The sequence below is a fragment of the Dipodomys spectabilis genome, unplaced genomic scaffold (assembly GCF_019054845.1).
Source record: "Dipodomys spectabilis isolate Male_0828 unplaced genomic scaffold, ASM1905484v1 ptg000122l, whole genome shotgun sequence".
Lineage (NCBI taxonomy): Eukaryota > Metazoa > Chordata > Mammalia > Rodentia > Heteromyidae > Dipodomys > Dipodomys spectabilis.
This window is the reverse complement of record NW_024870799.1, coordinates 552,640-624,728: the sequence shown is the minus strand read 5'-3', so window position 1 is coordinate 624,728 and position 72,089 is coordinate 552,640. Positions and strand designations below refer to the sequence as shown.

At 38.5% G+C, this 72,089-nt stretch overlaps 1 non-coding gene across 1 annotated transcript; it reads right to left on the bottom strand.

The window, feature by feature from the left end:
* Positions 1 to 42,139: 42,139 nt before the first annotated feature.
* Positions 42,140 to 42,246, bottom strand: LOC122115640. Its single transcript, XR_006148824.1, has one exon. It is a non-coding gene; the product is annotated as a U6 spliceosomal RNA (small nuclear RNA).
* Positions 42,247 to 72,089: the final 29,843 nt, after the last annotated feature.

The window sequence follows — 72,089 nt, the reverse complement described above, 5'->3', positions numbered from 1 at the left end:
CATATGTGTTTCTGTTGGGGGGAAAACACAGAGTGGCAGGGGGCTGTACAAGACAGCCTACTGCATATAAAGGGAACTGCTAAATGCACAGGGAGCAACAAAGAAGCCAGGCCATGCCTGCATGGGGTGATAAGGTGGCAACAAAAGGCCTAGGACAGCAGATCAGATGTCCTAGAAATCTATTCTGTCAATTGGGACAAATGCCACAGTACTTATAGAGGTATGTGGGACGCTCTTCCAACAGTGAGTTCAAATCTTTTTACATCTTCATTGTGCTTTGGGTAAATATGGAAGAAAAATTTGACTCCAGTAATATAAAAAATCTACTTTGGGCTGAAAATATTTGACAAAATATATAGAAAATATGTATACTGGAAAGTAAAAGCCATCATCAATAAAAGAAAGAAGGCTTACATAGATCAACAAACACAAAATCAGGAAGAAAAATAACACAAATCAGTTATATGTAAATACATGTTTTATTCTTTATGTTATATATAGTATATCATATAATATATAAGATTGAATGTGATTTTTCAAACTACAAAGGCATTTAAATTTTTATTTTTTTATTTTACTTTTTTATATTTATTTATTTTTTTAATTTTTTATTGTGAACATACTGTACAGAGGGGTTACAATTACATAGACAATATAGTGAGTACATTTCTTATCAAGCATTGCAGCCTCCTCCTTTTTTTTACCCTTCCCATCCCTTCCCAGCTTCCCCCCACCCCCCTAATCCTCCCCCCCATCAAAGTTTTAAAGTTCATTTTCGACATGACAACTTGTACTTCTCATTGCTGCAACGGGCCCACCTGTATCCTTATTTAAACGATTTGTTTTTCCCTTTCCCCTCCACAAATTATACCGACATCAAATACAGTGAAAACAGGGGTTATACTGTGGGGGAGGGACATACAAAGCAACAAAGAAATAATGTTATAAATGCGTTAGAAACAAATGCATGAAAGAAAAAAAACATTTAAATACATATCTTAGGGTTCATTTTCCTAACATCACCTTATCTGACCTTTTCTGGTTGACTCATACATATAGTAGATATTGCAGATACGGGAAACCATGGGACCTAAGTTTCTTTGGGCTTGGCTTACGGCATTTAAATTTTTAGTCTTGAGTATTTATTTCACAAAACAGTGTAAAATATTATTGGGGAAATTAGTGATATAATTTGATTATAATTATATGAATATATATTTGTGTGTTTCTAGATCTAACACTGATGAAAATAGATGAATAAACATACATATATTTGTATATATCTGTCTAGGAGTGAATATAATGAAACTGACTACACTATGTAAAAAAAGGGGCTATGAGTTGAGTCCATGAGACTCAATCCTGTAATTCTAGTGATGTGGGAAGCTGGGTTCTGAGTTTAGTCTCTGTTACCCCAATTGCCTTAGATTTTCAGAAGAGATCAAAGTGGGTTCACACTCCTCGAACCCAGAAGAAAGTTAGTAGAAATCAGGACACACTTCTTATCTTATGACAGTCTACTCAGTTCCTGCATCAAAATGGCCATCTGTAGAACATCAGATGGAAATTTGGCATTCCCTCCAAAAGGGTCTAAAAACAGCCTTCTGAATTATAGTCTCTGACTATACTGAATTAAACTTTATTTCCCTTCCCAAGCTGCAAACACATAGAAATATGACAAGGGATCAAGAGAGATGGACAAAGACTTACAAATACATAAAATTATATATTCTGTTTCAGTAATTCAATGACAAATCACAAAAGCATGTCTTGTATTTTTCTTTTTTTTAAAAAGGAAATGGAAACATACTCTGAGTGTATCAGGAACTGGGTGACTGGTTGCTGAATTTGTGAATGCACTTCTGGACAAAGGAGAAATATATATTGGGGAAATTGTATGGGGGTGGGTGTCCTCACACAGATACCCTAAACAATGGCCATAACTTCTATGATGTCACAACCACTTTTGCCATAGCAAAAAATAGGTGTCAGGCACTGATTTTGCCCTGAAGTGGACTCAACAACACCAAAAGGCACAAAGAATGAGAGGGAATGACTACCAGCCACCAGACTTCATCTTGAAGAGCTGTCCTAAAAGAAGCTAGGATAAATTGAGCTGGAGAAGGCTGATTTCCATGTAAGGCTCCTGAGCAGTACAGACTAGGCACTATTACAGGTGTTGGAGAAACAGAAGTGAATGTGGCTCTTTCCTCACTAATTTCATGGTGAAAAGAAAACCAGAAATCATAATGATAATTTCTATATATCAGAGACATGACATTGGTGATTTTGTAGCATCAGCATCACAGTGGGGATGGGAGGAGACATCCCTGAACAAGAGATAGTGGATATGAGAGCCATCATCTAGGCAATTATCTAGGAGCAGGTACTCCAGGCAGTAAGAACAGCAAGTGCATCCCCCATTGATGGGAATGGACCTGACTTGTTTCAGAAAAGGAAAACAGCACTTACTGACATACTTGCTTGTGAAGTAAGAATGGAGAGGTACAATGAAGAAAAAAGAGGTCAGAAATGAAAGTAGGAATAAATTAGATAGATATTGGATGCTGCAGATTACAAGAAGAACATTTCTGATTTTAGTATAAATCTGACATGACCCACTGGAACCAAAATGCTAAAATAATAGTCAGACACATCTGATTCACCAAAAGAATACTTCTAAAATGTGATTCTAGCTGGGCTCTGATGGCTTACAACATGAATCCTACGTACTCAGGTGGCTGATATCTGAGGATCAATTTTAAGGAAGCCCAAAGAGGAAATTTGGTAAGGCTGATCTCCAATTAATCACCAAAAATATGGATATGAAGCTGTGGCTCAACTGGTAGAGCACTAGCCTTGAAGATAAAACAAAGGGACAGCACCTAGGGCTTAGGTCCAAATTCCAGGACATCGCAAAGAAGCCAACAAATAAAATTTGGTGCTCAGTTATTCATCACTTAGAATTCAACTTCAATTTATTTGTTATGAGCCTTCGAAATTATATCCTTACCAAATGCTCTCCCCGATATTTTGCTTCATTACCAGCTGTCAAAGCCCTGGCATCACCAGTGTCTCCTTCCAGTTAGCATAGCATTCAACCACTGGAAATTTGAAGGTATATTTTATTAATCATAAGAATTCTGATCATCTTTCCACATACATCAAATGAATAGTAGACACATTCCACTATTCTGAATGTTTTTAATCCTCCTTTGAGTTAATAAGCATTAAGGCTTAGAAATTCTAGAATGGTTATCGAATTAATTCAATAGTCATCATTCTTCCACCCAATCTTGTAACATATTTTTTATAAAAGGAGAGATTATATGAAAGTGTGCACATGATACCTTCTAACTATAATACTCTCAAGAAGTAGGGTTTTACAGAAACATTCGGATTGCTTTGCCAAAGCAAAGGATAAGAGATTAATTAAGCTACCAAACAACTCAGAAAAAAAATGCTATTGGCTTTAGAAAAAATTCATTTGCCTAGAACTTAGTAAATGAGTTTCAGAAATGACAGAGGCAAAGGGTATTATTCAAATCACCTTATCATGAGGTACAGGCAGCCTGTCTAGATCAACCTTCCAGGAAAAAAAGCAATGAATAAAAAGCAATTAATGCTTCTAAAACAATCCAGTTGGTAGTGGTTCATGCTTGTTATGCTAACTACTTAGAATTCTAAGATGAAAGGGTCTCAAATCAAAACCTGGCCAGGGTTGGTTCCATATCTTAGCTATGGTAAATAATGCTGCAATAAACATAGTTGTGGTGGTAGCTTTAGTGTGATCTTGTTTGTAAACATTTGGGTAAATGCCCAAAAGTGGGATTGCTGGGTCATATGGGAGCTCTATGTGGAGTCTTTTGAGGAACCTCCATACTACTTTCCAAATTGGTTGAACAAGTTTACACTTAAACCAACAATGCAGTAAGGTTCCCTTCTGTCAACATCCCCTCCAGCATCTGTTGTTATTAGAGTTCTTCATTTTTGCCATTCTAACTGGGGTGAGGTGGTATCTCAATGTTGTTTTGATTTGCATTTCTTTCATACCTAGAGATGTTGAGCATTTCTTCATGTGTCTATTGGCCATCCTTCTTTCTTCTTCAGAGAAGTTTCTCTTTAAGTCTTTAGCCCACTTATTTATTGGGCAGTGGTTTCTTTGAGGATTTGTTGTCGGGTTATTTAATTTTTTGAGTTCCAAGTACATTTATATATGAGACCCTTGTCCGTTGTATGGCTAGTGAAGATCTTCTCCCAATCCGTGGGCTTTCTATTGATCTTGCTAGCTATGTCCTTTGCCATAAAGAAGCTCTGCAACTTCATGCAATCCCAATATCCCATTTGTCCAACATTTCTTTGATTTGTTTTGTTTCCGGGTCTCTAGTCAGAAAATTTCGGCCTGAGCCAAGGAGACCTAGGGTTTCTCCTATTCCATCCTGTAATGTTTTCAGAGTGTCTGCTTTGACTCCGAGGTCTTTGATCCATTTGGAGTTGATTATAGTGCAGGGTGTTATATAAGGATCTAGCTTTAGTTTTCTACAAGTAGTTAACTAATTTTGCCTGCACAATTTACTGAAGAGGCTGTCTTTCTTCCATTCTGTTTTTTAGCTCCCTTATCGAAGATTAGATGGCTAAAGGTCTGTAGGTTCATGTCTCGGTTTTCAGTTCTAATCCATTGGTCCTGAGGTCTGATCATGTGCCAGTACCAAGCTGTATTGATTACTATGGCTTTATAGTAGAGTTTGAAATTTGGTATTGATATTCCTCCAGCAGCGTTCTTTCCATTGAAGAGTGTTTTTGTTATTCTGGGTGTTTTATTGTTCCATATGAATTTTTGTATTGCCTCTTCTATTTCTTTCAAGAATGAGGTTGGAATTTTGATAGGTATCACGTTGAATTTGTAGATAGCCTTGGGAAGTATTGCCATTTTCACGAAATGAAAATGGAAATGGAAAGACTTGGAAATAGGAAATGGAAATAGGAAATGGAAAGAAGTGGAAAAAGTTATATTAAGTGAAGTAAGCCAAGCCCAAAGAAACATAGGTCCCATGGTTTCCCTTATTTGCAATATCTAGTATATGTATGAGTCAAGCAGAAAAGGTCAGATAAGGTGATGTTAGGAAAATGAACCCTAAGATATGTATTAAAATGTTTTTTCTTTCATGCATTTGTTTCTAACGCATTTATAAGATTATTTCTTTGTTGCTTTGTATGTCCCTCCCCCACCGTATAACCCCTGCTTTCACTATATTTGATGTCGGTATAATTTGTCGAGGGGAAGGGGAAAAACAAGTCGTTTAAATAAGGATACAGGTGGACCCTTTGCAGCAATGAAAAATACAAGTTGTCATGTCGAAAACGAACTTTACAACTTTGGTGGGAGGGGGGAGGATTTAGTGGGGGTGCTTGTGGAGGCTGGGAAGGAATGTGAAGTGTAAACAAAGGAGGAGGCTACAATGCTTGATTGGAAATGTACTCATTATCTTGACCATGTAATTGTAACCTCTCTGTACAATATGTTCACAATAAAAATAAAAGTAAATTAAAAAAAACCTGGCCAGGAAGAAAACCTTCCTTTTTGCAACCAGCAGACACGAAGCATTAGCTCTGTACCTGAAGCCCAGGTGGATGACCTCAGACAACAGACATCCAGACACACAAGACCACCCTCATTTGAAATATTATGAATACATTCACATAATATCTCATGTTTGTGAGATAATATTTAAAAGCTGTATCAGAAATAGCTCAAAAAGGCACTTAATAAAGGCCAAGTGAAATGGAAATATGTACTCTCACTGAAATGTTAGTTAATGCTAGAATGATGTTAATGGGGTTAGAGGCCCATTTGGTATCTTACCCACTCAACCATCTTTCCTCACATCAGCCTGAACAGTGAGATTTTTGAATGCAAGGAATCTGTAGGAGCATGTATCTTGTAAAATTAATAATGAAAAGCTAGGCATTGGAAGCTCAGGCCTGTAAAACCAGCTACTCAGAACCTTGAGATATGAGGAACTCAGTTCAAACCAACTGAACAAAAACGATTCTTACCTTCAATTAAACAGTAAATGCAGAAAGCTGAGCTGTGCTTCAAATGGTAGAGTCCTAGCATCACATACAAAAGCTAAGTGACAGTACCTAGGTCCTGAATTCAAGCCCTAGTACTGGCTCTCATACACAAAATAATCATGACAACACCACAGTATATGCAAATGTTAGCAAGGGATGTAGATGAATGAGAAGATGACATCATTTAGCTCATCTTTAGTCTCAAGCATTCTGTACAGTGTAGTTCAGTCTGTGAAAAGCCCCAGGTGAAATCTTTCCTCAAAATCAGCAGATACAACCTCATTTCCCTCTGCACATTTATATTATGTACCACACACACAAACACACACACACACAACACACACACACACACACACACACACACACAGAAGGGCTATATTTTTCTAAGTTTGAAATACATAACCTTACACACATGCTTCAGTATTATGTGCCCTTGTTTAGGTTTCATAGGGAGCACAATATATCCAGCGTCTGGCTCATTCTTGTAATCTTAGCTGCTCACGAGGGTGGGGTCTGAGGATCACAGTTTGATGCCAACCTAAGCTAATAAATCCTCAAGATTCTTATCTTCAATTAAGTATAAAAAGCCAGAAGTGGATATGTTTTTCGAGTGGCACAGTGACAGCATTGAGTTAAACAATCTAAACTAGAGCTCCAGACCCTCAGTTCAAGCCTGAGTACAGACCCACTAGAACTCCAAAAGCCAACCCCCAAACACCAAACCAAAAATATGTCAGAATATTTTGTAACTTTTGAAGCAAAATCCAAAGAGGCAGCATAGTTGCTAGTTTGTTGAAGATTTGGTGGGGAAACCCCAAATTCAACATGTGTTAAAATGACATAACAAACAAACAACCAAGGGGAATGCTCACTATTACTGGTCATAAAAGAAATGCAAATCAAAACCAAAACCATATTTAGATTCCACTCACCCCAGTTAGAATGGCCATTAACAAGAGAACAAATAATAACAGATGCTGGGGTGGATATGGCTAAATGGGAACACTACTACACTGATGGTAGGAATGTAAGCTGGCTCAACCACTCTGGAAGGCAGAATGGAGGTTCCTCAAAAATCTAAACATAGAAATCCCCGATTTCAAACTAGGGCATAATAAGCTACCAGCACAGCTATGTTCATTGCAGCATTGTTACACATAGCTAAGATATAGAGATAACCCATTTGCCCTGCAATAGATAAATGGATCAAGAAAATGTGGTATATTTACACAATGGAATTTTATGCTTCTATCAGAAAGAATGACATCGTCCCTTTTGTAAGAAAATGAAAAGACTTGGAAAAAAATCATACTGTTAATCAAGCCAGGCCCAAAGAAACAAGAGCTCTATGATTTCCCTCATTTGCAATGATTAGCATTAACCTGTTACTCCTGAAAGTGGATTATAATAGCTCAGGAGTTATGAATATATATATATAGATATATATATGATCAGAGAAAATGATGCTAACTGAAATGAATGCCAGGTCTTCTTTTGTTTAGTTGTCAAGCTTGATGTAGCCAATGTACCACAGCTAGATCTTTCTTCTTACTTTATGTGATTTTTCTTTTCCTATTGGTTTTATCTATCACAATTCCAGTCTTTGATTCTGGTACCCTGCATCTTGTATATTCATTTATCTGATTGAGGGAAGGGAAGGGAAATAACAAAATGCTGAAAGAAGTACAAATAGTGATCCATTGCAACAATGATACTCACAGGACACCATGGCGGAAATTAACTTTACAATGTAATGTGGGTGGGGAGCAGTGGAGGGAAGGGACAGAGGGAGAAAAACACTAGAGTGGGTAACAATGTTCAATGAGAAATGTAACTTACTCATGTAAATGTAACCCCTCTGTACAGCATCTTTATAATAAAATATATTTTTAAAAATATAAAAATTATTTTTTTCATAAAATCTCAAGCTGATACCAATGGAATTTCTCAGTTTGTGTCAAAGGGTTTTTTAGGACTTTCAAGAAGATAGTACTGAGTACATACAACCACAATTAAGTGATAATGAGAAAAGTTATGCTTTTTATTGTATCATATGAATAAAGGAAAATTTCTTTTCATTTCTGTCAACATAGAATTCGTGTTTGTGATCTGCATGGTTCCTAAGTCAGACTAATCTCTTGTCCTTAGCTTTCTTTGGTATGTATAGCTTGGACATGTAATCTGAGATATAAGAATTATTCTTTGTTTAATTTGGAGGCACTCTTCCCTGGGCAAGAAGCTAGTCTGGAGGACCCCTGACACTTGCTGTGGTTTCTCTCGCACAGCTCACTGAGGAACTTAGGAGTTTGAGAACGTGACTACTAATTAAGTGCCTCTTACTAATAAGAATTATTGGTAGGATTTGAAAACATATTGGGGTAATAAATAGACTAGAAAAAATGTTAAGTTTGTAAGCAGCTGAAGAAATACAGTTCCACAACTGGCACAAGGAAGAGAGAGTTTGATGTCTCCTTAATTCTTAGGATCAAATGTTCAAGGAGGAACTCTCAGGACTGATGAGAGCTTAAGGACCTAAAAATTCCTGTGTCGTTCCATTGTAGGAAGTAGTAGGTGCCAAGCCTGAGTGGTGACCTTGGTTGTGTCCTGAGAATGTCCATCAGGGCTCTGTCATGGTCACTGGAGAGTCAGGATTGCACTCTAAGAGGACCTACAGGAAGGTGGTAACAAGGCCTGAGTCAGTGTTTTGCCAGAGCTACATGATTTGTAACAGGCACTACTGTCTTCTGGCTAAGAATGTGGATATATCAATGGGGTCTTGCACACAAATATATTACAAGTGTTAACTTGCACCATTTCCTTATGAAAGTCAGAAAAAGGTCATTAATGCCCTCTGGACATATTGTCATCAATATTTAGTAGGTAAAAAGCTAAAAAAAATATCAAGATCATCATGAGGGAAAAACCCAGACGCAAACCAAATTGCAGGAGCATTTACAAAAAATGTTTTTCTGTCCATATCAAATGTGACAAAGTTTTAAAAGTTAATGAAGCTGGGAAAGTTAAATGGATTTCTTTTTTACTATGGTTGCAACTGACTTTTACACTTCAACTGCTTAACAAAAGGAAGGTAGGTCAAGCATCACCAGTGGTTCACATCTGTAACTAGCTATTTATAAAGCTCAGATCTGAGGAAATTGGATTATAGCTAGAACAAGTAGGAAAAATCTGTGAAATTTTGATCTCCAATTAACCATTCAAAATCAAGAAGTGGAAGTTTGGTTCAAGTCATAGACTGTTACCCTTGAGTTAAAAAGCTAAAGGTCAGCTCCCTGAGTTCAAGCTCAAGTATTTACACACACACACACACACACACACACACCCCACACACACACTATCTCAAAAATAACCAGTGGCCAGGAAACAGAAACAAGATATTTTTCTTTATTTTCTTTCATTTTTGTCAGGTTTCTTCATTAATCTCTCTTTGCGAAGTTAAAGGGGTCTTTCCAAAGGAGAGACAAACGATGAACATGTGCAACAGTGATATTCAATTTGTACTATGCTGAAAATGACCTATGCAACTTGTTTGTGGGGAAGGATGGGAAAACTGGAAGAGATGAACGGAAAGGTTAACATTGTCCAAAAAGAAATGCACTAAGGGAAGGAGAGCTGTGGCTCAATATGAGTGCCATTCTTCAGCAAAAGAGCTCAGAGACAGTGTTCAGGCCCTGGGTTCAAGCCTTATTACTGACTGAAACAAAAACAAAGACAAAAGAAATGTAATCATTGCCACACGTATGTAACTATTCCCTCTAAATCTCAATAATAAGAAGAAAAAGAGGAAGAGGAAGAGTAGCAGGAGGAAGAAGAAGAAGAAGAAGAAGAAGGAGAAGAAGGAGGAGAAGAAGGAGAAGAAGGAGAAGAAGGAGAAGAAGGAGAAGAAGGAGAAGAAGGAGAAGAAGGAGAAGAAGGAGAAGAAGAAGAAGAAGAAGAAGAAGAAGAAGAAGAAGAAGAAGAAGAAGAAGAAGAAGAAGAAGAAGAAGAAGAAGAAGAAGAAGAAGAAGAAGAAGAAGGAGAAGAAGGAGAAGAAGGAGAAGAAGGAGAAGGAGAGCGAAGGAGTGGGAGGAGGGGAGGAGGAGGGGAGGAGAAGGGGGAGGAAGAGGAAGAAATTAATAAAACCAAACCAGTGAGAGAAAAATTGAGAGAGCAAGAGAAGGAGTGGCATTTTTAAAAAGAAATATATCCAGACCTGAGTTATATGACTGTAACCTCTGTGTAACTCACCTGTATAATAATAATACAAAAGAAAAAAACAGAAATATTGTGCTGGAGGCATAACTCAAATGGAAGCTCTGACTAATATGCATGTGATACCAAGTTCAAACCCCATTATCAATTTCCCCTTCAAAAATAGCTATTCTCATCACTTGTGCTTCCCTAGCTTATGAAAGTGGGTACAAACAGTTAAAGAGAGAAAAAGGTAATCTGTCAGGCACAGAACTGTACTTGCAAAGGGGAAACAATGAGGAGGCAACAATGCTTCATAAGAAATGTACTCGTTATCTTGCCCATGTAATTGTAACTCCTCTGTACGGTATTCTCACAATAAAAAAAGAACTGTACTTGCAAACAGAAGTACTTGCTAGAAAACATGTTGACTAGAACAGATGATGACTCCATGTATTCTGAAATAAACAGACCTAGTTGATCTTGGATACAGGCTCCACTGTATACTAGATGGGGACTCAAAATTAACTAAACTCTCTGGAACTCAAATTCTTCATAGGTAAAGTGAGCATAACAATATGTATCTCATGGCATTATGCAATCTGGATGTCATCAAATATGGAGTGGGTTTTATCTTAGGTGTGTGTGCAACACACAAACACTGCTGGAAGGAGTCTAAACTGGCATGATGTTTACTATATTACTCAGCAGTAATATAACTACTACAGACTCACACCTGTAATCTTACTCACAAAAGAGGCTGAGAAAGAGATCAAGGTTCTAAGCCTGAACAGGAAACTGGATCAGACTCATCTCCAATGACTTCTAAAAAAGCTTGAGGTGGAGTTTGGTCCAAGTAGTAGAGTGCTAGACTTGATCATAAAACTCAGGAACAGTGCCCAAGTCCTGAGTTCAAGCCCAAGGACCAGCACAACCAAACACACACACACACAAACACACTAAATTTTGTATGTTCCTATCATCCCACTTAACAATACTTTCCCTCTTCCAAGCTCAACAGTTGTTGTTTTGTTTTATTTTTTTTTAATTTTTAATTTTTTATTTTGAAAATACTGTACAGAGGGGTTACAATTACATGGGCAAGATAATGAGTACATTTCTTATCAAGCATTGTAGCCTCCTCTTTTGTTTCCCCTTCCCATCCCATCCTCCCCCCGCTATGATGTCAAGAAAAATTCTCATTACCAGCTATTAGAACTGTTTACTGTACAGCCATCACAAATACAATACTCAGCCTATAAAAAGGAATGACTTATTCTCTCTTTTGAACAGTGACACTAAATTTGGAAGAGAGGCAATTACTTGACCACTGTATGCCTGGCACTAGTTTGATGGACAAGCCTGAAGTCCAGTTCCAGTTTTTGACTTGCCTACATGTTCTTTGCCACTGATGGATACAGTTGTTAAGTAAAAAGCATTCATCACATGATGAAAGAATATTGAGGAAATTAGTGAACCCTGTTAACTTGGAAAACTCCATGGAAAAGTTAGTTCTTTCACTGAATCAAACAAGGAAACTTTGGAGAAGTGGGTATTTCAGAACAAAGGGAAAGATCCTTCTTTGTCAACAAATCATTTCTTAAGATTGAAATGTTTAGAGGGGAGTTCCAGAAAGATGGTGGAGGAGAAGCTGGAGGCTAAACAAGCTCTCACATAGAAAGCAGTTTTAGAGTTCCAGTGAACAGTCCTAAGCCAGAGAATCACATCAAGTGTGCCTTCACAGGACATAGAGTTAGGCCAGAGAGGGAAAATCCAGGCAAGGAGACAGATCTGAGTTTTTGCCATCCGCCGCCACTGCTGCAGCGGCAGCGGTGGCAGCGGCAAATGCTGCCGCCATACCTGAATCACAGAGAGTCCTGGACGAAGGAGCCAGACACAGCAGGTGAGCGGATTCTATTCAACACCAGCAAGAACCGAAAAGGAGCATACATCTTCATCCTGCATTTCGCAGACCAGAGATGACCCAGGAACCAAGACTCAGCATGAGTAGAAGCCTGACGTCCTCACTCCTTCTCAGGGAGCAGAGGAGGGAAGGCCACCCCCCCAGTACCGGAGATCTCCATCTTGGATACCGACAAAGCTCAGTGGAGCTGCTAGCTCCAACTCAGGCCTTGGAAGAAATCTAGAGTCATTTAGCAGGTCACAAGAGCCTAACCTGATCTGCCAGACTCAGCTCCACCCAGGGAAAAGTCACACAGCTCGGGTACCAGCCCTAGGAGTGGCTTTCTTCACTGGGTAATCAGAGCCAGAGGCTGCCCCTCCTTTTAGCAGCCTTGACAATCAGTTGAAATTCAGTAAACATAAACCCTGAGAGTGGCTCCAGGCTGGGCTCTGTGAGTTTCTCACAAACCAGTCCCCGGGAAAATCTACTGTTTGCTGAAAGGCCTCAACTCTACCCAGAACCTAGCCTCATCACAGCATCTCCAAACATGAGGAAAAAGCCATCTCCATCATTTTGAGATACTCAAAGGTGATCTCTCCCATTGAACTAAACTGGGAGGAGGATCGCAAAATCCTGGGTAAAGCAGAGCATTTTTCTGCCTGTCCAAACAAACTGACTTAAGAAACCAACCAAGCCACAGGACCGCAAGCAGACCAGAGACTCCAACAAGAAACTGATTACGGACACAAGAGAGATACAGGATTTTCCCCAACCCTCCCAAAAAAATCAAAGAACTTTTTTTCTTCATCTTTTTTTATTTTTATACCTTTTATAAATTTTTTTTCTTTTCTAAAACTTTTTTTAATTTTTACCTTTTTTGAAAAAAATTGTTTTCTAGTAACTTTTTTCCTCTTATAATCTTTATTTTAGGGACACATGTGTGTGCGCATTTTTCTTTCTTTTTTTTCTTTCTTTTTATTAAAAAATTTCTTTTTGTTTTTTGTTTAGCTCTACTGAACTTCTGATCTTTTTTTCTTTCTTCCTTATCCTTTTCACCTTTTCTTCTCTTTCATTCTTCTTCATGTGACTTAATTGTTATTATGCACATCCTCAGATAAACCCGTAGTTGACTATTAGACCCTATCCCCCATTATGTACACACTTAATCCACAAATTTATTACTCAATTCAAAACCTCTGAGACTTAAATTCCTTAATAACAGTACTACCTCTTTATACCTATAATATTTTAAGTATTTTTATTTTTAAATCTTTAACATCTCCTTTATATCTCTCCCCCCTTCTCTCATTATATTCCCTGCTGGCAAACATACAAATGAAAAGATTGAAAACATAAAAAGTACTCTGTATGAGCGTGATAGGGAGAGAGAGGAGGCAAACAAAATGTCAATGTAGGAAAACATTGAAAACCTACAAAAGACTCTGTATGAGCATGAGAGGGAGAGAGAGGAGGCAATACAAAGGTTTATACAGGAATATCATAAGCGTGAAGAAGCTACTCAAAAACTGATACAGGATTTGCGTGAGCAGCGTGAGAATACTCAAAGAGAAAGTCAGGAATGGCATGAGCAGGCTGAGAACACTCAAAGAGAACTACAGGAATGACATGAATGGGAGGAAGATAAGGAAAGAGTAATACAGGAATTGAGAGAGCAGGATGAGAATACACAAAGATCACTAAAGGCATTCATGGGTTCCATTAACAAACAGCTGAAGGAAGTCAGGGAGAACACAAAGGCAAGGCTGAATGGAGCCCAACAGAAGCAATAGGAGTCCAAGGAAACCATAACCAAACAACTAAGTGATTTGAGAATAAACACTGAACACCAAATTAAGGAAGTAAAGAAGTTCATACAAGATCTAAAACAAAGCTTCAACAAAGAATTTGAAGTCATCAAAGCTGACCAACTAGAAGGAAAAGAAATAAAAAAAAAAAGGAGAAAGTCTTGACAGCAGGTTAGACCATGCAGAAGATCGAATCTCGGGGATTGAAGACAGCCTAGATATTATAGAGAAAGAACATACAACCATCCAAGGCAAGTCCAACAAATATGACAGGTCTATCCAACACTTGGAAGACATGATCAGAAGGCCTAATCTAATGATAATGGGTGTAGAGGAGCACCTAGAAACAGAAGTTAATGGTCTAGGAAATTTGTTTAACAGGATCCTAGCAGAGAACTTCCCAAACATGCAAAAAGAAAGGCCTATTCAGATATAAGAACCTTTAGAACTCCACCAGACCAGAATAGGACATCCCACCGTCACATTATAATCCACACAGGATCAACTCAGAACAAGGAAAAGATTCATAAAGCTGTCAAGGATAAAACATTAATCACCTATAAAGGGAAACCAATTAGAATCACCTCAGAATTTTCTGCAGAGACAATCAAAGCAAGAAGAGCCTAGAATCATGTATGCCATGCCCTAAAAACAAACAACTATCAACCAAGAATACTGTACCCAGCTAAACTCTCCTTCATAACTGAAGGCCAAATAAAAACCTTCCATAGCAAAGAAAAATTGAAACGATACATCTCCACCAAACCAGCCCTACAAAAGATTCTTAAAGATAATCTACACATTGAAAACCAACAAACCACAATAAAGGCCAAGAAACTGCACCCAAACTGAGAATCCAAGAACTATAGGAAGAACCCAGTTTTCGCAGCACCCAAGAAGGTGAATAACATGGCAGGAACTCCCAAATACCACTCAGTCCTTTCTATCATCATTAACGCACTTAACTCTCCAATAAGCGACATAGACTGTCTAGTTGGATTAAAAAACAAGATCCTTCTATCTATTGACATTAGGAGTCACATCTTGCCCGTAAAAACAAACTCATTTTCAATGTTAAAGGCTGGAGCAAAATCTACCATGCAAACGGCCCCCATAAACAGGCGGGAGTTGCAATCCTAATATCAGATAAAATAGACTGCAAATTAAAACTCGTGAGAAGAGATAAAGAAGGTCGCTATATACTAATTAGGGGATCACTCCTTCAGGAGGATATTACAATTCTAAATAACTATTTGCAAAACTACAGAGCACACATATTTATCCAAGAAACACTACTTTCCCTCAAATCCCATATAGATCCAAAGATATTAATTGTTGGGGATTTTAACACACCACTCTCCCCACTAGATAGGTCAACTTGGCAAAAACTCAACAGGGAAACCATAGATCTAAACAGCTGCATAGATCAACTAGATTTAACAGACATCTACCAAATATTTCACCCAGCAGCATCAGAATACACGTTTTTCTCAGCAGCACATGGCACATTTTCTAAAATAGACCACATTTTAGGCCACAAAGCAAACTTGTCTAAATTCAGAAACATTGAAGTTATACCTTGCATTCTCTCTGACCACAAGGGAATAAAATTAGAACTCAACAACAAAAGCCACCAAAGAAAGTCTGGTAACACATGGAGACTGAACAACACACTGCTGAATCACGAGTGGGTCATGGAAGAGATTAGGAAGGAAATTCAAATGTTCATGCTATTCAACAAAAATGAGCACACAAATTACCATCTCCTCTGGGACACAGCAAAGGCAGTACTCAGAGGCAAGTTTATTGATCTGAGCACCAACATCAACAAATTGGAAAGATCTGAAACCAACAATTTAATGACACATCTAAACCTCCTTCAAAAAGAGCAGCAAGGTAAACCCCAATCCAGGAGATGGAAAGAAATAATTAAAATTAAATCAGAGGTAATTGAATTGGAATCCAAAAATCTATACAAAGAATCAACAAAACAAAGAGTTGGTTCTTCGAAAAACTTAACAAAATTGATAGACCCTTAGCAAATCTTATCAGAAAAAGAAGAGAACACACCCAAATAAATGAACTCAGAGATGAGAATGGAAACATCACCACGGAAACATCCAAGATTCAGAACATTATAAGGGAATACTTCTCAAAACTTTATGCTAATAAGTTTGAGAACATGACAGAAATGGACCTTTTCCTAGCAAATATTGACTTGCCAGAACTAAACCAAGATGAGTTAAAACATTTAAACCGGCCCATAGGAAGCATTAAAATGGAAACAGCAATAAGAGACCTCCCAGCTAAGAAAAGTCCAGGACCAGATGGTTTTACAGCGGAATTCTACAAGGCCTTCAAAGCAGAGCTCACAGCAATACTCCTCCAACTCTTCAATGAAAATGAAAGAGATTTCAAAAGTTCACGACTGTTCTCATTCTATGAAGCCATCATAACCCTCATCCAAAAACCAGGCAGGGACCCATCAAAGAAAGAGAACTATAGACCCATTTCTTTGATGAACATTGATACAAAATTTCTCAACAAAATTTTGGCCAATCGACTTCAATAATTCATCCAAAAAATTATACTCCACGAGCAAACAGGATTCATTTCAGGGATGCAAAGCTGGTTCAATATATGCAAATCAATTAATATTATTCATCACATCAACAGCAGCAAGGATAAGAACCACATGGTTATCTCAATAGATGCAGAAAAAGCATTCGACAAGATGCAACACCCCTTCATGATGAAGATTTTGGAAAAACTAGGAATCCATGGAACATTCCTCACTACAATAAAGGCTGTATATGACAAACCTACAGCCAGCATTATACTTAATGGTGGAAAACTAAAGCCATTTCGTCTTAACTCAGGAACAAGTCAAAGATGTCCACTCTCTCCATTTCTCTTCAATTTATTATTAGAATACCTAGCTACAGCAATAAGACAAGATGCAAACATAAAGGTGATCCAAATAGGGAAAGAAGAAATAAAACTCTCCCTCTTTACAGATTACATGATCTTTTATTTAAAGAATCCCATAGACTCCACTCCCAAATTATTCAAGCTGATTCAAAACTTTGGCAAATTAGCGGGGTATAAAATTAACCCCCCAAAATCAATGGCTTTTCTGTATGCCAACAGTGAGAAAAGTGTGGCTGAAATTAGGAAAACAACTTCATTTGTAATAGCACCTCAAAAAATAAAATACCTAGGAATTAACTTATCCCAAGAAGTGAAGGACCTCTATGATGAAAAATTTTAAATCTTGAAAAAGGAAATCAAAACAGAAAATAGAAAATGGCAAAACCTCCCATGCTCCTGGACTGGAAAGATCAACAAATTCAACGTGATACCTATCAAGATTCCAACCTCATTCTTCAAGGAAATACAAGAGGCAATCCAAAAATTCATATGGAACAATAAAAGACCCCGAATAGCAAAAACGCTCCTCAACGGAAAGAACACTGCTGGAGGAATATCAATACCATATGGCAAACTCTACTTTAAAGCCATAGGAATCAAAAGAGCTTGGTACTGGCATAGGAACAGACCTCAAGACCAATGGAATAGAATTGAAAACCCAGAAATGAACCTACAGACCTATAGTTAACTAATCTTTGATAAGGGAGTTAAAATAATAGAATGGAAGAAAGACAGCCTCTTCAGTAAATGTTGCTGGCAAAATTGGTTAACTACTTGCAGAAAACTAAAGCTAGATCCTTATATATCACCCTGCACCACAATCAACTCCGAATGGATCAAAGACGTCAGAGTCAAAGCAGACACTCTGAAAACATTACAGGATGGAATAGGAGAAACCCTAGGTCTCCTTGGCTCAAGCCAAATTTTTCTTAATAGAGACTCGGAAATACAACAAATCAAAAAAGGGTTGGACAAATGGGATGGCATGAACTTCCAGAGCTTCTGCATTGCAAAGAGCATAGCTAACAAGATCAATAGAAAACCCACAGATTGGGAGAAGATCTTCACTAGCCTTACAACGGACAAGGGTCTCATATCTAAAATATACTTGGAACTCAAAAAATTAAATCCCCCAACAACAAATCCTCAAAGAAACAACTGCCCAATAAATAAGTGGGCTAAAGACTTGAAGAGAAACTTCTCTGAAGAAGAAAGAAGGATGGCCAATAGACACATGAAGAAATGTTCAACCTCCCTAGCCATAAATTAATTGCAAATCAAAACAACATTAAGGTACCACCTCCCCACAGTTAGAATGGCAAAAATCAAGAATTCTAACAACAACAGATGCTGGAGGGAATGTGGACAGAAGGGAACCTTACTTCATTGTTGGTGGGAGTGTAAACTTGTTCAACCACTTTGGAAAGCAGTATGGAGGTTCCTCAAAAGATTTCACATAGAGCTCCCCTATGACCCAGCAATCCCACTTTTGGGCATTTACCCAAATGCTTACAAACAAGACCACACTAAAGCTACCAGCACAACTATGTTTATTGCAGCATTATTTACCATAGCTAAGATATGGAACCAACCCAAATGCCCCTCAGTAGAGGAATGGATCAAGAAAATGTGGTATATATACACAATGGAATTCTATGCCTCCATCAGAAAGAGTGACATTGCCCAATTTGTTAGGAAATGGGAAGGCTTGGACAAAATTATATTAAGTGAAGTAAGCCAGGCCCAAAGAAACATAGGTCCCCATGGTTTCCTTTATTTGCAATATCTAGTATATGTATGAGTCAAGCAGAAAAGTTCAGATAATGTGATGTTAGGAAAATGAGCCCTTAGTTATGTATTTAAATGTTTTTTTTTTCTTTCATGCATTTGATTCTCACGCATTTATAAGATTATTTCTTTGTTGTTTTGTATGTCCCTCCCCCACAGTATAACCCCTGCTTTCACTATATTTGATGTCGGTATAATTTGTGGAGGAGATGGGGAAAAACAAGTCGTTTAAGGATACAGGTGGACCCGTTGCAACAATGAGAAGTACATGTTGTCATGTCGAAAACGAACTTTACAACTTTGGTGCGAGGGGGAGGGGAGGATTGAGTGGGGGGCCAGGAGAGGCTTGTACGAGATGTGAAGGGTAAACAAAGGAGGAGGCTGCAATTCTTGATAAGAAATGTACTCATTATCTTGCCCATGTAATTGTAACCCCTATGTACAGTATGTTCACAAAAAATGAAAATACAAATTAAAAATAAAGAAAAAGAATTAAATTTTTATGAGCTGGAAAGGTGACTCAGTGTTAGTTTGCTTGCCTTGTATGCATGAGGCCCTGGGTTGGATTACTCAGCACCACATAAGCAGAAATAAAAGCCAGAAGTTGCACTGTGGCTCAAGTGGTAGAGTACTATCCTTGAGCTGAAGAGCTGAACGACAGTACCCACTCCCACAGTTCAGGCCCCATGACCAACCAAAAAAATAAAAGAATGAAATGTTTAATTCCTTATTATATTAAGTTAGAACTATTGCTTACACATGAAACACATATTCCTGGATCAGAAAGGAATAAGTAAAGATCCCTACTCAATCATGCTTTGCTCACAATATCTAGAAACTTCCACTCTTTGCTCTTTGTATAAAAAAGAAAAAGAAAAAAAAAAGAAATGTACTCATTACCTTGCTCATGTAATTGTAACCCCTCTGTACGGTATTTTCACAATAAAAAAAAAAGAAAAAGAAAAATATATGCAAGAAAAAAGAAGGATACAAACAGGAAATATGAAGACTTACCAAAAGTTCATCAATAATATTATAACTATTATTTAAATAATATTAAATGACCATACTCTTTGTCTCTTGAGTTATTCTTCATAACTAAACTGAGGCAGTTTGCACAGCTTTCTATGTGCACTAGTGTTGTTTTGTTTTAAAAGGGACTTACTGTGTAGCTCAGGCTGCTCTAAAGCTTACAATCCTCCTTGATGCTGGGATTACAGGCATGTCTACCATTATTGGCTTTACTCAGTAACTCTATTTATAACATTTTCTGCAAGGAATTCATTCATGCTCATGAAGATATGTGGCTTAAAGCTGTTCACATTAATATTCTACTGTACAAAATATAAATAATATAGCTGGACATGGTACTATGCTGCCACATGGTAATGCCAGCCAATACTCAGGAACCTGACACAGGAGAATTAGGAGTTGAAGAAAGCCTGGTCTACACTGCAGAACCTTGTCTCCAAAGTTAAGAAATTCTATAAATATAAATCTACTATGAAACATACAACATGTTAAATTTATATAATGGAACAAATAGATCTTTGTTAATGGAAATAAAATCTTGGCAGAAATTTTAAATACATACATATGTATATATATTTAAATTTGGAGAAATAAAATTTCAAGTGATATTATCTGCATCTTTCAGTCTGTCACCTATCTATTTACTGACACATTGATTTCTGTTTAGTCTTCACAAAACACTGTTTTATCACATAAGTACCAAAAAAATGAAAAAGAAAAAGTACAAAAAATGCCTTTTCATAAATACAAATGTAGTTTAATCCCTACCATAATAAATTGGAAAACGTGCATTAAGTTAATGGCATTGAATACTGCTCAAGAAGGGGAGTCTAGGAGAATGTACATTGTTTGTATGTGTGTGTATGTGTGTGTGTGTGTGTGTGTGTGTGTGTGTGTGTGTGTGTTTTCCATGAGTGAGTCCAGAGTAGACCAATTATACTTGGTTAGTCTTTTTGCTCAAAGCTGACACTCTACCACTTGAGTCACATCTCCACTTCTGGATTTTGGGCTGCTTTAACCCAAGATGCTCAGTTTTTGACCTCTAAAGTAGCTAGGTTTTCAAACATGAGCCACTGGTGGACAGCAACTACGTTAACATTTTTGCATGTTTGGATAAATTTTAAAGAAATTCATATATGTTACATTTGAGAATGGTGGGAAATAGTAATGAATGTTTAACAGAATTTAAAGCATACAAAGCTGAGAATGTCAAGTAGCTGAGAATAGGCTGGAATAAATCAAACTTACCTATGACAGTTTTCAGTCTGTGCACAGAAATGATTGCATTGTTGAAGTTGAAGGCCATCAGATAGCTGAGCTCCAGCTGGCTGCTATGCTCATGAGGCCAGCTAGTGCTATCCACAAGAATGTGGTGTTGTTGGATGGCAGGGATCAGCTTCAAGTTCAGAACCTGAAATATTTCAATTGATCTAGAAGGGGGAACATAACAGGACAAGAAATGTGATTAACAGTGCAGAATGCAAAAAGCATCCAGTCCAAGGAAGACAGAATAACTCTTTCTATATCTGAAAAGAGTATTCTCTCACAAAGAATCTTGTGGTCAATGGTGGTCAATGTTTGTAATCTCTGAACTTGGGAGGCTGATTTAGCAGTTAGCTTGAGACCAGCCTAAGTTTTAGGCCAACAGAAGGACACATAGTAAAATGCTATTTTAAAACAACAACAACAAAAGACCCAATGACTGCGAATGTGATTAGTGGTAGAGTGCTGGCCTCGCATGCATGACGCACTTAATTTGATTCCTCAGTCTGACATAAGCAGAAAAATTGGAAGTGGTGCTGTAGCTCAATTGGTAATGTGCTAACCTTGAGCAAAAGAAACTCAGGGAGAGTGCCCAGGCCCTGATTTCAAGCCCCAGGGCTGGCAAAATTAGAAAAAAAAACCAAGTGCAAAATGCTGTTTGTTGAAATAAATACGTTGAAGAATTCTTTTTACTCACTAGAAAATTGTGGTGCTGAGAATTCATCATGAACTTGGTTAGGAAAAAGTAAATTAATGATATTTTATCTGGCATTGGACAGGACATAGTGAGATCTAAAAATGATTGCTGCCTATTGTTACTTGATACAACTAATGTTACAGATACACTTGCCAGATTGTAACTTTTTAAAGATAGAATCATGGGTTTTTCTTTTTCAAAATAATTTTACTGCTGGCTGCCAGTGGCTCACAACTGTAATCCTAGCTACTAAGGAGGCTGATAACCGAGGGTCTCTGTTCAAAGCCAGCGCAAGCAGGAAAGTCTGTGAGACCCTTATCTCCAACTGAAGGTTCAGAAAATGTGAAGTGGCACTGTTGCTCAAGTGTTAGAGTGCTAGCCTTGAGCTGAAGAGCTGAAGGACAATGCCTAGACCCAGAATTCAATCCCCACAGCAGACCAAAATAATAATAGTAATAATATTAATTTTATTATTACAATTAAGGTGTTATATATAAAGGCTACCATTACAAAAGTTTGTTTATCTGCTCAAAGAAACACATATCCATATTCATTGCTAACAGCTAGGATTTGGCCATCTGCTTTCCAGCTGATCTCTGGGTGTAGAGGCAATGTGTAATAAAAGCAATTCAAACCAGTTCTGACTTTAAATTATTTTTCTCTCCACATCTTAAAAATCAATGCTGACAACATGAAATAAAAAACCCTTAAGTTTAAAACATTCTTCTACACAAGTTAAAGAAATCCTGAGAACAAGTATTTTAAGAATTATTTCAGAGAACTTGAACTCTGGACTTGGGTTCTTTATCTGAAATTTATTACTTGAGGCTAGTGCTGCCACTTTGAGCCACAGTGCCACTTCCAGTTTTTTTGTGGTTAATTGAACAGAAAAGTCTCAACAACTTTCCTCTCCAATCTGGCTTTGAACTAGGCTCTAGACATCTCAGCCCTCAGAGTAGCTAGGATTATAGGCATGAATCCCTAGCACCTGGCTAGAATAATTGCTCACCTGTGACAGAAGCCAGTTAGTATTAAATGCCAATCATGTTTAACTTTGTAAAATAAAGTTAACTGAAATGCCTTACAGTAGAAATAAGGAATAAATTGTGTCTGTGGGTTACAAAGAACATACAAAAAACTAAATATTTTCCTTGTTTTTTTATCTTCCAAAATTGTGTGATTTCCAGAATCATACCTTATCTTTCCTTGCTGATTTCTTTATTTTATTTCATACAGGGCCACAGGTTCTTCAACTATCATTTATTTATATGAAGAGCTTGCACATATCTATTTCAGTCCAAATTCCTTGTAAGCATCTCTCATCCATATATTCAACTGCCATAAAAAATTGTGAAACACTAATCGTCTCTTTCCATTACTGGATATTAATGTGTAAATAAAATTTAGGAAAATAAAGAATAACATCAATAAATATAACATGATTTTCATAGTAATGCTAAACATAAATCCAATGTTTATTATTTTCTGAGCAATTTAATAAAAACTTCAAGGAAAAGAAATCAACTTTTTGAGTGCTAATATTGTGGTTTAAACTCAGGACCTTACCTTCTCACTTAAGCTTTTTCCCTAAAGGATGGTGTTCTATACTTGAACCACAGCTCCCCTTCCAACTTTATTTGGGGGATTATATAGAGATAAGAATCTCATGGAATAAAAACTCACTTGTGTCCATATCTTGGGGTTCATTTTACTTAACATCATCTTATATGGTCATATGATACCATGTACTAGTTACTGCAAGTAAGGGAAACTACGGACAAGACCTATGGTTTTGATCCTAACTTCAATGAGAAGGCAGGGATCTGGAGATCTCACTTCAATGTCAGCTCAGATAGGAAAGTCTGTGAGATTCTCATCTCCAATTTACTGCCAAAGAAAGCTGGAAGTGTATTCGTGGCTTGTAGCCTACAGCAAAAAGCTCAGGAACAGAACCCAAGACTTGAGTTCAAGCCTTAGAATAGTGCATATACATACACAAGGGAAGTAAGTCACTCAAGTTCTCAACCTTCAATTTCCCTAATCCTAACTCTAATCCTGGTCAGAACCCTAAGAGTTACCTTCATGATAATAGTAACCCAATCCTAAAATTAATGGAAAATACTCGAGTTTAGATACATCCTTACAGATACCCATTGTCTTTGAAATGATTTTCAGTTTGCTCCAAATACTACAGATTCCTAGACTTGGACTCTGAAATCTATCTTGTTCCCTATTATGAATCATTAACCTCAAATCCTCATATCATGAAAAATACCATAGTTTCCACTAATCTTAACTTGTACAGAACTCCTATATCTCCAAAAAGAAGTCGCAGGTTTACTTAAAATCTACTCTATTTCCTAACCCTTACTATATATCTAAACCTTACTAGAAACCTAACTCTAAATTTAACACCATTGAACCCTGCATAGGAAACTTAGAGAAACTCTGTAGTTTTTGTTAAATTTCAAACATATTTTACTTGAAAATGTTAACAAAAAATTCAGTTTTACTTTAAAGCTTACCCTTCCCTAACCTTAAGCTTAACCTGAATTAGAAAAGTAACCCTAACACTGGAACTAATGTGCTTTGGATTTTAAAAGCCACACAAATACATTAGTTTTTATTCATCCTAACTTTGATTCAACTTATCTTTCTTAAAATAGTTTGTAGTTTTGCTCATTATCTTTCCATTATTGTAACCCTAACTCTAACTGGAATATTCAGGTTAACCCTCACACTAATCATACCCTAATCTTAATATTATTAGCCGTTTCCTATTTCACATTCATCATAATTCTAACTCGACTTGTTATTCGAAAATTTACTTCCAGTTGTACCCTAACTTTAAATTTCTCTAATGCTTACACTAACCCCAGCTGGAACTGAAACCTAACTTTCACCCTAATGATAGTCCAATTCTAATGTTTAAGAAAAAGACTAGTTTTTAATCATACTAATGAATACTCCAGTTTGCACTTTGGAAATTAGTTTCAGTATGCCCTAATTCCCACAAATTTTCTGACTCTACCTCTGAAGTTATCTTGTTCTCTATCATGAACGATTATATTACTTGTCCTCAAATTCTCTTATCAGGAAAAATTTTGTAGTTTCCATTCATCCTACTTTTCCACAAACCCTGTACCCTAAAACATTTTCAGATTTACTTACCCTCTAGTCCATTACTTAATGCTAACTCTCAACCTAAACCTGGCTGGAAAACTCTCATTAATCATTACAAGAATGATCACTGAGAAATAAATATAATGATAATGCTCTAGTTACTATTCAGTCTCATATTTTTGCTTCTACTTGTTAATGAGAACTGAATTTTATACTAAAAACTTTCTTATTCATAACAGTCATCATTATCAGACCAAAATACTGACCTTAATCTTAATCCTAATTGTATGACAATACTAACACTAACACAAGTACACTAGTTTTCACTCATCCTAACTTGATTCAAATAAGCCTTCCAAAAATAGGTTTCATTTTTTTCAAATATCTTAGTCATTTTCTAACCTTAACTTAATGTTAACTGGAACATTGACAATAACCATAAGCCTAATTGTAAGTAGATTCTAATATTAATAGCAATACTCTAGTTCACATACATTCTAATTCTTACCAGGCTTATTCTAAAATTTACCTTCAGTTTGAGCCTCATTTTCTTCTCCTTCACTCTAACCCTAACCACGGCTGGAATCCTAACCATAAGCTTGATACTAATAGTATCCCAATTCTAAAATTTATGAAAAATGCTCGTTTTCTGCAATACTAACTGAAATTCCACTTGTAATTCTTGAAATAAATTTCAGGTTTTCTGTAAACCCTACAGATTTTCTCACTCTTAATTCTGAATGTATCTTGTTCCATAACAGCAATCATTATACCCATTGATCTCAATTCCTGATATTATGAAATAAATTGTACTTCCATTATCCCAGCATTTCCTGAATTCCTAGAACCTAAAATAAGTTCAGCTTTACTTATCATTTAACACATTTCTTTTTTTTTTCTTTTTGTCGGTCGTGGGGCTTGAACTCTGGGCCGGGGCACAATCCCTGAGTTCTTTAGCTCAAGGTGTGTGCTTTACCACTTGAGCCACAGCACCGCTTTTGGGTTTTCTGGTGGTTAATTGGAGATAAAGGTCTCACGGACTTTCCTGCCCAGGCTATCTTTGAACTGTGATCCTCAGAAATCAGCTTCCTGAGTAGCTAGGATAATAGGTGCAAGCCACTAATTTATCCCATTTCTTTACTCTATCCTCAACCCCGGTTAACCAGAAACCTAATCTTAATCACCGTCTGATTTAACACCAAATGGTTAATGTAAGGAAAATTGTCTAGATTCTATTCAATCACACATTTTTTGCTTCTACTTCTTAGTGTAAAAGTAAAATTTACCCTAAAGCTTATCCTTCCCTAACCCTAGCTAGAACAAACAAAGTATCTCACACTTTAAACCAAATTATATCTGAATGTTTAAAGTAACACTGGTTTTCATTCATTCTAACTTTGATGCCATTCATTCTTCTTAAAATATGTGGCAGTTTTACACAATATCTTATATCTTTTTTCTCATCCTAACCCAGCTCTAACTGGAATACCTTGCTAATCCTAAGCCTACATATATCTGAATCATCTTGTTAATAAGAAGCCTCTTCACATTTATTCTAAATCTTGCTCAGCATGTAGGTCTAAATTTTACTTGCATTTTGAACCTAAAATTTTTAAGTGTTTTCCTATGTACTGGCAGGTTTTATTTTTCATTATTTTTTAAAAAAAATTATTTTGTTGTAAAGATGCTTTAAAGAGGGATTAAATACACGTGTAACGTAAGGAGTACATTTCTTGTTGAGCATTGTTACACCCTTCTGTCTTGTTCTCCCACTATCCCATCCCTCCCCACTTAACTTACTCCTCCCTCCCCAGGGTGTAAAGTTCATTTTCAACATAGTGTCTTGTGCGTATCATTGTTGCAATGGGTCATTCTGTGTTGAACCTAAATTTTCTATTTCTCTAATTCTAATTCTAATTCTAATTCTAATTCTGTCTGGGATCCTAACACTAACCATAATAATAGTGATAACTCAATTCAGAAGTTAACACAAAATATTGAAGTTTTTATTCATCCTATTAATCCACTGTACATCTTGAATTAAGTTGCAGTTTAGCTTAAATATTCCAAATGAGTTGATATTCACGTATATGAAGATGTAATTTTATGTGAAAAGCAGAAGATCTTCGGAGAAAGGAGCAATGAAAAGGAAATAGAGGGAATATAATCAAATGCTTTAAATATATTATAGAATTGCCACTTCTGACAATTAATAACTATTAAGAAAATAACTAAAAATTAATAAAGAGCACACTGCTTTCTAGTGTTCCTTAAGAGAGCCATGATATGCCTTGTGAAAGAAATACTTGTGTTAGATAAACTTGTTCATGCATAATTTATATTGTTATTGGCCATTTATTTAACTTAATGAATAAAAATATATCAAATAATATACCATGACAAAAAATATAAAACAATTACTTAGCAATTGTTTGAGAAAAAGTTATAGCCATGAGTTTTAGGAAATTGAATTTCTATTTCCCAGAAAATAATGAATTAGGTTTACTAATCTAGTATTTATAGTAAGTTTAGAGAACATAATTGGCATGAAAAACAACTAACTGGACATCTTCTTTCTTGAATGAGTGATATTTTAAACATTGTCTTTTATTCAAATGAATACTTAGGTTTACATTTCAAAATAAATGCAATTTTATCTCCTTTCAAAACAAGTACTTACCCTGCAATTAAATGTACTAGAATATTCAAGTATTTAAAAGCTAAAATTTCTATGTTTGATATGTAACTCTACATATTCAGAACGACATGATTTTTTATTCATAAATGGCTAACCTCAGATTTTTGCTTCATCAATATAAATTGTTTCATGAGGTTGTAGTGAAGGCTCCAGTAACCAGAGTGGTCAAAACCATTTCCTGAATTCTAAATTTTAAATCTAATCATTTTTAGCCTTTGATTATATCATTTATTGTCTCTTCAGAGCAGTTAAGCTAAAATAAATACTACTTTTTAAACATTTCACTCACATTGTAAATAATATTAACATAGGTAAAAAAGACACTAATTATTTCAGACTCATCATATTTGGTGATCTTAGTGTGAAAAATGAAGAGAGTAGAAGGACTTTATACTCAATAAATATTTTTGGTTAAATTAAATCATATATCTGGATTTCTAATTTGAAGGTTAAACACATGGAAACAGGAAAACAATAAAAAAAATTACTTTGGGATCATTTTTCTTCTTAAAATTATGAAGCAAAAATATCTCTAAGAAATATATTTTTCAATAAAATGTTTCAACCCTTAGTAAAGTGCATTATACTTTAATATGAAGTTTTTCTCAAAATAGAAATTCTTCACTAATCTAATGTATGTATTTATGCACAAAATGCTGTGACTTCTAGTCTTGTTATGTGATTTTATGTATATTTTTAGTTGTGACATGATTCCTACTTACATTTATTACAAACATCTGTAATTATACAAATCATGCCTATACACACTAATTTACGTAAGATAATATTCAAACAAAATTATCTTTTTTCCTGTCTCCAACAGGGAAGGATGATGTGCTTAAGTATATTAAATGAAAGCACTCTAATGAAGAGTCTTTATGGAACGGAAATTTGCAACATGAGAATGGGATCATGAGCATTTTCTACTTGGCTGAACAGGAATTCTTGTTTATACTTTCTTACCTTTTAATCACACAAGGAAAGCCACAAAATTTGAAGTTCATATGAAGGAATTGCATTCCTAAATGAAGTGGCAACCCTGCTCAAAAGTTTGATCTTTTCACTAGTTCTTTGTGCTTGCTGGCTGATCTATTTCTGTATCATATCTTTCATATTATTAAGCATATTAGTAATTCAGCTGTGAGTACATTGCAAGAGAGTCCTGAAAATCACAACTATTGCTGTGTAATAATCAGAAGAGAGGAAAAAGATTATAATAATCTTCAATACCTCCCTTTGGCCTTCAATATACCAATTAATTACCAAAACAATCCTGTAAGATGTTAGTTTATTTTTTTCTTTTTAATTAGAGATTAAGCAAGTGCTTTTAGCAGTTAAAAGTGATGACAGCGGTATCAGAGCTCTGATATGAGCACCTTCTCCATAGCAAGTAATGCTCTATGGACTGTAAATATGGAAGATACACTAAAATTCTCTCTACACACACACACACACACACACACACACACACACACACACACACACACACACACAGAGCTGCCACCAGACACATCAGAGATCAGTTCCATTCATTTGTAATAATAGTTGATTGATGTTTGCGCCATTGCTTTAACTTGGCTTCAAAATCCTGCCTGGACCTTTATCTTTCTCTGAGATCAAGTCCCTAGATCTTAGTATACTCTGTGTCTGTATATTCATAATATGTTCCTGGCTGCTTCAGGTTAATTCACAATACCCTGAATACAGGATCCTCAAACTTGACATCAAAGCAAACTCCATGAATTTATACTACTATTCCAAAATACTAAAATTTATTGGATCTAGAAATGAAAAAAAGACACAACTTGTTACTTTAGTAGCAATTGACATCATGCAAGTAGAAGAATATTGATCAGGAACTGAGGTAAGAGAATTGGAGTATGTCTAAAATGTAGAATACAGGATCTGTATTACAGATACAAAATCTTGTTCAATAGGCTCATGTAATCTTATATTGGAAGCAAAATTTACATATACAATTTTCCAGTTATTTTGCTTACATATCATTTCTGATCACATATCCTCTTATGAATGTTTATCATATCTTTGAATAAATCACACGATTTGTGTGCAAATTATCATCTTAAGGAAAGAGAGTCTGATTTTATATCTTTCCTTATTTTTTGTTTCCCTGTTTGCTGAAAAAAATGTATCCCTGGAAACAGGATACTGACAGCAAATCTGGGTGTAATTTTCATTTTTTAAATTTCAAATATAATATAAACTTTGTTTTGACTAGTCATTTTCTAACAATGAGTGATATTCATGAGCACTAATATTTTGGTGCCTTTAAATAAATTGAGATGATTTTCTGGTACCTCTTGGGTCTAATTGACTTAATCATTGGATCATTCATGTATAAACATTTGCATTGTACTTTTTAATTTTTATATATAAAATAGTCCCCAAAGTTTTACTTTAAAGTGATAATTGGAGGGTGTCTTCATGTTCAAAACTTTATATTTATTTCAATTAAAGTACTGAAAACACATGACCTTCACTGGAGCAATATGATGAGAAACATGAGAAAGATGAGAGACATATTTCTAGAAAAAGATGAGAACATATTTCTAAAGAGAATGGATATGTTGATTAAAACATAGAAAAGAGTAAAATAGGTTTCATGCTTGAAACTGCATACATTTCATATGAATGTAGCTCAAGATGAGACGGAGAGATGAATTCATATTTATATCACTGAGATTTATATCACAATATAAGAAATATATATATATTAAGGAATTGGTCATTCAAAGCCCTAGATACCTAATGGATTAAGAATGGAATTGAAAATTGAAGATGAAAACAAACCAACATGCAGGTATTATGATTTTATAATACTAATATGAAATAACTGAAGCTTTTGTCTTCTGAAAAAGAATGGTTAGCCTATAATTTCAATGTAAGGAATCAGTTGTAATGAGTCTAAAATCTTTTCCTCCAAGATATCCGAGTACTATACTCATCCTCTAAAGAGTAAATAAGTAATTATTTTCCTTAGTTTTGCTTAATATTAATTTACTTGTAGCAAAAGGTTAAAATGTCTGCTCTCTTTATTTCAATGTAATAACATACATTTCATATTATTACTGTCCCTTCATAGAAGCCTGAAATCACTATTTCAAAGTAACACAAACAGAAACACAAAAATAACCGGATACAACCATCACAAATCCTAAATTATGTGAAAAAACCACAATATCAAAAATAAACCTGAGGAAGTGGAAAAACAATGGCAGAATAAAAATAGAAAATTACCCCAGCTCTAGCTAATGAAACAGAGATTTAGAGTCCTAGCAGGTACTCCACTTCTAGCAGGTCAAACCAAGTCAGGTATAATTATATATATATATATATATATATATATATATATATATATAATTCAAAAGAAGATTTTTATACTGTTTTCACAAGGAAACAGAAATCTATGATAAGTTACCTAGTCAGGCAAGTGACTGCTGTGACTGTGTTTCCCAACATATTCAAAAGCACAGATGCACTGTGGAAATAAAAGGGCCACATGGGAAAAAAGCAGGAACAGAGACAGCCACATCCAAACACAGACACAATTCACCTTACCACTGGACAGTTCGAACTGTCTTTGGAACCACAAGTATTAACATGACAACATTTCAGCACAAATGATCTCTAATCCTACGCTTAATGGTCTAGACAAAAACCTAAGTCCAGAAAAACAAATCACAACAGAAGACCAAACCAACACCTGGCAAACCAAACAAGAACATAGAGAGTCACCTGTTAAGATCATAGATCCCCCAAATGAAAGCCAATAAATCCTCCAAATGGACAAAACAAATCAGAAAAATACAAGAAAACTGATGCCAAGGTAGTATAATTCACACAGGAAATGACCAGACATTAGAACAGACAGTTACGGACCTAGAAGATAGTATTCAAAATACATTAAAAGTACTGCTGAAAAATGTGATTAGCGAAAAGATACAAAACCTCCACAAGGAAATTTGTGAACAAGATGAGACCAACCAAAGATTAACAAAATAATTCATGTAGACTACAAACAGAAAGATAAATAAATTCTGAGAAGGCAAAGGAGTCCAAGGGAAAAAAATAGATACCTAGTTAAAAGGTATGAGAGAAGACACAGCTAAAAAGCCAACTCCTCCAGTGCCCCTACCAAAGAAAAGATGTAAAGAAAGTCCACACAAGACCTAAAACAAATCTTTAATAAAGATAGAAGCCTTAAAAAATGACAAATTAGGAGACAGAGAAATCCAAAACAAAATAGAAAGTCTCTAGAGCGAAAAGATGACATAGAAGATAATTTTGGGCATCAAAGACAGACTAGGTCTAATAGAAAAGAGGAGAAAATCATTTAGAACAAATCCAAGAAATAAGAAACGATCTTGCTGGAAGTTCCAGATTCAGTTAGAAGATCAAACTTGGGGGAGATAGGTATCAAAAAGGAGAAGAGCAGGAAACAAAATGGATGGGAAACATATTACAGAATTCAAGCAGAGAACATGCCAAACATCAAAAGAGATAGGCTCATTCAGAGAAGAGAAGCCTTTAGAACACCAGAGAATACCAGAACAGAACAACCCACCACCACATCATAATCCATTAGAGGATCATTAGAGATCAAGGAAAGGATTCTTAAAGCTGCCAGGAGAAAAGACTGATTATTTATAAAGGATATACAGTCAGAATAAATAATGATTTCTTGTCCGATATGGTAAAAAGGAGAGCCTGGCATGATATATGGCAAACATTAAAGGCAAACAACTAGCAACCGTGAATATTGTCCCAAGCAAATCTCTCCTTTACATTTAAAGGATATATAAAAAATATTTCATGACAAAGAGAACTTGAAACAATTTATCTCCACCAAATCGGCAAGATTGAAATTAATCAAATATATCCTACATAGAGAAGGTCAAGAAGAACAGGAACTGGTTATATAAAATGCTCCTTACCAGAGAACAAAGTAAATATAATAAGAATAGATGAGGCACAGCTCCTAACAGCAGGTGTATAAAATAGCAGGAATTATTAGATATTTCCCAGCCTCAACTCTCAATATCAATGGACTTAAATTTCCAATTAGAAAACACAGATTAGGGGCTGGGAAGGTGGCTCAATGGTAGAGCGTTTGCCTTACATGCCTGAGGCCCTGGGTTCGATTCCCCAACACCACATAAGCAGAAGAAAAACAAGTCAGAAGTGGTGCTGTGGCTCAAGTGGTAGAGCACTAGCCTTGAACTGAAGAGCTGAGGGACAGCGCCCAGGCCTAGAGCTCAGGCCCCACAACTGGACACCCCCCCCCAAAAAAAAGAAAACATAGATTAGATAGTAGTTTCAAAAAACAAGACACATCCATCCAGTTTCCACTAGAGATACATTTCATTGACAAAAACAAACACATACTCAAACTGAAAGGCTGGAAGGAAAATTTTCAAGCAAATGGACAGCATAAACAGGCCACAGTAGAATTACTAACATAAAATCATATAGAATTCAAATTAAAATTAGTAGGAAGAGACATTACATATTGATAAAGCAGCTCTCCATTAGGAGGATATATCAAGTTTAATATCAATGCCCTGAATCCTGGAGCACCCCACATCATCAACCAAATACTACATAACCTTTAAACACATCTCAACCCATCATTGTCATGCATGGATTGGTTATCCAAGAGAAACTCAACCAAGAAACTGAAGACCTAAATAATTGCATTGACCACCTAGCCCTAAGAGACATCTACAGAATATACACTCAATGTCAGTATATACATTCTTTGCAGCAGGTCATGGAAGATTCTCCAAAATACAACCTATCCTATGTCACACAGAAATTCTGTCCAAATTGAAAGAAAAATTAATTGAATTCCCAAACCTTGTCAGACCACAGCAGAAGAAACTTACAATTAAACAGCTAAAGCAAAAAAAAAAAAATTGTCAAACCCATGAAGACTGAACAAGATATTGCTGAATGACCAATAGGGCACTGAAGAGATTAGAATAGAAATCTGAAAGTTTCTGGAATTTAACAAAAATGAGCACACAAAATACCAGCTCCTCTGGAACATATTAAATGCAGTACTTACAGGAAAATTTATAGCTTTGAATGCCTACATCAAGCAATTGGGGAAATCTCAAATCAGTATTTTTATTATGTACCTAAAGCTCTTTGAAGAGAGGAACAAGTCCAAACCTAAGTGGGCGAAACAAATGAAAAAATTAAGTCAGAAATAACTAAATAAAGACAAAGTAAAACATAGAAAGATCAACAAAACAGAGCTGGTTCTTTCAATAAATTAACAGACTTGACAGACCCTTACCAAATCTGACTAAAAAGAGACCTTATATAGATAGAAAGATAAGTAAAAACACACAGATTGGGAGAAAGTCTTTAGTTGCTCTGCAACATACAATGGCCTCATATCTCAAATATGCTTAGAGCCCCAAAAGTTAACCCCCCCAAAAAAAACAAATCCTCATAGAAACAACAACCTTCATAATATAAGTGGGCTTAAGATTTAAGGAGAGACCTCTCTGAAGAAGAAATATGAATGGTCAATAGATACATGAAAAAATATGCAACATTTCTGGCCATAAAAGAAATGCAAATCAAAGCAAAATTGAGATTCCACCTCACCCCAGTTTGAATGACCATTACGAAGAAAACTAATAATATCAGATGCTGGGCTGGTGGGGATATGGCCAAAAAGGAACATTACTACACTCACTATTGGTAGAAATGTAAACTTGTTCAAATACTCTGTAAAAAAGTATAGAGGTTCCTCACTAGAGCTCCCCTATGACCCAGCAATGATGGATCAAGAAAATGTCATATATATTCACAAGAAAATTCTATGCTTTCATCAGAATGAATGAAATGGCACCATTTGTAAGGAAATGAAATAATTTGGAAACATAATAATTCAAACAAGCCAGACCGAAAGAATCATAGGCTACATATTTTGACTCATTTGGAAAAACTAGTATATGTCTAGGATATTCCCAATAGCTCAATAGCAATATGCATATCACCATAAAATGATTCCTATCGAAATGAGCTCCAAGAAATGGATACAAGATGATTGTATAGTGAACTGTTTTTAGTTATTTCTATTTAGTTTTTCCTCTTTGGTTTATTCCCTGTAGTCACTGTTTTTGATTTCTGTACCCTTTGTCTTATACATAAGTTAATCTGATTTGGGGAAGGGAAGGGAAATCACAAAAATGGTGGGACAAAGATTATCCAAAGCAACAGTGATATTCACTAGACACTATGTTAGAAATAAACTTTACAACTTCGTGGGAGTGGGATGTCAGGGTTGAGGGAAGCAGAAAAAAATGAGGAAGGGGTAACACTGTTAAAAATGTACTCATTACTTATGTAACTGTAACCCATCTCTCTGTATATCACCTTCATAATAAAAAAAAACAAAACAAAAAAAGAACTCATCCAAATACAGAAAATTAGAGACAAAAATGAGACAACACAACAGATATAAGCAAAATTGAGAATGTTATAAGAGAGTATTTTGACAATCTTATGCCAATCACCTGGAGAATCTTGGAGAAATTGATGCTTTCCTATACTGCATCTGAAGCAAGAAGTAACACGTAAGAAGAAATGAAATTGAAATGTCAGTAAACCACTTCCCATTCCAGAAAAATCTAGGACTCAATGAATTTACCATGAAATTAAGGCCTGCAAAGAACTTAAAATACACAGATGTAACTCTTCAATGGATAGAAAGGGAAATGGAATTATCAAACACATTCTATGAAGCTAGAATTAGATTCTTCCTCAAATCACATAGGGACTCACCAAAGAAAAAGAACTATGAACCCAACTCTTTGATAAACAATTATGCAGAACTTCTTAATAAATTTCTCACCAACTAATTTCAGCAACTAACAAAATATAATATTGTATGATCAAATAGGATTCACCCTAGGATACAATTGGATTGAATATTCTTGTCAATAATCATAATACAAACCATAGGAGAAGCAGGGACAAGAAAACACATGATCGTCTATAGGGATGTAGTAATAGCTTTTAACAAGGTCCAATACCCCTTTATGAATAAAAGGTCTGAGAAGCTAGGAATGCATGGAACATTCCTCAATATAATACACACACACACACTCACACACACACACATATATGACAAACACATATATATATGAAACACATATATATCACACACACACACACACACACACACACATATATGACAGAGATAATTAGCATTTACCTAACCGTGGAAGCATGGAGACATTAACATCAGGAATGAGACAAGGATGTCCACTCTCTCCACTACTCTTCAATATGGTAGTGGACTTTCTAGCAAGAGCAATAGGCAAGAGAAAAACATAAAGGGGATCCAAATAGGGAAGAAGTAAAACTATTCCTTTTTTACAGATGAAATGATCCTGTATTTAAAGGACTCTATAGCTTCCTCCTCCAAGTTACTAAAGGTGACACTAACCTTCAGCAAAGCAGCAGGGCATAAAACCACTAGAGTCAGTAGTTTTTCTGTGTTACCAACAATGGGAAGATCCAGGCTGAAATCCAAAAAAACAACCTCATATGTATTAGCTTCAAAATCAAAGCAAATCTAAACTAAACCAAACAACAACAGGAATTAATTAATTTAATTAAAAATGTGAAGGACCTCTACTGTGAAAACTTTAAAAATCTAAAAAGGGCAATTGAAGGAGACTCAAGGAAATGGAAAATCTTTTAATGCTCCTGGTTGGAAGAATTTACATGAAGACACGGCAATACTGCCCCCAAACAATTGACAATGCAATACTCATCAAAATCCCAACTATATACTTCAATACAATAAAGAAAGCAATCCAAATTTAATAAGGAATTACAAAATTACAGATGAAACAGAAGGCTTAGAAATGAACTCATGGGCCTATAGTGATCTTACACACACACACACACACACACACACACACACACACACAGAGAGAGAGTGGAATTCTGTTCACCCTTCAGAAAGGATGACTTTTCACAAGTCTTAAGGAAAATGAAAGGCTTGGTACAATTATACTAAGAGCAAAAAGAACGGAATGCAGACTCAGAGCAATATAAGTTTCATGGATCCATTCATTTATGGTAGCTAGAAGGTGCCTACAAGTCTACAAATAAACAAGACTGATTCTATCTCGTCCCAGTTAGAATGGCCATTATCAAGAAAGCTAACAATAGCAAATGTTGACAAGGATGTAGCCAATTGGGAACTCTATTACACTGTTGGTGGGAAATTACACTTGTTCATCCACTGTGGAATGCAATACAGAGTTTCCTGAAAAGACTAAATATAGATCTCCCTCAAGACCCAGTAATTCCCCTCATCGGCAGTAATTCAATAAATAACAAACAATCTCACATGAAAGCTACCTGCATAACCCAGGCCCAGAGTTCAAGGACTTGCAAAAAGTTACCACTGCTGTTATTTGTTTCTTCAAATATGAACTTTCGACATGAGACACCAAATCATTCTATTTGCACTAGCTAGGATAGGACTTAAATGTTGTGGGTGATAAAAAGGCTTCTTTGTTGAATGTTAGGAAAAGAGGTAGGCAGTCCAAGAAAAGGGAGATTTTGTTGTTGTTAGTTGAGGGGCTTGAAGTTTGGGCTTGGGCACTGTCCCTGAGCTCTTCAACTCAAGGTGAGTTCTCTACCTCTTGAGCCACAGTGCAACTTCTGGTTTTCCTGTGGTTAAATGGAGATACGAGTCTCAGGGACTTTCCTGCCCAGGTGGCTTTGAACCACTGTCCTCAGATCTCAGCTTCCTGAGTAGCTAGGATTACAGTTGTGAGCCACTGGCACCAGGATAAAAATGGGGGGATTTTAGCAAAGAAAATCCACCTCTTCACCTGTGTCTAAACCTCAGATATCACTAACACTTCATCCTCAACTCATTTCATCAGATATTTGTAAAGTTTCTCTTTCCCTTTATGTAGGAATACTGCAGTCAATATCAACTCAGCTGTGGGACTGGATCAATTGTATGTTAATTGCTAGCACCTAAATCAAGAACTGTTACATCAAAAAAAATGAACCTCTCATTTGGAATAATTGTTTTCTCTTTTTATTACAAATCTGTGCTTTATTAATTCCTAATGTGATACTGGACCTCCTGATAGAATGATATTTTCTTTCTCTTCAGCAATTGTCCTTCTCCCACATGTGGTCAAATATTTAAGATTTCAAAGATTTCCATTGATAATTCATTAAGTTGACCTCTAAGATAATGTGCATTTCTGGAATTCGGTCTGCTGTCTTGTTCTTACATGCACAGGCTTTCTATGATTTATTTGTTCTGCAAGGAATTCTACTTTCCAATCTTCGTGTGATCAATTTTAGTCCCTCTCATCAGTCTTTCTGACCCTCTCTCTGGAGTCTCATTTGAGTCTGTCTCATAAAAAATATATTATCAACTAAATGACTCTCAACTTCTGTTTCTGGCCTGACTTCATGTAGTCTGTGATAGCAGCCCTGACTGGCTGTGCTTACTGGAGTGTTTTTTGTTTGTTTTGTTTTTGTTTTGTTTTGTTTTTAGAAGTCTAGGATCACGATTGAAGGTAGTAGCTTTTCTCAGCCTTTGTGATCCCCTGGCTTAGAGTCAATGGGTTTTTCTCCTAAAGATACAAAGAACAGGTGACTAAATTCCTGTTTAAATTGTCTCAAAATGAGGCAATCTGGCATCCTTGCAAAGCCATCAAAAATTCTCTATAACCAATTACAGAAATGTTATATCAAGATGGCTTGTTAAGATGACTGTTCATTGGAAATGTTCATTTCCAAGTCACCACCATACAACTGATCACATCCCTGGGAGCAGACTTTTGGAAGAAAGGTTCCCCTTCCTTCCTTATCTTATTATAGATCAAATCATAATATTCTGCAGTTGTGGTCAGCCTGGAGCACCTTTTCCCAAGAATATTTTGTAGTGTAAAAGAGGACCAACTATCAAAATAAAGGTGAAAATACTTGTCTACTACAGAATGATTTATTGTGCTTATATCTATTGCTATTTTCACAAAAAAATCTATTGTTATTTTCATTACTTCAAACACATGGATAATTTATATTGGGATTAGACAAGTGGCAAAGGATTAATAGAATAAAGATTCCATTTACTTTCATATATCCAATATAATATACTTAACCCCTTATGAAAAATTAAATCCAACTGTAGAAACATTGTCAAAAATATAAAATAAGCCTTAATATGAATAATCTGGCACACATAAACCATCATCTACTCAGAAATGCAGTCTCTATAAATATTTATTTGGTGCAGAATAATAAGAATTTAATTAATGTATATGACTTTTATGTATCATCTGTAATACTCCTCGTTTATATAATTGTATATAATTTTATAGACGTTAACTAGACAGGAATTTAACGTGCATGTAGAAATCAAATTTCCACAATTTATGCTAGATGAGAAGAGTCATACTCTCTTGTACTGTGTGGTGTGAATTTTACCACAGTGCTGAACCCTTCCACTTAATACCAAAAGTCATGTGCAATAATTTATTATTTGATGTTAAGATGAGTGCTAATTGTAGAATACACTTAGAATTATTACATTAATTCACAGAATTAAAAAGTAATGATATATTATTTGTTTAAATTCCAATGCTTCTCAATTTTACAATTCATGAAATATATTATTAAAATTAGATTCACTTTCTTCTTTTCTATAGCTGCTAAAAGTAAAATTATATATTAAGGATTCAACATTAAGAAATCAATAATAAGTAACTTATTAAAATGATGTAGTACTAAACTGTGATTTGAATTATGGTTCTAACAAATTGTGATGTAAACAACTGTTAATAGAATTATAGTTAATATTTTTAAACTTACCAGCTTGTTATTTGTTTCCTAATTGGGTCATTTGTTATTTTTGGTCCAAGTTGACTCTTCATCTTTATTGTTTAGTTTTCTATTTTATCTCTATTGGTTTGCTGATTGTGCATTTTGTTTTCCCTTTTTAGTTACTGACATGAGGCTGAAAATCTGAATGCTAGTTAATTACTTCCTATGTTAAAGTAAAATTTCTGCTCTCCACATCTGTTCTACTCTTAGTATAGTATTTTCCCCAGTCCCATATCCTGTCTTGCTGCTCTCATGTATTTTATTTTAGTTTATTTTTATTGTGAAAATACCGTACAGAGGGGTTACAATTACATGGGCAAGATAATGAATAAATTTCTTATCAAGCATTGTTGCCTCCGCCTTTGTTTCCCCTTCTCATCCCTTCTTTATTTTATTTTTTATTTAAATTTTACTGTCAAGGTAATGTACAGAGGGATTATAGTTATCTAAATAAGGTAATGAATTTATTTCTTTTCTAATTTGTTATCCCTTCCCCCATTTTTCTCCCTCTTCCCTCCCAACAGCCCCTCCAAGATTATTTCCAACATATTGTCTTCTGTGTATCATTGTTACATAGGCTCTCCCTTGTCATTTGTCTCACCATTTTTCCCTTTCCCTAACCTAGTTCATATTTACAATAACCAGAGTTATTCAAAATCAAATACAGTGACTAAATATTAATCAAAACCAAATACAGCGACTACAGGGGATAAACTATAGGTGGGGAAAACACAAAAGGATAAAAAGAAATCCTGCAGTACATTAAGAACAACAACAACAAAGTACATGTCTTGGAGTTCATTTCACTTGGAATCACCTTATACGGTCATATGTACATAGCTATAGGGCTATTCTGCTCATCTACTAAGATTATCCTTGATGTACACAATAATGCTCCCCTATTACCCAGTAATCTCACTTCTGGGCATTTAACCAGGTGGCCACAAGCAATGCCACACTAAAGCTACCAGCACAATTATGTTTATCACAGTATTATTTACCATAGAAAAGATATGGAATCAATCTAGAGGCCCCTCAGTAGATGAATGGATTAAGAAAATGACACAAACACACACACACACACACACACACACACACACACACGGAATACTATGCTTTCATCAGAAAGAATGATATCACCTCATTTGTAAGGAAATGGAAGTTCTTGGAAAAAAATTATATTAATTAAGCCAGACTTAAAAAAACATAGGTCCTAGAGTTTCCTTTATTTGTAATAATTAGTTTACACCAAGGATAATCTCATGTATTTTAATTAGACATTTTGTCCTATGTTGAGCATACAACATTATTGCTATATTGTTTGTTATTATTTCTGCAAACAGGCAGGTATATTTAAAGAATTATGTTTATCTTATCCAATACTGGAGGAAGAACATCCAAAAGAGCAACCCCTATTAGGAAGAACATCTCGTACTTACTTAGCTTCATTCCTATGTAAGGCTAGTGTTGTCCCTTGTATCCTCATGTTGTACATTACAAATCTATACCGGTTCATCCTGTATCTCTACTATTTTCTACATTATGACCTAAATGCCCCAGCAATTCCACTTTGCTTTACTTTAAAAAAATATTCTCTCTTAATGTTTGAGTTTGGTGTGTGTGTGTGTGTGTGTGTGTGTGTTTACAAAAAACAGAAGACAACATTTTTCCTCATTTAGAATACATCATTCAGGTCATTATAGGTTGTGGATAATGGGAGAAGTCTTGTTTTAAGGATGAAACATAAAAATATATTTGTGCATGCACCACAGTTTATTAGTCTGTAGTTGAACACTTAACTTCAATTATTATCTTGGCTTTTGTGAATAATGTGAATAACAATGAAATACAGATATATTTACAAGTTACCCAGAGAGAAATAATCACATGATTGGTGGGTCAGATGATATTTCAACTTTGGATTTCTTTAGAAAACTGCATACTATTTTCTACAAGGAGAATACTAACCTGTATTTTGACCAAGAGTGTAGAAAGTTTCCCTTTCTCCACACTCTCACCAGCCAACATTATTACCTTTTGAGTTTTTTTTAAAAGGGCAGGTTTTTACTGTGTGCAGGACCCAAGATGACCTCAGACCCAAATCCTTTTACTCCAACCTCCTAAATGCTTCGAATTACAAGCCTTTACCACCACACCTGGTTCTTTTGATTTTTTTGATGAGGGTTATAATAGTTATGAAGTAGTATCATAGTAATTTTGAATTGCATTTCTCTAATGACTTCTGTTTACAAAGCATTAAGCCAGCATAGAAGTGGTATTAAACACAACTTTGTAAACCCACTGGCAATTTTCTTTGGGCCTGGCTTACTTCACTTAATATAATTTTTTACAAGTCTTTCCATTTCCTAACAAATGAGGCAATGTCATTCTTTCTGATGGGGGCATAGAATTCCATTGTGTATATATACCACATTTTCTTGATCCATTCATCTAGAAGGGACATCTGAGTTGGTTCCATATCTTAGCTATCATAAATAATGCTGCAATAAACATAGTTGTGATAGTAGTTTTAGTATGGTCTTGTTTGTGGTCATTTAGGTAAATCCCCAAAATTGGGATTGCTGGGTCAAAGGGAAGCTTTATGTGGAATCTTTTGAAGAACCTCCATAATGCTTTCCAAAGTGGTTGAACACGTTTACATTCCCACCAACAATGCTGTATGGTATGGGTTCCCTTGTGGCCACATCCCCTCTAGCATCTGTTGTAAAAATATGGAACGCTCCACGAATTTGCATGTCATCCTTGTGCAGGTGCCATGCTAATCTTCTCTGTATCGTTCCAATGTGAGTGTATGTGATGCTGAATTGAGCACAGAATATTTTTTATGTCTAAAGTGCAATTGATTTTTTTAAACTACACAATTCAAAAAAAGGAAGTTCAATAGAATTGTCGTAAAATTTTACAACCATATATTTCTTTTTTATTTTTATTTTTTGTGAACATACTGTACAGAGGGGTTACAATTACATGGGCAAGATAATGAGTACATTTCTTATCAAGCATTGCAGCCTCCTCCTTTGTTTACTCTTCACATCTCTTCCCAGCCTCCTCCCCCCGCCTCCCCCACCCAATCCTCTCCTCCCCCCTCCCCCCCGCACCAAAGTTGTAAAGTTCGTTTTCGACATGACAACTTGTACTTCTCATTGTTGCAACGGTTCCACCTGTATCCTTAAATGACTTGTTTTTCCCCATCTCCTCCACAAATTATACCGACATCAAATATAGTGAAAGCAGGGGTTATACTGTGGGGGAGGGACATACAAAGCAACAAAGAAATAATCTTATAAATGCATAAGAAACAAATGCATGGATGGAGTTCCGGGAAGATGGCGGAGGAGAAGCTGGAATCTGAACAAGCTCTTGCATAGAAAACAGTTTCAGAGTTCCAGTGAACAGTCCCAAGCCAGAGAATCACACCAAGTGTGCCATCACAGGACAGAGAGTTAGTCAAGAGAGGGGAAGCCAAGCAGACACATCTGAGCAGCTGCCGCTGCGGCGGCAGGGTCGCAGCGGCGACCACCGCCGCGGAGGCATACCTGAGACGCAGTCCGGGACGAAGGAGCCAGATGCAGCGGTGGAGCGGATTCTACTCAACACCAGCAAGAACCGACAAGGAGCGGACAACTTCATCCTGCACTTTGCAGACCAGAGACGACCCAAGATCCATGACTCTGCGTGAGTAGAAGCCCCACTTCCTCACTCCTCTGGGAGCAGAGGAGGGAAGGCCACCCCTCCCCCCACCAGCACCGGTGATCTCCATCTTGGATACCGACAAAGCTCGGAGGAGCGGCTAGCTCCAGCTCAGGCCTTGGAATAGAGCTAGTCATTTGGCAGGTCACGGGAACTTGGCGGCGAGGTGACCTCACAGACTCAGTTCCATCCAGGGAGGGGTCGCCCAGCTCAGGCACCATTGGAGTGGCTCTCCTCGCTGGGTGGCCAGAGCCAGAGGCTGCCCCTCCCTCTAGCAGCCACCACAATCAATTGAAAAACAGAAACCCTGAGAATGGCTCCAGGCTGGGTGCTGTGAGTTTTTTTTTTCACAAAATGGCCCCAGGGAAAAGCTACTGTTCCTTGAAAGACCTCAACTCTACCCAGAACCTAGCCTCATCACTGCATCCCCCTCTTTTGTGATTCTCAAAGCAGATCACCCTCCCAGTAAACTAACCTGGGAGGGGGATCTCAAAATCTTGGGTAAAGCAGAGCATTTTTCTGCCTGTTCCAACAAACTGACTTAAGAAACCAATCAAGCCACAGGACCTCAAGCTGACCAGAGACTCCAACCAGACTCTGGTTACAGACAAAAGGGAGATACAGGACTCTTCCCACCCCTCCCAAAAAAAAAAAAAAATCAAAGAACTTTTTTTTTCTTCTTCTTCTTCTTTTCTTTTTTTCTTTTTCTTGTTTTGTTTTTTTTTCGTTTTTTGTTACCTTATATATATATAAAAAAAATTTTTTTTTTGCTTTTCTAAAACTTTTATTAATCTTTAATTTTTGCCTCTTCTGAAAAAATAATTGTTTTCCATTAATTTTTTTTTCTCCTCTTATAATTTTTATTTTAGGAATACGTGAATGTGTGTTTTCTTTTCTTTTCTTGTCTTCTTTCTCTTTTTCATTCATTCTTAATTATCTTTTTGTTTTTGTTTTTTTTCTAGCTCTACTGAACTTCTGATCTTTTCTTCTCACTTTCCTATCCTTTCCAACTTTTCCTCTTTGTTCACCTTTATGTGACTTAACTCTTGTCCTGCACATCCTCAGATAAACCCGTAGTTAACCAGTAGACCCTATCCCCCATTGTGTACACACTTAATCCACAAACTTATTACTCAATTCAAAACCTCTGAGACTTAAATTCATTAATAACAGTACTACCTCTTTATACCTATATAATATTTTAAGCATTTTTTAAAAGTTTTTCTCATCTCCTCTATGTCCCTCCCTTTCTCTCAACATATTCATATTCCTCTATAAATAGATGGTCTTTTAATCTCTAAAATAACATTAATTTTTACGTCTCTATTTTTTTTCTGGTCTCTTTTCATTCCCCTTTCCCTTTCTTCCCTTTTTTCTCTCTCTCTACTTGCATCCTACCCAACCTATTTCCTGCATTGTGATTAGGACATAGTTAACTCTCCCTGTGCCTTCCCACACCAATCTATTCCTATTTTTTACCCACATCTCTCCCTAACCCTAATAATTTCTGGTTTTCCAAATTCTTCTCTGCGGTTCAAAGTCCTTTAACATATAGTTGTTTGATGTCGAATAGATGTATCTGTTGAACTAGATTGTATCTGTAGACTATTGACTGTACAAATGCAAACTTTGGTTGATGGTTGCCTTAAGATAGTGTTCTAGCACAAAACTGGTGCTATCTTCATCTCAAATGGGCAGAGTAAGCCGGAAAAACACAAGAAAAATGGCAAATTCGGGTATCTCAACTCCCAATCCTGATAATCAGGGGTTAGAACAGATAATGAATAATCCAGAGGAGAGTTCCCAAACAGCTCTACAAACACTGCTGGCAAACATGATAAATGAAAAGTTTGACAACGTACAAAGGACTCTGTATGAGCGTGATAGGGAGAGAGAGGAGGCATCCCAGAAGTTTATACAGGAATATCATAAGCGTGAGGAAGCTACTCAAAAACTGATACAGGATTTGCGTGAACAACTTGAGAATACTCAAAGAGAAAGGGAGGAATGGCGTGAGCAGGCTGAGAACACTCAAAGAGATCTGCAGGAATCCCGCGAACGGGAGGAAGCTAATCAAAGAGTAATACAGGAATTGAGAGACCAGGTAGAGAACACACAAAGATCACTAAAGGCATTCATGGAATCCATTAACAAAGAGCTGAAGGAAGTCAGGGAGACCACAAAGGGAATGCTGAATGGAACCCAACAGAAGGAATGGGAGCCCAAAGAAACCATAACCAATCAACTAAGTGATTTGAGGACAAACACTGAACACCAAATTAAGGAAGTAAAGAAATTCATACAAGACCTAAAACAGAGCTTCAACAAAGAACTTGAAGCCATCAAAGCTGACCAACTAGAAGGAAAAGAGATAAAAAACAAAGTAGAGAGTCTTGACAGCAGGTTAGAACATGCAGAAGATCGAATCTCAGGGATTGAAGACAGCCTAGATATTATAGAGAAAGAACATACAACCATCCAAGACAAGTACAAGAAATATGATAGATCTATCCAACACCTGGAAGACACCATCAGAAGGCCTAATCTAAGGATAATGGGTGTAGAGGAGCACCTAGAAACAGAAGTTAATGGTCTAGGAAATCTGTTTAACAGGATCCTAGCAGAGAACTTCCCAAACATGCAAAAAGATAGGCCTGTCCAGATACAAGAAGCCTTTAGAACCCCAAATAGACCAGACCAGAATAGGACATCCCACCGTCACATTATAATCCACACAGGATCAACTCAGAACAAGGAAAAGATCCTTAAAGCTGTCAGAGAGAAAAGGGTAATCACTTATAAAGGGAAACCAATTAGAATCACCTCAGATTTCTCAGCAGAGACAATCAAAGCAAGAAGAGCCTGGAATGATGTATGCCATGCCCTAAAAACAAACAACTATCAACCAAGAATACTGTACCCAGCTAAACTCTCCTTCATAACTGAAGGCCAAATAAAAACCTTCCATAGCAAAGAAAAATTGAAACAATACATCTCCACCAAACCAGCCCTACAAAAGATTCTTAAAGATGTCCTACACATAGAAAACCAACAAGACCGCAATAAAGGCCAAGAAACTGCACCCAAATTGAGAATCCAAGAACCATAGGAAGAACCCAGTTTTCGCAGCCCCCAAGAAGGTAGATATCATGGCAGGAACTCCCAAATACCTCTCAGTCCTATCTCTTAATGTTAACGGACTGAACTCTCCAATTAAGCGACATAGACTGTCTGGTTGGATTAAAAAACAAGACCCTTCTATCTGCTGCCTGCAGGAGTCACATCTTGCCCGTAAAAACAAACACATTTTAAATGTTAAAGGCTGGAACAAAATCTACCAAGCAAACGGACCGCATAAACAGGCGGGAGTTGCAATCCTAATATCAGATAAAATAGACTTCAAATTAAAATTCGTGAAAAGAGATAAACAAGGTCGCTACATACTAATTAAAGGATCTCTCCTTCAGGAGGATATTACAATTCTAAATATCTATTCGCCAAACAATGGAGCACCCAAATTTATCAAAGAAACACTACTTTCCCTCAAATCCCATATAGATCCAAAGACATTAATCGTTGGGGATTTTAACACACCACTCTCCCCACTAGATAGATCAACTCGGCAAAAACTCAACAGAGAAACCGCAGATCTAAACAGATGCATAGATCAACTATACTTAACAGACATTTACCGAACATTTCACCCAGCAGCATCAGAATACACGTTTTTCTCAGCAGCACATGGAACGTTTTCTAAAATAGACCACATTTTAGGCCACAAAGCAAACTTGTCTAAATTCAGAAACATTGAAGTTATACCTTGCATTCTCTCTGACCACAAGGGAATAAAGTTAGAACTCAACACCAAAAGCCACCAAAGAAAGTCCGGTATCACATGGAGGCTGAACAACACACTGCTGAATCATGAGTGGGTCATGGAAGAGATTAGAAAGGAAATTCAAATGTTCATGCTATTCAACAAAAATGAACACACAAAATACCAGCTCCTCTGGGACACAGCAAAGGCAGTACTCAGAGGCAAGTTTATAGCTCTGAGCTCCTACATCAACAAATTGGAAAGATCTGAAACTAACAATTTAATGACACATCTAAACCTCCTTGAAAAAGAGCAGCAAGATAAACCCCAATCCAGTAGACGGAAAGAAATAATCAAAATTAAATCAGAATTAAATGAATTAGAATCCAAAAAAACTATAGAAAGAATCAACAAAACAAAGAGTTGGTTCTTCGAAAAACTCAACAAAATTGACAGACCCTTAGCAAATCTTATCAGAAAAAGAAGAGAACACACCCAAATTAATAAACTCAGAGATGAGAATGGAAACATCACCACGGAAACAAGCAAGATTCAGAACATTATAAGGGAATACTTCTCAAAACTTTATGCTAATAAGTTTGAGAACTTGACAGAAATGGACCTCTTCCTAGCAAATATTGACATGCCAAAACTAAACCAAGATGAGGTAAACTATCTTAACAGGCCCATATCAAGCATTGAAATAGAAACAGCAATAAGAGACCTCCCAGCTAAGAAAAGTCCAGGACCAGATGGTTTTACAGCGGAATTTTACAAGGCCTTCAAAGCAGAGCTCACACCAATTCTCCTACAACTCTTCAATGAAATTGAAAGAGAAAGCTCACTACCGAACACATTCTATGAAGCCATCATAACCCTCATCCCAAAACCTGGCAGGGACTCATCAAAGAAAGAGAACTATAGACCCATTTCTTTGATGAACATTGATGCAAAACTTCTCAACAAAATTTTGGCCAACCGACTTCAACAATTCATCCAAAAAATCATACACCACGATCAAACAGGATTCATTTCAGGGATGCAAAGCTGGTTCAATATACGCAAATCAATTAATATTATTCATCACATCAACAGGAGCAAGAATAAGAACCACATGGTTATCTCAATAGACGCAGAAAAAGCATTCGACAAGATCCAACACCCCTTTATGATGAAGGTTTTGAAAAAATTAGGAATCCATGGAACATTCCTCAATACAATAAAGGCTGTATATGACAAACCTACAGCCAGCATTATACTCAATGGTGAAAAACTAAAGCCATTTCCTCTTAACTCAGGAACAAGACAAGGATGCCCACTCTCTCCACTTCTCTTCAATCTAGTATTAGAATGCCTAGCTACAGCAATAAGACAAGATGCAGACATAAAGGGGATCCAAATAGGGAAAGAAGAAATAAAACTCTCCCTCTTTGCAGATGACATGATCTTGTATTTAAAGAATCCCATAGACTCCACTCCCAAATTACTCAAGCTGATTCAAAACTTTGGCAAAGTAGCAGGTTATAAAATTAACCCCCAAAAATCAATGGCTTTTCTGTATGCCAACAATGAGAAAAGTGTGGCTGAAATTAGGAAAGCAACTCCATTTGTAATAGCCCCACAAAAAATAAAATACCTAGGAATTAACTTAACTAAAGAAGTGAAGGACCTCTATGATGAAAACTTTAAAATCTTGAAAAAGGAAATCAACACAGAACTTAAAAAATGGCAAAACCTCCCATGCTCCTGGATTGGAAAGATTAACATCGTGAAAATGGCAATACTCCCCAAGGCTATCTACAAATTCAACGCAATACCTATCAAAATTCCACCCTCATTCTTCAAGGAAATAGAAGAGGCAATCCAAAAATTCATATGGAACAATAAAAGACCCCGAATAGCAAAAACGCTCCTCAACGGAAAGAACACTGCTGGAGGAATATCAGTACCAAATTTCAAACTCTACTATAAAGCCATAGTAATCAAAACAGCTTGGTATTGGCATAAGAACAGACCTCAGGACCAATGGAATAGAATTGAAAACCCAGAAATGAACCTACAGACCTATAGCCATCTAATCTTAGATAAGGGAGCTAAAACAATAGAATGGAAGACAGACAGCCTCTTCAGTAAATGGTGCTGGCAAAACTGGTTAACTATATGTAGAAAACTAAAGCTAGATCCTTATATATCACCCTGCACCAGAATCAACTCCAAATGGATCAAAGACCTTGAACTCAAAGCAGACACTCTGAAAACATTACAGGATGGAATAGGAGAAACCCTGGGTCTCCTTGGCACAGGCCGAAATTTTCTGAATAAAGACCCGGAAACACAACAAATCAAAGAAAGGCTGGACAAATGGGATTGTATAAGGTTGCAGAGCTTCTGCAGGGCAAATGACATAGCTAGCAAGATCAATAGAAAGCCCACGGACTGGGAGAAGATCTTTACTAGCCATACAACGGACAAGGGTCTCATATCTAAAATATACTTGGAACTCAAAAAATTAAACCACCCAACAACAAATCCTCAAAGAAACAACTGCCCAATAAGTAAGTGGGCGAAAGACTTAAAGAGAAGCTTCTCTGAAGAAGAAAGAAGGATGGCCAATAGACACATGAAGAAATGTTCAACATCCCTAGCCATAAAAGAAATGCAAATCAAAACAACATTGAGATATCACCTCACTCCAGTTAGAACAGCAAAAATCAAGAACTCTAACAACCACAGATGCTGGAGGGTATGTGGACAGAAAGGAACCTTACTTCATTGTTGGTGGGAATGTAAACTTGTTCAACCACTTTGGAAAGCAGTATGGAGGTTCCTCAAAAGACTCCACATAGAGCTCCCCAATGACCCAGCAATCCCACTTTTGGGCATTTACCCAAATGATCACAAACAAGGCCACACTAAAGCTACCAGCACAACTATGTTTATTGCAGCATTATTTACCATAGCTAAGACATGGAACCAACCCAGATGCCCCTCAGTAGATGAATGGATCAAGAAGATGTGGTATATATACACAATGGAATTCTATGCCTCCATCAGAAAGAATGACATTTCCCCATTTGTTAGGAAATGGAAAGGCTTGGAAAAAATTATATTAAGTGAAGTAAGCCAGGCCCAAAGAAACATAGGTCCCATGGTTTCCCTTATTTGCAATATCTAGTATAGGTATGAGTCAAGCGGAAAAAGTCAAATAATGTGATGTTAGGAAAACGAAACCTCAAATATGTATTTTAATGTTTTTGTTTCTTTCATGCATGTGTTTCTAACGCATTTATAATATTATCTCTTTGTTGCTTTGTATGTCCCTCCCCCACAGTGTAACCCCCGCTTTCACTATATTTGATGTCAGTATAACATGTGGAGGAGATGGGGACAAACAAGTCGTTTAAGGATTCAGGTGGACCTGTTGCAACAATGAGAAGTACAAAATGTCATGTCAAAACCAGCTTTACAATGTCGGGGGGGGAGGGGTGGTATGATTGGGTGGGAGGGAGGGAGGAGGCTGGGAAGGGAGGTGAAGGGTAAACAAAGGAGGAGGCTGCAATGCTTGGTAAGAAATGTATGCATTATCCTGCCCATGTAATTGTAACCCCTCTGTACAGTATGTTCTCAAATAAAATAAAATTAAATTAAAAAAAAAAAAAAGAAACAAATGCATGAAAGAAAATAAACATTTAAATACATATCTAAGGGTTCATTTTCCTAACATCACATTATCTGACCTTTTTTGCTTGACTCATACATATACTAGATATTGCAAATAAGGGAAACCATGGGACCTATGTTTCTTTGGGCTTGGCTTATTTCACTTAATATAAATTTTTCCAAGCCTTTCCATTTCCTAACAAATGGGGCAATGTCATTCTTTCTGATGGAGGCATAGAATTCCATTGTGTATATATACCACATTTTCTTGATCCATTCATCTACTGAGGGGCATCTGGGTTGGTTCCATATCTTAGCTATGGTAAATAATGCTGCAATAAACATTGTTGTGCTGGTAGCTTTAGTGTGGTCTTGTTTGTAAACATTTGGGTAAATGCCCAAAAGTGGGATTGCTGGGTCATAGGGGAGCTCTATGTGAAGTCTTTTGAGGAACCTCCATACTGCTTTCCAAAGTGGTTGAACAAGTTTACATTCCCACCAACAATGAAGTAAGGTTCCCTTCTATCCACATCCCCTCCAGCATCTGTTGTTATTAGATATTAGAGTTCTTGATTTTTGCCATTCTAACTGGGGTGAGGTGGTACCTTAATGTTGTTTTGATTTGCATTTCTTTTATGGCTGGAGAGGTTGAGCATTTCTTCATGTGTCTATTGGCCATCCTTCTTTCTTCTTCAGAGAAGTTTCTCTTTAAGTCTTTAGCCAACTTATTTCATGGGCAGTTGTAGAACCATACATTTCCTACATAAGCACACATTTTAGAATAAAGTCAAGATTGACATGTCAAAAACAAATAATTCCAGATGTTTGTTATTCAAGAAACGTATAGGAGGAGGAATTCAACTATTCTGTACAAGGCACCTGTCATAATGAACACTGCAGCAAGTGTTAAGGTTTGTTAAAAGTTTTAATGTTTTAAATATATTTAATTTTGGGAATTTTTTTATATATGCCAAAATTAGGACTGTTTGTCAAGTATAAAACTTTTCTATAAAGTATTTAAGCTGTTATAATACCAGACATATCCTACTAAGTATGTACATTTCAGAATTTAGAGAAATTTTATTAATGAGAAGTCACAAAGTTTTGTGTAAAGAAGCAGAATAAAGAGTTCACACTTTGTTTACTACACAGTTTCTGTTAAAACTTTAGGGCTTCCTTAGTTTATATGTTAATGAGGAAAAATGATGATATAAGCCATAAACAAATAATGAAATGTGCCATAAATAGTAATCTTAGTGGGTAACTTTAAAGACTGCTCATATTCTATAAAACTCTTGTCGAACATCACAACCTTAGTCAGTGTTAAATGTACAAGAATATGAGAAAATAGTAAAACCTAATATGTAGCATATTTCAAATAGTTAAAACACTGATGTTTTTTATTTTATTAATTAATATTTAGTTATTGGTTTTCTTTATTTGTAGCATCGCTTTACTTGTTGACAGATAGTACAACTTTTTTGGGGGGGGCATCCAGTCATGGGGCCTGAACTCTGGGCCTGGGCCCTGTCCCTCAACTTTTCAGCTCAAGGCTAGTGCTCTGCTACTTGAGCCCCAGAGCCACTTCCGGCTTTTTTCTTTTTGCTTATGTGGTGCTGAGGAATCGAACCCAGGGCCTCAGGCATTCAAGGCAAACGTTATACCACTGAGCCACCTTCCCAGCCCTTGTACAACCTTTTGTAAGTCATCATTAGGAGGTGCTTTGAGAAGGTTACTTGGATGGCCAAACCAATTTTTATAGGTGCATGTTAATTTACAAAGAGGAAAATTAAGAACAAAATGTATTAAAAAATAGAGTCTGAATCAGGAGTGTTGATAAATGTTCACACCTAATATCTTAGCCCTAGGCTGAAGCAGTGGTATTACAGAGTTGAGGCCACAAAACGTGACAGACTGTGTTTTGTTTTGTTTTGTATTTTGATTTTGTTGGTGATGGGGCATTAACTCTGGGGCCTGGGTGCTGTCACTCAGCTCAAGGCTAGCGCTTCCACTTGAACCATTGCACCACTTCCATCTTTTTTGCTTATGGGTGCTGAGGAATCAAACCCTGGGCCTTATGCATGCAAGGCAAGCACTCTACCACTGAGCCACCTTCCCAGCACCTGAGAGACTGTGTTTTAAAAAAAAAACATCTAAACAACATTTGCTTTCTGCTTTGGGTTATATAAGGAAATATATAAATATATTTTTATATTTTTGTGAATTGAACTTCTAAATTTATACTAACTTCAGCCACTTTATCCTTTTCAAAGTCATGAAATATCTCTGAGAGTTTGCTTCTGTGAAAATTGTTTTTGCATTTATAATTTCTTCTGAGTTATTTTTATTTTTATCAAAATAACTTTATATTTCATGTTGATGGGTTATCATACATCAAATGCCTTCAAATGTACATGTAGAGTTTAAAGATAGCAGTATGAATATTCTCATACAGCTCTTGTTTATCTGTTATGCACTTCCAGTATTATGATATTTCTCTCTCTTTCAATCTCTCCCATTTCCTCTCTTTCTCTTTCATGCTCCATGTCTGGTACTTAGGATTTCGGCTGGTCTACTATTCCTTCAGTATCCACTGGTTTTGTGGTAACATGATACCGACCATCAGTTACCCTTGCATTCTTTAAGAGTTATAACAGTTACATGATATTATTCTTTGCCATTCAAAATGGCAAAACAGCAAATCTAGGAATTCCTTTTCATTTTATTACTATTATAAATTTTATCTCATAAAAATTGTTGGGATGGATAAGATACTGTGACCTGTGACCTAAAAGTTCTTTTTCTTGGGGCTGGGATAGTGGCTCAGTGGTAGAGTGCTTGCCTTGCATGCCTGAGGCCCTGGGTTCGATTCCTCAAAGCAAAAAGAAAAAAGCCGGAAGTGGCGCTGGGGCTCAAGTGGTAGAGTGCTAGCCTTGAGCTGAAGATCTGAGGGACAGCACCCAGGCCCAGAGTTAAGGCCACACAACTGGACCCAAAAAGAATTTCTTTTTCTTTTACAAACAACCTTTTTCTTTTATTATCAGTTAGTAACTACATATAATGAAAACAAAGCTATCCTATGGAAAGTAGACCGAAGTTGCTCACAGGGATGAAAAACAAAGGAATGTGAGAAGTGAGTACAAAGGATGCCCATCATAGAGCACAGATCCTAGGAGCAATTTATCATGTACACTTTGTGAGAATGACAATATGCTGGAAGTATAGGTTAAGTCACTGAACAACTGATATATATATATATATATATATATATATATACACATATTTATATCTGCATATTTATTTATATATGCATATATATGTTTTTATGCCCTTATATATGTACAAATGTATGTTACTATACACACAAGTACACGTATACATATACACATGTATACATGCACACATGGAGAAAGACACATAGTTACAGACAACACAAGTTTCAATAGTTGTTGAATATGCCTTGAGTGGAATGCTTGGAACCAAATATGTTGAAGATGTATTTGTCTCTCAGAATTCTTTTACCACTCCTCTTATCTCTTAAAATTGGTAGTTTTTGACAGATTCGATTTGCAAAATGTGGTGCAAGTGATAGCAAATCACTCAGAAATCTCAGTAAGTAAAGGTCATATGGTGTTTCCTTGCTCCCCACAGAATGCTTGTTCTTGTAGACACTCTCAACAACCAAAGCAGCAGGAGAATACCCTGGTAAAGAATAAAGTTATAAAGCTTTAAATGGCATCCTTACTTGAACTCTTTTCCAACAGCCAGCATCAATTCCTAAGCAGATGAGGGAATCCTCAGAAGACTGGATTCTACATATACATTTAACCAACCCATGTGAAAAGTCTTATGTGAGAAATGCTGACTGAGGTCTTGCTGATTTCCTGGCTAAGAAAATAAGGAAAAAAAGAAAATATTTTTTTTAATTTAATTTAATTTTATTTGTGAACATACTGTACAGAGGGATTACAATTACATGGGCAGGATAATGCGTACATTTCTTACCAAGCATTGCAGCCTCCTCCTTTGGTTTACCCTTCACATCCCTTCCCAGCCTCCCCCCTCCCCCCCTCTTTGTTGCTTTGTATGTCCCTCCCCCACAGTATAACCCCTGCTTTCACTATATTTGATGTCAATATAACTTGTGGAGGAGATGGGGAAAAACCAGTTGTTTAAGAAAATATTTTTATGTTTTAAAGTTTGAGAATAATTTGTAACCTGTCAACAAATGTGTAGAACACAATTATACCAAGTGAAAAAAAAATGCTGGCGTTTCATTTATGTGCTCTTGGCCTTGGCAAGTGATTTTAGGTGTGTCAACACAAGTAGAATCAGCAAAAATCAAGCCATCACTTCTTCATTTAAGATGCAAGGAAAGGATACAGGTTGACCCATTTTAACAATGAGATGTACAACACAGTCTATCAGAGTGGGGGTGAATGGGGAAGTTGGGGATGTGTGAAGGAAAACTATGGTAGAGGAAAAACAAATGATGGGGTAACAATGCTCAAGAAGAAATGTACTCATTACCTTACTTAGGTAACTGTAACCCCTATGTACAGTATATTTACAATAAAAATATATGTTAAAAAGATACAAGGAAAACTTCTGTACCTATAGGAATTTGTATTTGTCACTCAATATCAGTAAGGTATTGGTTTTAGGACCAGAGGCTATGAAAACTTTGGATACTCAAATTCTCTACATGAACACAGTATATTATTTACTTTAGAATCTGCCCACAAGCTAGTGCAGAGTAATTGCTATGAAAATTTTTACTACATTCTATCTTTGTAATGAAACATAAAATTATATGCACTATCAACAGATACAATTTTTTTCAGATAAATTTTGTCTGCAGTTTGTGGATGGAATTGGGAGAGCAATTTTGAAAAGCACAAATTTCATCACCAAGACCGGTCTGCAAATTGTAACAAGGAGCTAATACAGCATCATTGAATAGTATGGAACTCTAAGGGGAAGTACTTGAATTGAGACATTATCAGAAAGTGTAACAATCCAAGGACTTTTTAGAAATTCAGCTGCTAGATTTCTCATGGAGAGCTTTCATAACACTTTGTGAAGCACAAGTCAGAACCTCACTGAAGTGTAGATGGTTTTCCCTCTCCTTTCTGTCATGCTCTGTCATTATCAATCAACATATAGCTAATCTTGAATAATCCTCTAATAACAAAATGTTGATGGAGTGTTTATATGTAGAAAATCTGGGAAGGCTAACTTTTTCCAATTAGGACAGTCTGTCTTCTATGACCCAGCAGAGAGAAAACCAGGTAAGCATCCATTTGTAACCTTCTGAATAATTCTGATTCTGCCCACATCAGTTATCTATCCATACCTGTGCATAAGTGAGAAGATTTTAAAAGCATTTAGTATTTAAAATTTAAACTTAAATATAGAATGAAATTAGTTCCAATGCATTACATTAAGATATTTAGAGACAACTGAGAAACCTAAAGGTCTATAAGATTTATTTTTATTGGAAGTGAAGGAATATTGGAATTTGATTCTCTACGGTTTAAGCAATTTGCAGCAGACTTGATACTTATTAAATTTTGTATATTGAAAGGAATACAAGCCTCAACAATATGTCAATACTATCCTCTTATTTACCTCTAAAAGTTTATGCTTCTGGTCTCTTAATATTAAAACTTAAAAAAATTTTATCTGTAGCAAGTTGTGCAAAGGGGTTTCACTTCCTCATGTCAGTGTTGAATAGAGTGTATGTGCATTTCAATGTTCAGTGCATCTGGATCATTGTCAAATTTTCCATTTTTCTTCCTTCCCTTACCCCAAACCCACCTATCCCTTCAAATTTCCTACTTATAGTCTCACATATGTACATTGAGTGTTATGACTGTATCAGTCCGCCATTTCACTCTCCAGCCTTCTGCCCTACTCCCTTTAAGCCAAGATCCCCTTTTAAGACTTGTTTCAACTTCATGGTATTTTGTTAAATATCTCTACCTTTGGCATTTGGCTATGGGCTTGCCACATCCTCTCTTCCATGTTTGACCACATAAATGAGTATATTTCTCCACATTTCTAATCTCTGAATGGCTGAGATAGGTCTCTTTTACTATTCACCTTCTGTCCTAAATTTAGAATTGCACCTTCAGAGCCATCCTATAGAGTTTTTTTCTTCTCTACATACTGAAGATGGAAAGGAAATAATTTCCATGCTCTTAGCATTATGCTATCCATCATGAATTTCCATGCTTATCACTTCAGCAGTCTATGTTTAAGGACGATCTTCAATTTCTGATGATAGGAGCATGAGTCAGTTTTAATTATGCAGATTCCACTATGTAGTAAGCCCTAAATTTTCAATAAATTTCTAGTAACTTTTTATTAATAATTTAAAAAGTTTTATTTCAGTATTTGAAATCCTGCCCCAATTATTTTAAAAGTTTCACAATATGTTAGACTGCACTTTTCCCCCCATTTTCCCCACTAGTTCAGGTTAAGTCTCCTTTGGCTTTATTGTTTGAGAGGCCAAGGGATGAGGGTAAACAGAGAAATGATCATTATTCAGATATCTCCTTCCTCTTCTGTTTCTGCTATTATTGTTGAGAGGAAGACTGGAGCAGGGAACAAGAGTGATGCTTGACTTCACCATACAAGGGAGCATTCCTGGCATGTCAATTATTGTTTCTCAGTATAACTTAAACTGCTTACTCTTGCCTTCTCTGTAACAGTAACTGAACTGTGGCTTCCTTGGTGCAGGAGGAAGCACACTAACAGGTTACTACCTGTAAATTGGTATCTTATATCTCAGCTTACTACCAAAAATATAAAGCTTTGGCTACATAAATGCAAAGGTACTGATTGTCCAACAATACCTTAGTGAGCAGTAGACAATTCTACTCAGCTGCCCTCTCTTCTCATATCCTCCCCTTTACTCCCCTCCACTCATTTACCCTTCCATTCCTTCTTTCTTTGTCTCTCTTTCCTCCATATCAATCTCTATCTTCTCTCCTTTTCTTTTCCAGTAGCAAGTGATTTGGTTTATCAGACCACACATAAATAATTGAACAAATATTTATTTCTCCTCTTTTTGTGATTATTTATTCTTAAGAAGTGAGTTCTAGCACAGCACCAGTGGCTTACACCTAGATAAACAGTAGGTTCAAATTTGACAATTGCAATTCCAAGCTATTTTAAGTAGATAAACCTAAGACATTCTTTTCTCCACTTGTGGTAAAAGGAAGAAGTGAAGGTGTGGCTCAGGTGGTATAGAGCAAACATTGAGAATTAAAGCCCAGATAGAGCTCAAGGCCATAAGTTCAAATCCCAGTACCAGCACAATATAAAAAAAACTGAGTCCTTTGTCTTTGAAAAGGGATATTTCTCCAAAAATTCATACCCCGGGAAAATTTCAAAGTCCAAGACTCTTTGTAAGTCTCTTTCACATCTTAAACTGATTCCTCTGCTTGATTCACATTGTGGAAAATAGGAGTCACACTTCACATTAAAAAGTATGTGCATTGCTGAACAGTTCTTACCATTTTTAATGTAAAGGAAGCATGAGAGAGCAATTCACCTCACTTGGGTGATTTAGGTTTGACTCACTGACAGACTTTTGCAAGTAAATGAGGGTCTGTTTACACATAAAGAAGTCTATACAGTTGGTTTTCTAGGAGAGAGAACAAGGTAGCTGTTGTCCAAGTTTGAATCAGAGTAAGTTTATTCTGATGATATTGCAAAGAGAAGCTCATCTCATAGAACACTATGCAGACGGTAATTTCAAAAGGATGAAAAACCCATGTCTATGTTGTGAAGAGCCAAGTTTTCGCAAACAAAAAGCAGTTTCCTTAGCCATGAAAATATAAGTTAGAGTAAAAGGAAATATGTTAAATATAGTTAATGGCTGAGTGACATGTGTAAAAGAGTTCTGTAACCACAACTAAACTATAAATTTTTCATCATGTCCCTAACAAGAATCTGCAAGATAGGCCTGGCTAAATCTGTCATAGAGGACTGGGTTCATGCAATTGTCAGTTTTGTTTAGGGTCCAATATCTTCTACAGTCGCTTGGGCTGCAAACCGCTCACACCACATGCAGTATCTGGAAAAACATGCTGTCTTGCTAGGCAACTAAGGTATTTTTGTGCCACCGTGAATATTTATCGTTTTTCTTATAATTATACCTGCCAGTGTGAAGTCATTTCTCAATAAGAATAATAGTTTCTGTACCCTTTGTTCCACTAACAATTCTCAGATGTAAATATAGCCGGGAGCCCGTGGCTCATGCCTATAATCCTAGCTACTCAGGAGGCTGAGATCTGAGGGTCATAGTTCAATGCCAGCCCAGGCAGGAAATTCCATAAGATTCTTATCTCCAATAAACCACCGGAAAACTGTAAGTGGAGCTATGTCTCAAGTGGTAGAGCTCTTGCCTTGAGCTGAAGAGCACAGGGACAGCACCCAAGCCCAGAGTTCAAGTCCCAAGACTGACCAAAAAAAAAGTATGTATATATATATATGTATGTATATATATATATGTATAAATGATGAGATGAATTACATTTAAATATAAATCAATATTTATGATATACATTTAATATATATATATATGATATATTTATAATATATACATATATTTATATATAAGATCATATTATATCTATATGTTTATAAATATATTTGTAATTAATGTCCAAAGAGTACATCTGAAGATTTTGGGGAAAATGTAGTGTGTCTAAAGGCTTATTACTGATCCATCATACTTTCAATCATTTTTTCCATTTATTACAATGTCTGGAGTACCAAGACAATGATTATTTTATTCCTTACAATTTTGGATTAGAAACACCTACTTACTTGGTATGAAACCTACCAAAATGTGATCTTGAAACCACACACCACAAACTGGACATATACATCAATTTAGCAACTTATAGGTCTCAAACTTTTATTTGAATCCTGTATCTCGTATACATTGTTTCCTTCGAGTCAGCTACATATACAAACATGCCTAGATTTTCATCCTCACATGACATAGTAAACGTAACATTGTAATAAAAAATAATATGATACTAAAAAAACACCTTTGCAAAAGTAATTAAATTTTATTTTTTAAATTTAATACACTATTGAAATACTGATGAAAGAGCAGCTGAGAGGATGTTTCAAATATTAGAGTGCCTGCCTAAAGAGCATGTTTCTCATTCCAAGCATCATTATTTACATCCTTCCTTCTCCCACATAAAAAATAAATAACTACAGAATTAACCTACATGTTCCTTAATCACTCATTGAAGAAAGAAATTGTAATATACATATATATATATATATATATATATACATATACACAATGAGGTACTATTTAGCCACACATAATTATGAAATCATATTATCTTCAAGAAAATAGAACTGTAAACATTCATATTAAAGCAATAAGCCATACTGTGAAAAACAAATACTAGATTTCTCATATGCAGACTCTAGACCCAGAAAATAAAATGAATAACCCAGGTGTAATAGATGGAACTGATTAAATTTGGAAAAAAGTAAGAGGAGATGAAGAGAAATACTGTGGAGTAAATATGTTCAAATATTTCATAAGTTAGTATGATGACATAATAAAACATAACTATAAAAATAGGCTAATGAAATTAATAAAAGGAATAAAATTTAGCAAGCTACATTATATGGACGTATGTGTATAACACAATAAAATACCTTGTGAAATTAATATTTGCTAATAAAAAGGCAAAATTTAATTCCAGTTGTTATAGATTCATATGTTAATTTCCATTTTTTGCTCAGATATTTCCCTGATAAAGTAAAAGGAGAAATAGGTTTTGTTCATTTAAATTATTCCAGTTAACTACTGTCAATGTGAAATTGTTCAACTTAATTATTACATTAGAATATTTCCAATGTGCTCTTCAAAATATTACCCCATAGCTATATACTTTTTGCTATTTATTGAATATGTTTCCTTTACTTAATTAGTATAGACCATTTTCTGAATGTAGTTTGGTTTATGCAACTAAGATATATAATATCTGACCAGGAAATCAATTATTCAAACAGTTTTTATCAAAAATGCCTATAACAAAATAAAGAGGTAAATCCAAAGTATGTATATTTGAAGACAATACCTGTTTAGTCCTCTTCTCACATTCCCCATTCCCTTCTTGAGAATAATACACATTGTAAGGAAATGCTTTAAATGTTTTACAGAAATAGGTTGACTTTAGACCAATGAGTTACTCTATGCTGCATTTTTATTTACATTATATACAAAAAAGCAAAATTCTTACCTTATCATTTTCCTTAGACTTTATACTCATGTTTAAGCTCTGATGGGTGACAGATAAAGATATATACATTTTTGAACAGTGGCTAAATTTAGGCTGAGGAATTTATGTACAACTATACTCTTGCAGATAAGCCTCATCAGTGCTGAGACCACGATCGCAAAATGTTAACCCAAGGTCTTAACAGTCTCTGAGCACCCTGAACATCCCACCCCCAAGAAGATGTCACTACCATCCTCAGACCAAGTGTAGACAAATCTCAGGACATCTCACACATCTGGAATGGCTCATAACACATCTTGGCATTTCCTAACTGTACACACCAAAACTCAGCTACTTTATTATTGGTTGTAGGTCATGGGGTTTGAATTCTAGACCTGCACGCAGTCCCTCAGCTCTTCAGCTGAAGGTGGGCGCTCTACCACTGGAGGTACAGCACCACTTCTGGCTTTCGGGTGGTTCACTGGAGATAAAGTCTCACAGATTTTCTTGTGCAAGCTGGCTTTGAACCGCGATCCTCAGATCTCAGCCTCCTGAGTAGCAACGATGACAGTTATAAGCCACTGGCAGTGACCGGCTTCAGCCACCTTCTTAGACACAGGGGAAACCCAACTCATCAGGCCACAAACCACATGCAACCCTTCAATTCAGACTTTGTCACCAGCATCCAAAACCATTCTTCCATGGATGGAGAGCATATAATTGACACTACCATCCCACCCCTGCTCCCATTCACCCACTCCCTGCCTGCCACAGGCCATGACCTCTGGAGTTCTTGGTAAGGCACCACCCACCCTGCTATGGCTTCACACTGGGGCAAACCTGGAGAATTCTTAGAAATGTCTGTACAGTGAGGCCAGCATCTGGTCTCCCAACCCCAGCAACCCCACTACTTCACCACCCCTTGCAAGCAAGGAAGGGGTGTCTTTCTTTCTTGTTTTTTTTTTTTTTTTTTTTTTTTTTGGTTGAGGGGCTTGAACTCAGGGCTTGGGTACTGTCCCTGATGACTAATTTTCCTCCAGGCCAGTGCTCTACCACTTGAGCCACAGTGCCACTTCCGGTTGGAGATTGGAGATGAAGCTCTTGTAGGACTTTCTTGCCTGTGCTGGGAAAAGATATCCTCTGGATCTCAGGCTCCTGAGCAGCCAGGATGGCAGGTGTGGGATGACAGGAGTGAGACACCAGCTCATGGTGTAAGGTATCTAGTCCTTCAGAATTTCCACCTAGTCCTCCTCTAGATGCTACCACCTAGACACCCCTCCATCTCCATCAGGGAGAGCAAAGGAAGGCTCAGAATCTGGGTGGGGCCATGGGAATTAAAGGGCCCGCTTCATACCAGTAGCCGTCTCTAAGCTCCCATCTGCTTCCTCTGGATTGCCTGGTCATCCAGGGCAGATCAGACCCACTAGGAGTTCTGGGGCCTGCCCTATATCCTCCTGCCCAACCCAACCAATATCTGAGGATTTCTGGGGCCAGCTGCTCTATGTCCCAGTGGAAGACTTTGGGAAGGTTTCTGATAACTGGATCCAGGGGTGCCGAGGGCAGAAGGAGTGTCCAACTCCCCTCTGTCAATGGAGACAGAAAGCATGGATTGATCTACTAAGAGTTTTAGGGCATAGTCAACCACCTGTCACCAAGGTCCCTGGGAGAACTGTTTTATAGTGACAGCCCTGGGGCCTGACCTCGGGGCCCTGGCGCTGTCACCCACTTTCTTTGTCTCCAGGGGAGCGCTCTTTCACCTGAGCCACAGTGCCACTTCCAGCCTTTTCTGTGTATGCAGGACCTAGGAATCGAACCCATGCTTTCCTGTGTGCTAGATGAGCGCTCTACCTCTAAGACACAGTCCCAGCCTTGGATAGCTTTTTTTCTGCGACCCCTCAGGCCTGTCTCGGGACAATCTCGCATATCTATACCAAGGCTCACACATCCACACTGAGTCTCTCACCAGCATCCCTGGCTAGACATGTTGTCCATCATATTTAGCACCTTTGATCTCTGTGCTTCCTGTCAGATCCTCCTTGTTAAGCAAGACCCCCTTTTCAAGTTCTGCCTCCAAGAAGCCCATTCCGATCACCTAGGCAGAGCTGGCGAGTCTCCACTGTGCAGGTTGCTGACCTTGTCATGCTCTGCCTTCCATTCAGTGTGGGTTGAGAGTGCACGAAAGGGAAGACCTGGATTCCAGCACCGGATTTCTGACAGCCCTGATATACCACCCAGGGACAAGTATTGTATAACACTCCATGAGAGGGGGCTCAAGGCCCGGGCAATCTGTGGGCAACAAGATGGGGCCATTTCTTTGTGTGGGCTTGAACTGAGGATCTGGGAGCTTTCTCTCTGAGTTTTATTGTTCAAGGCTGGTGCTCTACCACTTGAGCCACAGCTCCACTTCTTGCTCTTTCGTGGTTCCATGGAGAGTAGAGTCTCATGGGCTTTCCAGCTTATGACTGGCTTCAAACTGTGATCCTCAGATCTCAGACTCCTGAGTAGCCAGGATGACAGGCATGAGCCTGAGCCCCAGGTGACGGGCACCAAATGCTTTTATTTGTTCCTATTTATCAACTGTCAACTAGCAAGCCCAAGTTAAAATAATCAGTTACAGGCGATCAAAGTCCTCTCCTAAGTCAGTCAATCAAAGGAGATAAAGTGTCTTTGGAAAAGGCTAGTCTGAATTGGCTTAAGGGTGTTTGTGTGTGTGTGTGTGTGTGTGTGTGTGTGTGAGAGAGAGAGAGTGTCTGGGATACCTACCCTCAACTCTGCGGTGCCTCATCCTTCCAGCAGGGAGTGCATTCAGAATCCTGACCACAAGGAAGGTGGGTGAGAGAGGGTACCTAAGGTCACATCCAGAAGGATGATTCAAATTCTGTCCTGCAACTGAAGCCTGGACAGATAAAGAAAAGAAGGAGAGGTTTAGGGGAACATCAAGGGGAGCCCCTTACCTTTGGCTACAAGTACCAGCAAGAAGACAGAATCCATCTTTCTTGGTAGTCATATAAAAGGTGTATACTGTAAATTTATTTTATGATTGTGTTGGTCCTAGGGCTAGAATTCAGGGCCTGGGTATTATCCCTGAGCTTCTTTTGTTCAAGCCTGAGGCTCTACCACTTGACCACAGCACCACCTCTGGCTTGTGTGTGGGTTTGGGGAGGGAGATATTTTATGGGAGATAAGAATCTCACTGACTTTCCTGCCTGGGTTGGCTCTGAGTCATGACCATCAGACCTCAGCCTCCTGAACAGCCAAGATGATGGGTGGGAGCCATGAGCTCCTGACTGCCACCATCCATTTATAATCCCTTAGGCCCAGTGCCGGGCCACTGCACCTCCTTGTTGGGAGTAGGAAGCAGACAAGAGTGGGTTTGATAATTCAACAGCCTACCTATCTTTGAGCATTGTTCTGGGTCAATCTGATGGTGGCTTCTTCCTTATCCACAGCAATGACTTGGCTGTCACAAGAACAAATGTCCCCTGGGAGCTATCAGGTCTGGGGTCTTTCCTCTGTACCCCCCCCCCCCTCACCGAAATGAAACTCCGCAGCAAAGGGTAGTAGACACGGAGTGTTTTCATGGTCTTATAGCCAGGGTCTAGCCAGATAGGTGGGGGTATGGGTCAGAGGCATGGGATTGTGCTAGGCAGGGGGACAAGGCGACACCTCCTCATCCACTTTCCTTCAACGGTGTAGCAGAGGGATGTGGGGAAGGACTCATGGGATGGACAATGAATAACCATCACGGTCTAGCCGGGGTACAGAGGGGCTTACCTCATAAAGCTGGTTCAACAGGCTGAATGAAACAGCTCCTGACCCACAGCCCACCTCCAGAATGAGAGGGCCACCTTGGGTTCCAGGCACATGGGGATGCTGGACCACCTCCTCCAGCACCCATTCAACCAATTCCTAAGAGAGAGAGAAAGAGAGAGGGAGAGAGAGAGGGAGAGAGAGAGCAAAAGGGAGAGAGAGAGAGTGAAAGGGAGAGAGAGACACACACACACAGAGACAGAGGGAGAGAGGAAGAGAGGGACAGAATTACACTTAAGACAGGTGCTGGTGACTCAGGCATATAATCCTAACTACACAGGAGGCTGAGATGTGAAGATCATGGTTCATAGCGGGCCCTGGCAGGAATGTCTGTGAGAATCTTATCCTCTAAGAACCAACAGAAAACTGTAAGTGATGCTGTGTCATGTGGCAGACTGCTAGCCTTGATCTAAGGAGCTCGGGGACAGCATCCATGCCCAGAATTCAAGCCCTACGAATGACAAGAAGTGGATTTCCCAACACAAGAAGTGGACTGAATAACACCCACTGTCCTAGGAAGCATGGCAGAGAAGTCAGGCCAAGCTTCCTGTCAGCTGGAGGTCATGAGTAGGTCACCTGGCTATTCCATGCCTCATTTTCCCCAGCTGCAAAACTGAATGCATTGAAGGATGCCCTTCCTCATGGGAATAGGGTAATGATGAAAAACAGCCATGTTTTGTTTCATAATCCCACACCTGTTACATGATTAATAACAGACCCCATCTGAGCTTTTTCTGGGTAACTTCCTGTCATATGCTCACAGAATTGTTGAGAACCGTATCTGACAGATGCTCCCTCTGTGCTGGTCCTGCTCGAGAGATCCCTCTTTATTAATCCCTTGTTTCCTCACAATTGTCCCGTGAGGAGACTGAGGTCTGATGGTCGATATACAACCCAGAGCTTCACCTGTGGTCAAGAATGGGCTGCCATGGACTAAGAGTTTGGTGCAATCCATTCAAAACGTAGACTGAGCGGCGCGCTAGGTGTCTCCCATCCCTCCCCTCCCCCCCCACACAAACATACCTCCACCGTCCTTTGCAGGCAAAGATGCATTACTTTCTTTTTGTTGGTTGTGGAGATTGAACTCTGGGCCTAGGTGCTTCCCTGAGATCTTCAGCTCAAGTCCAGCACTCTACTACTTGAGGCACAGCACCACTTCGGGTTTTCTGGTGCTTTATTGGAGAAAAGAGTCTGAGGGTCTCTCCTTCCCAAGCTGGCTTTGAACCGTGATCCTAAGACCTCAGCTTCTGAGTACTTAGGATGACAGCCATGAGCCACTGGCACCCGACCAAAGATGCTTTTTCATGGCTGTCATCCTATCCTCTCAGGAGACGGAGATCTGAGGACTGCAGTTGGACGCCACACTTGGCAGCAAAGTCATTGAGAACTCTTATCTCCAATTAAACACCCAAAAACGTTGCAAGTGGAGCTGTGACTCAAATGGTAGAGTGCTAGCTTTGAGCATAAAACAAGGGATGTGACACAGGCCCTAGTTCTAAGCTTTTTCTAGCATAGACCCACCCAAGAAAGGGAAGCAGGTGAGCATACAGGAGCTCAAAGCTCACACATAATACTCAAGTTTCACAGAATAGACCCTATCCTGCTCTGATTCTCTAGATTCTATGTCCTATATCATGGCAGTCTTAGATGGGACTAACCATGCACCAAGTCAGGACGTTCAAGTACAATCTCATACTGAGGATCCCGTGACCTCATCAAGGACTCAACATCTCTCACTGTCCTGCCTCGACACTGGGCAGTCAGGTGAGGTCTAGTTATCCAACCACAGGATATGGGAATGTATGGATTTCTCAGCCAAGGGATAGAGACTGGAGAGCTCTAGGTCCCTCTCTTTCAGGAAGGAGAAAAGGGCCAATCCATCCCAGGAATGTTCCTGGGTTGTGAGTATCCTCAAAAAACAACCCTGCTCAGAGCCCAGTGGCTCTGGTTTTCCCACCAGCCTCGACCTTCAGTCAGCCTTCTCTGAATCCCATATCTGCCATCTAGACTAAAGGCTGAGCCAGCAAAGAGACCCACCTCTACCTCTGAGAATGGCAGTCATGGGGCCCTAGAGTCGCCTAGAGGAAGTCTCTGGGCAACACGGGTCTGACTCCCGCCCTCATTCCCTGGCTGTCCTGTGCCAGTGGCATGCTTACCTCTGTCTCTGGTCAAGGAATGAACACTGGGGGTGTCATCTTCAGATTGAGCCAGCAAAAGTCCATGTCCCCAAGGATATACTGCACAGGCATCCTGCAGCGGACAACAGCCAGGTTGTCAATGGTGAACCCAGAGTGCCAGGACTTTTAATAGCCATGTGGCTGGGTCGAAGTCTGTATCACTGATGGTCTAGATTGTCAAGTGAGGTCATGGTTCCAATGGCCTGACACACCTGATCTGGGATTTTCCTACCTCTCAACTTCCTGCTTATCCCTTGCCACCCCCCTCTTGACACTCCCTCATCCTATACCTCCCTAGCCCTTGGACACTTTCTTCTTATCTGACCAGAAAATAAACTTGGTATGCCAGGGGAGATTGAAACTCAGTGACCCACCCTGTGCCCTAGGGTCTACCTGAGGCTGTTTCCCTCTGCAGTCAGGCACCTCACAGATCATGGATGGCATGAAGTTGCTGATGTCATGAAGGAGTCAGTGGCTTGGTCCCACATACTGGCTTTAGGCTCTGAAACTGTTCCCACGGAGATTGTGAATGGTTGGCTCCCTTGATCCAGGGACTCAAAACCAAGGCTTGCATGCTCCCTTCTTTCTTCCTTTCCTCCTTTTCTCCCTGCATCCTTCCCTCCTCTCTTTTTCTTTCTTTTCTTTGTGTCACTCCTCCTCTTGAACTCAGAACCTGGGTGCTGTCCCTGAGCCTTTTTAACTCAAAGCCAACAGTCTACAGTTTGAGCCACTCATCCACTTCTGGCGTTTTCTTTTTGGTAGTTAGTTAGAGATAAGAGTCTTACAGGCTTTCCTACCTGGGACTGAAGCTTCAATCCTCCCATCTCAGCCTCTTAAGTAGCTAGGATGACAGGTGTGAAGCACCAGCAGCCAGCTCAAACCAAGATTTCTTCATGTGCTGTGGAATCAGCACTGGAACCTTTCATCATCTATGACCCATTCCCCCCATCCCGACCTGGCACTCACTGTAACAGTTTGTTGGATAAATAAATGAGCATCTGCCTACGACAATACTACAGAAAAGTCCCATCCAATTCAGGTAAGCAACCTGGTGGAGGTAAAGCCTGATGTAGCTCTCCCACAGTTCTCCCTCCTCCCCCTTCCCACCCTCCTGGTGCCACCGCACTTAACTGTTTTGTTTCTAAGGGGCCTCTGAGATGCCTATCTTCTCAAGGATCTCTGTCCAGCCACTAACCAGCTCTGTGGCACTCAATTCCCCACTTAGCTGTGATTAAGGTTGCCTTGAGGTGAACGCCCGGCTCAAGGGGCCTCCTCTCCACTCCCTGGGGTCAGACAGGATGGTCCACCACATCCAGCCCCCATGTTTCATGTTGCAGAGAAAGGATCCCTGAGGCGTCCTGGGTCTCTCAATCTCCCAGAGTCCAGTACAGGTGCTGGGAATTGTCTCTGCTCACAGCTGGCAGGCTGTGGATGGCGAGGTCACAATCTCTGCTCCCCATGACATCCTTGCCTGTGGTGATCACCCTAGAGAAAGCCGGAGGAGAATCAGCAGCTGCCGGAGAAAGGCAGTCAAGGCACCACATTCATAGCAGACCATCTGGCTTGGGAACTCTGCCTGTGCTGCTTTGAATGTCATTGTTTGGTGGCTGAAATGGTCCATCTAATTTGACCCAGAATCCCAGCCATTAGTAGAAATTGCCAGCTTCAAGAAAAATCTCTGAAAACCTGGCATTTCACTTGTCCCAATCAAACTTAATGGGTTCCAAAGTCAGTAGACCCCTTTTCCTTGCAGACAGCCTACAACAGGTTACAGAAAATGGCATTTACAGAGCCTTAGCTAACTGCCATGTCCTGATCCCAAGCAGACTCCAGCAGGGAGAAAACACTTGCCTACCAATGACCAGCTGGAAACAGCCCAGGAAGGACACAGATTGGACTTTGCAGGACTTCAGGGAGGAGTGCCCACCAGTGCACTGCCCCAGGAGGGAATCCATGCCACCATTGGGGGCCCAGAGTCCCCTGCCCAGATGCCCACGGACACTGTCAATACCCTGGATAAGATTCCCCTCTCATCCTCGTTGTGATGAACCCTCTTATCCTGTCACATCGTTTGTCACAGCCCCTGCCCTATTCCCCCCTATCTCATTCCCTGTTTATGTTTGGCAGACTCATTCCCAACCTTGAATTATCTCCCACTATACACACAAGAGCAGACTGTCTGTCTGGAAGAGTGCGGCTGTGGTCACAGTAGCCTCACGTGCCTTCTGGCTGAAGACAGAAGGGCAGGTGTCCACTCTGGTGTGTGGTTCACACAGGCCTCCTAGAGGAGACCCATGTAGGCCCAGCAGCTACTGTGGGATGCAAGAAAGCAGAAGAAAGAGGTGGAAAGGAACATCTACTGAAACTTTTCCTAACAGAGCCATGAAACAGTGAAAGAGAAAACAAAAAATGTGACTGGGCTTGTACTGGGCATTAATGAATAAAGAACAACAAATAAAATGCTTTTGCTCTTTTTAGACAGGGTGACTTAAATATATTTTCATTGTTCTTATCTCCCTGCTCTCCCAACACACACACACACACACACACACACACACACACACACACACACACACACACACACACAGAGAGAGAGAGAGAAACACAAACACACACAAATCCAAACCAGTGACAGAAGACTCATCCATGCAGCACCAGCAATTTGCCAACTGATCATTCACCTGAGCACAGTCAGGCTGTAGAATGAGAAAGACGAACTCTCTCTTTCTCTTTCTTTCTCTCTCTCTCTCTCTCTTTCTCTCTCTCTCTCTCTCACACAGACTCAGAGCAGTGCCTCTCCTGAGTTTGTTGGTTTCTCATCTGGATGATGTACCAGCTCAAGTATGGGGGTTCCCTTGTCAGAACCAGGCGCTCCCACCCAAGGGAAATAATACTCTAATTTGCAGAACCACCCTGCCTCCCCCTTTCTTCAGGGCCAGACCCTTTCCCCTGGGAACAACCAGCCTTGACTCCCCATTCACCAAAACCCTAGGCCAGGACACTGGGTGGAGTCTGGAGACAGGTGGCTTCTCAGAGCCTGGACAGAAAACAAAGCAGGGGTCATGGTGCCTACAGAAAAGTGTCTGACCTGGGGTGGGGGCATTGTTGGGGACTTTGATGGGGTCCTAAAGGCTATATAATTGGATGGACTCCCTACTTCCAGCCTAGATACTTCTGGGTGACTTGGCAGATTCTTGGGGAAGATGAGGAGACCACATGTACTGGGAGCACTAGCAGAGGTTGGCAGAGCTGGGAAATGTGATCACCCAGTCAGAACTGTTGACAGCTGTGGTTGGAGGTACAGGCCGAGTGTATGTTTGTGAGAGGGGGTGCATTTTTCTCCCAAATATCCACCTTCTAGCTGACCACAGTGCTCTCACCTCTCTAGTGGGCTTTTCTGGGAACGTCCTCAGGTGAAAGGGTGACTGAGCACGGAAGAGAAGGGCTCACAAAGGGGGGGCCTATCTTCTGCATCCAACACACCCCTCCCCAGTAAAAAGGAGAAGACCCTAGAAAGCAGGTGTGGAGGTGCTTCTCCCCACCTCTGACTAAAGCCACCAAGTTTCCACCAAGGAGAGAAAGGGTGCAGATGTGCTGCTGTGTGGATCCAACTGCTCCAAGACAGGGGCTCTGTGTTGGCCCCTCCTCACCCATCCCTGCAGCTCCCCTTTTCCTGGGACACTGGCCGCTATGGATGGGGTGGGATCCTCGGGTCGACATCCACCTCCACCCCCCACCCCTAGGGTGCATTTGTGGCAGAGCCAGGGAGGATTGTAGGGCACGGGGGAGGTGCAGGTGGGACAAGAGAGGGGAGGCCAGAGGCGCGGGTCCTGGTCAGTGGGAGTGGGGGGGAAGGTGCAGAGTAGGGGAGGTTGCAGGGTGCAGGGGTCCTGGGGTGTGGGCCCGCAGGGCAGCCACACACGTGTGCTGCTGGGAGAAGCTGTAGTCTGTGACTCCGGGTGCGCACCCAGAGTCTGAGGACCCGGGACTGCGACTAAGTCGGGCCACAAGTCGGCCAGGGGTGGGCCCTCTCTTCTGGGTTACTGCAAGAGGCTCCGCGGGTCACAGCCGGTAGCGCCATGTTTGAGACGCAGGGCTGCTGGGAGGGGGCAGGGACATCTGCGGGCGCGTGGCAGAGCTGTGGGAAGCCTCTGCTCTTTCTCCTCAGCCACTGCCGCTGTCTCAACGGCCTCTTCCCCGTGGCCACTGCCTCTGCCTCAGCAGCCAATGCCTGTGCTGTGCTCCCCTAACCAGGACCTCAGACTCAGGGCCGCCATAGCTGCTGCGCTTCTGTGGGACTGTGTGCAGCAATGTGCCTGCCATGAATGTTCCACATGCTTTATGTTCCCAGCCAGGACCCACACTATGATCTAGGCAGCCGCCAGCCACTGAAGCCATTTCCACTGTTGCTTGTGCTCATGCTCACTCTTCTCTCTGCTCTCTCTCAGCCCCATACTCCTCTCCTGGGCTACCCCACTCCTGCTGTGCACACGCCCTTGTCCCCTTGGGTCCCTGGCCATTGCTGCCACCAAAGTGGGTCCCTGGGTCCTGTCCCCTCCTCCCCTGGGCCCCGCCCCTCACCCCTGGCCACAGCAGCCTGACTGGGCCCTGAGGCTTCCAGACCCTGGCAATTGCAGCCTTACTTCAGCTCAGCACTCCCCCCCCCAACCCCACTACCGGCCCGGGGGATCGAATCTCCCCTCAGCCTCACCACTGGGGTAGACTCTCCTCCATCCCCCTCCACTACACTCCAAACAGGTGCATGGTGACACTCGTGTGTATGTGTGTTTGTGTTTGTGTGTGTGTGTGATTGTTGGGGATAACTACCTCTCAAGGACTCAGAATATAGCACCCTTTGGGATGACTCAGCACACAGCCCACTTCCAAAAATAGCACAAAGCACCCTGTGTAAAGGACTCAGCACACAGCTCCCTTTGAAGGACTCAGCATGTAGTACACTGGGTAGAATACTCAGCACACAGCATCCTTTGAAGGAGGGAGTCCATAGCCCGCAGTGTAAAGGCCTTAGTGCATGGCATGCTTTGAAAAACTCTGCATGTAGCACTCTTTCCCAGAGACTCATCAAACCCTGTGTTAAGACTCCACACACAGCACTCTTTGAAGGGCTGAGTATGAAGCACCCTGTGTAAAACACCCAGTGCACAGCACCCTTCGAAAAACTCAGCACACAGAAAAATTTTGAAGGACTCAGCACATACCAAACTGTGGAAGC